We start from the raw sequence: 56,528 nt of genomic DNA on the forward strand, positions 1-56,528 counted from the left end.
TCTGCAAATTTTGCTATGATTCTAAAATCACTTTTGTCTTTGGCAAAGACTGGTCTGAGGTACTCAGCCACAGCCTCTTCCTTCCTGAGGATGTTGTCTTCTTTTCTCCTTCTTTTCCCTTGCAACACTTTTCCTTTCTACATGCTGAGAGAACATTTTTGGTCGTCTTTTTTATGCTTGCTGCCAGCCTTCTCTTGCCCTTGTTACTTCCCCTTTGTCACTTCCACTCCAACCAAAAAGATCCAGAAAGAACTTGCTGAGATTGGAGGATTTGAGTTATGCCCCTGGTGCATACAGTAGAAGGCAGAGGAATGACCTTATAGAGGTTTCTAAAACATGAGGAGTATTGATAAGGTGGATGATCATGGTCTTTTTTCCCGGAATGATTAAGTCGAAAACTCAAGATTAAAGGGGAACTTTAAATTTAAACACTGAGGTTTAAGTTCATCATGCAGAGAGTGGTGGGTGTGAGGAAGTGGTAGAGGCAGGTGAAATTGCAATGTGTAATTGGACAGGTACATAGAAACATAGAAAATAGGTGCAGGAGTAGGCCATTCGGTCCTTCGAGCCTGCACCGCCATTCAGTATGATCATGGCTGATCATCCAACTCAAAACCCTGTACCTGCTTTCTCTCCATACCCCCTGATCCCTTTAGCCACAAGGGCCATATCTAACTTCCTCTTAAATATAGCCAATGAACCGGCCTCAACTGTTTCCTGTGGCAGAGAATTCCACAGATTCACCACTCTCTGTGTGAAGATGTTTTTCCTCATCTCAGTCCTAAAAGGCTTCCCCTTTATCCTTAAACTGTGACCCCTCGTTCTGGACTTGCCCAACATCGGAAACAATCTTCCTGCATCTAGCCTGTCCAATCCCTTTAGAATTTTATACGTTTCAATAAGATCCCCCCTCAATCTTCTATCTCTATCTCAATCTTCTGGGCAGGAACAGTTCAGAAGAATATCGAGCAAATGGAACAATCTCAGGCAGGTACCTTGACCAGCATGGGTAATTGAGTGATTTGGGCCTCAAAGTCTGTTTCCATGCTGTATAACTCGATGACTCTGCAATCAGTCTGGTTCTCATTTGCATCACTAATATTGTATCTGGCACTTTCTCTTTTATGCTGTTTTATATTTGTTCATCTTTTTGTTTAGCTTTGGAGCTCTGGTTTCAATTTCCCCGTCCTTCTTCCTTGTAGACTGCAACTAGATGATAGTTTAAACTTCTCCATCTTAAATCTCTCATTATTCAATTACCACTGCCAAGCTTCAATTCCAATTTATACAAGCCAGATCCGTTTTCATCCCATGTCCTTCTTCGATTGACTATTTCTTATCTTGGTATTTTTTCACAATTACTCTAAACCTTATGATATTGAGACTACTGGTTTCTACACATTCCCTCACTAGTTCTTGCTTCATTTAGTAAGTCTCACTCCTGGAATCAAGCCAAATAATGCCGCCTTCCTCATTGGGCCTGATATAGACTGATCAAGCAGCATCTATGGAAATGAATAAATGATCAAATTTCTGGGTTGAGACCCTTCATCAGGATTGGAAAGGAAGTTGGGGTGGGGGGAAGATGCCGGAATGAGAAGGTAGGGGGAAGGGAATGAGTATAAGATAGCAGGTGATAGGTGGAGTCAGGTGGATGGGAGAAGGGGGATGACTTAAGAAGCTGAGAGGTCACACACACACACACACACAAAATGCTGGAGAAACTCAGCAGGCCAGGCAGCATCTAAGGAAAAGACTGCAGACGACATTTTGGGCTAAGACTCTTCATCAGGGCTGGAGAAAAAAAGATGAGGAGTCAGAGTAAGAAGATGGGAGAGAGGAGAAGGGAACGCAAGGTGAAAAGTGAAACCAGGAGGCAGGGAGGGGGAGGTGAAGAGCTGGGAAGTTGACTAGTGAAAGAGCTAGAGGGCTCAAGAAGGGGGAATCTGATAGGAGAGGACAGAAGGCCATGGAAGAAAGAAAAGGGGGAGGAGCACCAGAGGGAGGTGATGGCAGGTAATGAGATAAGGTGAGAGAGGGGAAAATAGTAATGAGGAATGGTGAAGGGGGGGCGGGGGATAATTACCTGAAGTTTTTTTCTCCAGCCCTGATGAAGGGTCTCGGCCCAAAATGTCAACTGCAGTCTTTTCCATAGATGTTGCCTGGCCTGTTGTGTTCCTCCAGCATTTTGTGTTGTTCTTTGCATGAAGAAATTTCCTTTTGTTTCAGTTCTACTTTTATTCTTCTTATCTTAAGCTGCCTTTACTCTTCAATATTCAAGATTGTTTAACGTCATTTCCAGTATACAGGTGTAAAGGAGAACAAAATAATTACCGGTATTTTTCTGGATCCAATGTGAACAAAAAAAACCCCACTATAAGATAAAGAACAAATAATAAAAACACAATAAATATAAATACATAAGATAGCTTATGTACATAGATTGATTATATGTCTATAAAGTGACACTAGGCACAGGTGTGTCTGTACATAAAGTGACTCTGACAGGAAATGATAAAGTAGTGGTGGGAGGAGGTGTTGATCAGCTTTACTGCTTGGGGAAAGTAATTGTTTTTCAGTTTGGTGGTCCTGTCATGGATGCTACATAGCCTCCTCCCTAATGGGAGTGGGACAAACAATCCATGGTCAGGGTGTGTGGGACCCTCCATGATGTTACTGGCACTTCTCTGACACCTTTCTCTACGTATTTTCTTGATGGTGCCACTGATGTGTCGGGCAGTTTAGACTACCCGTTGTAGAGCCTTATTTTCCACGGCTGTTCAGTTTCCATACCATGCAGTGGCGCAGCATGTACTCAGAACATCTCTGTTGAAAAGGCAGAAACATTAGTGAGCCTTCCTGAGTATGTAGGATGTGTTCTGGGACAATAAGAGGTTGCATATGATGTGCACTCCCAGGAGTTTGAAATTGCTCGCAGTTTCCACTGCTGTAAAGGGAGTGTGAGTGGAGCGAGTTCTTCTGAAGTCAATAACCACCTCCTTTGTTTTGTTGACAATGAGGAGGAGGTTATTTATCTGGCATCTGGTGCTGTTCTTCCTCCTCTCGTAGGCCGTCTCAATGTTGTTGGTGACGAGCCCCACCACTGCCGTGTCATCAGTGAACTTGACAATGAGATTACTCGGGTGTTTGGCTGTGCAGCCGTGTGTGAGCAGGATGTACAGCAATAGGCTGAGCACACAGCCCCAGGGGGGCACCCGTGTTGAAGGTGATGGGGAGGGAGGAGCGGTTGTGTATCCTGACTATCTGAGGTCAGTTCATTGGGAAGAGAAACACCCAGTTGCAGAGTGGTGTATTTAGACCAGGGAGCAGGAGCTTGTTCACAAAACTCTGTGGGACAAATATTGTTGAATGCTAAACTGCAGTCCAGAAAGTGTGTCAGGATCAGGTGCCTGACATGCTATGGCATCTGTTGTAGAGCAGTTCTGTTGGTAAGCATATTGGTTTGTGTCTAGTGGTACAGGAATGGAGTTTTTGATACATGCCATTAGCAGCCATTCAAAGCACTTCATGATGATTGGCATTAATCCCACTGGGTGGTAGTTGTTTAGTTGTGAACATGTTGAGATCTTTGAATGGGATGATAGTGGCTGATTTGAAGCGTGCAGAAATAGCAGTGTGGATGAGTGAAGTGTTGGATGTGTCTGTAAGCTGGTGTGCACACTCCCTGAGCATGTAGTCTGCCCCAGCTGCCTCATGTCCTTCTTGCATCTTCTGCTGTTACTGACAGTGGCTGCTCACCTGGGAGCGGGTTGCACACCTTAAAATGTGCATGAGAGTTATTTAAAGCATCAGGGAGAGAGACATCACTGGCACAGTTGGCACTGTTTTTCCTTGTGTAGTCCAAGGTAATGACCTTAATGCCCAGCAACATACATTGGGGATAATTATCAGACAGGTGTTCCTGAATTTTCTGTGCATAGGTGGTCTCTGGCCTCTAATTTTTTTTTACAGCAGTGCGGACCAGCCCTAGCTCTGAGCAGGAATTCTTTACACGGCCTGCACGGCACTTTAATAAAACATTATATAAAATAAACTTCCAGCTGCAGGATAAGAAAGGCTATGTAATTGGGAGCATTCCAGTTACTGTGTGGCTGCGTATCCAAGCAGCTTACAGAGAACAGTGCTTTTGATGCCTAAGATAAGTTTGCTCCTGGCTGCTCTGAGAGCTGTTCTGTCTCCAGACTTGAAGGCAGGGTCCCAGGCTTTTAGTAGGGAGTGCACATCTGCATTCAGCCTGAGCTTCTGTTTGGGCTGCGTAGCAGTAATAGCCAACACACCATTTGCTGCACCTTCACGTTAGTTTTCAGTAACCTGGGCATGGGAACACGTACATCCCTCTGATCACTTGCATACGCTTACTTGTCTGCCCATGCTTGAGTGTGGTCCAGGTCTTTCAACCCTCTGACAACTTTAATATCAGAGGTGTTGCACATAAAATAATTATCAGCAAACATCTCTGTTTCCAACTTTATAACGGACTGATGGAGACCAATGCTCTGAGACTGATGTAATTAGCTTTCAACAAGCCCAGCTGCCTTACTTTGTGCAACTTACCTCTCCAGTCTGTGGAGCAGTTTTCCCTGAATATATTGGATAGGTGTATCTGCATAACATATGCTGGTAAGGATGGGGTAAAATAGGACTTTTTCTCTATGCTACAGACCCGCGCTAGAAGCTGGGTCCATCAGTTCTTAGAAAGCATTGATACCAATGATCCACTTTGCAGACATTGGCAAAGTGGGTTCCAAAACTGTTTTATTCCATAGAACAATACCATTAAGCAAGGGGGTCTTTGGACCCCAGGCTAGGAACCTCTGGGCTAGATCATACTAGTATAGTGCACTATCAGGGTGCACTGGGTTTCCACCGGATGTCAGGTGCCAAAAGTTTCTGACTTTCTGTTATGCTCCTGACTCAGTACTGAGTCTAATGGTGGGTCCTGACTTGAGCAGCTGGACATCCTTTGTATTTGACCACTTTGCTTTACATCAGACATAGCTGATGTATCTAGGGTGGCACGTTAATAGTTGGTTGACTGCTTTTAATTAATATTAATGTTTTAATTAATTTCTATATGTTTTGTATGTGTTTAGACAACTTTATTTATTTTAATTGTTTTATTTTCCATTTCTAAAACAGCTTGCATCACAGCTTTTTCAGTTCAAGTTGGCAACAACATCTCCTCCACCATTTCCATCAGCACAGCTGCACCACAAAGCTGTGTGACACAACATCACTGTCATAGGCCAAATCGGCATATCAGAGGGAGATTGAAAATCTAGCTGAGTGGTGCCACAACAGCAACCTCTTACTCAATGTCAACAAGACCAAGGAGCTGATTATGGACTTTAGGAGGAGAAAACCAGAGGTCCATGAGCCATTCCTCATTGGAGGATCAGCAACTTTAATTTCCTCGGTATTATTATTTTGGAGGACCTGCCCTGAATCCAGCTTGTACTGTAAGTGCAATTACAAAGAACGCACAGCAGCGCCTCTACTTCCTGAGAAGTTTGTGAAGATTCGGCATGACATCTACAAACTTTTATAGATTTGTGGTGAAGTGTGTATTGACTGGCTGCATCACTGCTTGATGTGGAAACACCAACGCTCTTGAATGGAAAATCCTACAACAAGAAGCGGATACCGTTATGTTTAGCAACTTCAAAACATTAAACTACTTCAAATCAAGACAAGGGGAATCCAAAATTCAGGTCTAACGTTGAATTTACTTTAAGCAAGACACATACATATCATGTGGTAGCGTGTTGACATATGCAGTTCATGTATTTATACATGTAACCCATAATGAATTACTTAAATGGACAAGAGTGCTTAATCAATGAATATATATACAATATTACTTAAATATTATTGAAGTATTAAATACACAACAGTCACGGCCCAGTCCATCACAGGTAAAGCCCTCCCCACCATTGAGCACATCTACATGAAATGTTGTCACAGGAAAACAGCATCCATCATTGGGGACCTGGGGGGACACCCAGGACATGCTCCCACCTTCTGCTACCATCAGAAAGAAAGTACATCAGGGGTTCCAATCTTTTTTATGCCATGGATCCCTACTACTAACCAAGGGGTACATCGGCCCCAGGTTGGGAACCCCTGACATACAGGAGCCTCAGGCCTCATAGCGCCAGGTTCAGGAACGGTTACTACCCCTCAAGCATCAGGCTCTTGAAACAAAGGGGGAAACTTTACTGAACTTGTCCCTCGTTGAAATGTTCCCACTGCCTATAGACTCACTTTCAAGGACTCTTCATCCCATGTTCTCGATATTTACTGCTTATTTGTATTTATTTGCACAGTTTGTTGTCTTTTGCACACTGGTTGAACACCCCAGTTGGTGATGCCTTTCATTGATTCTATTATGGTTATTTTTCTATAGTGGATTTACTGAGTATGCCTGCAAGAAAACTAATCTTGGGTCATACGTGGTGACATATATATATACTTTGATAATAAATTTACTTTGAACTTTGAACTTTAAACTTTTTCTAAATGCACCTGGGCTGTCATAGAGCCATTATGGTGATCCAATGACAGGCTTGAGGTTTGATCATTATTCTCAGACTGTTCCACTTCCTAGATTGCCCTAAGCAGTCCTAAACCTTAAGGATGTTTTGATCCACATAGGTATTAAAGGTAAGTGTATCCAGGGACATTGTAGTGAAGCTGAATGCAAGGTACAGGCCAGATTAAGCATGTTCTGGCCTCAAGTACATTTATTCCCGTTCTTGCCCACAGTATTTATCACGGAGAAGCTCAAATTCATACCAGTTCTGAGTATGTGACATGACACTTTTGAAGTACCCTTAATTCATTGCCTATTGTTCTTTCATAGGCTTTCACTCTCAAAAAGTAATTTAAAAGGTTGTTGCTGGAAAGACTAGAAAACTGTGCTAGTTTACAACAAGTAGCAGACCTTGGAATGGGCTTCAAGATCCACTACAGTAAATTTGTACATGATCTTTCAATGTATTCATTTGTTTGTTATGAGCCATGTCAAATGACATGGGTGATCATGGTCTTTCCCTGACCATGATTGTCCTTGGCAATTTTTTCTACAGGAGTGGCTTGCCATTGCCTTTTTCTGGGCAGTGTCTTTACAATACAGTGACCCCATCCATTGGCAAAACCCTACAGAGATTGTCTGCCTGATATCAATGTGCACCAGCTGCTTAAGCGACCATCTACCACCATGGCTACCAGCTACCGTGGTCTCACGTGACTCAAATCAGGGTCTCAACAGATGCTACACCTTGCCCAATGGTGACCTGCATGCAGACGCCTTACACCTCCTTCGGTAGAGACACATCTCCACCCCACCCCTCAACTTGTGCACCACCTTTCTTTGTTTGAGGGTGCTTGAGTTTGATATTGAAGAGTAATCAGGGAAGGAGAGTCAGAGGTAAGGGTTGGTGGGAAAAAGAGGTGATAAAAAGTTCTTCAGAATTTAAGAATGATGCTGCCTCAAGAAGGCAGCATGCATCTTGAAGGACTCTCCCCATCCGGAAAATGCCTTCTTCTTATTACTAACGTCAGGAAGGAAAAGAACATGAGGATGCACGCTCAGCATTTTAGTAACAGCTTCTTCCTCTCCGCCATCAGATTTCAGAATAGTCCATGAACACAATCTCACTATATTGCTTTCTTTTTCCACTATTTATTTATTTTTTTAATATGTTTTTATTGTAACTTGTAATTTTTTTATGTATTGCACTGTAACGCTGCCACAAAATAATACATTTCTTGGCATATGTCAATGATAATAAACCTGATTCTGATCATGAACATCTTTGTTCTTCGTGCAGTTTTCAGTGTTAACACAGTATTACGGCACGAAGAGAAATGAAACAAAGTGTGCTCATTCTTTAAGCTCCTCGATGTACAATTTTACAGCATAGCATTCACACTACTATAGAAATTCTATGTTGTGGCTTTAATTATTTCCAGGCTAAGTGAAACAGTATTAAATAAATAAACTTTAACCCTTTCAGTATTAAATTTACAGCTTTTAAAGTGTGCATCTGTTTTCAATCAAAGCTGTAAAAATAGCTTTCTGTGAAATTCTAGTCATCCAGAAACTTGCACATGGAGTACATTAAATTCACTCATTTATTGACTTCGTGGTGTTCAGTGATGTCGTATCCTATGAATGATCCTCCTTTAATATTTGGTATGCAGCAACACGTATATTATTATTGAAATTACACTGTTTTCATAATAGTTATCTGACAGTAAAGGAAACGTGTATAATGTTTGAGCTGATTACTTACCACTTTCAGAAATACCTCAAGCAAATGGATGAAATTACTTCACAGTTGTTTTAAAACAGCTTTTCTGTAGATGATAATGCATGGTTAAGCATTATGCACACACTCTACCTGAAAACAAATTATGAACGAAACCAAAGTCAAGGAAACATGTTAGCAGCTACCCAAATCAATCATCTCAATGCAGCCAGGATTCTGATTTGTAATAACTTTTATATATCTGGACAAGTATGACAAAGGAAGATAACCAGGGCAGCAGGGACAATTTGCGAGGAGGCAGAAACGATGAATTCTGAAACGTAGCTATCAACAGGTATAATGCACAGAAAAGATAGAAAATTGCAGATGAAATAGTTTTGCTTTGAGAATAAAACTTGAATCTTATTTTTGGATGGAATGCCAATTACTTCCTTGAGGGATGTTCAGATGAATTACAGTAACAGGCAAAAGATGAAGAGAAAAAGTACATGACATCAAATGAATGGGTTATTGGTCAATATTCCACTGAACTTACCGTGGCCTTTGGCAAACGTTGTGTATTTAATACTTCAGTAATATTTGAGTAATGTTATAAATATACAGTACTCTGCAAAAGCATATATAGCTAGAGTGCCAAAGCACAGTGCTGTATATTGGTTAAAATAGGAAGGTGGTTGAGGAACAGAGGTAAGAGTGCTTAGCTTTGTATTAGCTCAGAAATACTGAAAAACTTAACAATACAGTCCTGTGCAAAAGTCCTAGACACCCTACTATTTACTGTAGATGTGCGTAAGACCTTTGCACTACTGCATTGTTTGATTAAGCATTCTTTGTTTACATAATACATTGGGGGTTATCTATAAAAGTATGTAAAATTACATGCATCATCACACCACCATGTTATACGTGTGCCCCTCGCTTAAAATTAAAACAAAGTTAGATTCACATTCTCTGCTCTCTTGTTTTCCTTTCAATTATTTTTTCTTATACTGTATATGTTTTAGAGTTACAAAACATAACAGGGAAAACCTCCCAAAAATTGAAGAAAATATTTTTACAAATCATAATGATCCAAGTTATCCAATTTCACCTTTAATGCCTTTTCAAATCAACTATTTCCCTTTTGCCACTCTTACATCTCCGCTTTATATCCAATTTTACCACCTTTTGTACTTTGGTAAATTTTGCTTTGTAAAAATTACTATATAACAATTATACTATTATGCACATTGTATCCAGACAAACAGATTTTAATTAGTTTATTAGATTTCCATTTCATTTGTATTTATTTCTGTTTAGTTTCAGAATGGTTGGGTGTTTGCTTTCATTAACTCTTCCAGAGGAGGAAACCAGGTTAATGAGCCAAGCCTCATCAGAGGATCAGAGTTAGCAACTTTAAATTCCTTGGTGTTATTATTTCAGAGGACCTGTCCAGCGCCCAGCATGTTTGCAATGACTAAGAAAGCATGGCAGTGCCTCTACTTGCTCTGTGGAGATTTGGCATGATATCTAAAACTTTGACAAACTTCTATAGATGTGTAGTAGAGACTATATTGACTGGCTGCATCACGCCTAGAATGTTAACACCAATGCTCTTGAACAGAAAATCCTGAAAAAAAGTAGTAGCCCAGTCCATCATGGGAAAGCCTTCCAAACCATCGAGCACATCTACTCTGTTGCAGGAAAGCAACATGCATCATCCGGGATCCCATTACTTACCCAGGACATGCTCCCTTCTCATTGTTGCCATCAGGAAAGAAGTACTGGAGCCTCAGAACTCACACCATCAGGTTCAGGAACAGTTCAACCCCTCAACCATCAGGCTCTTGAACCAAAGGGGATAACTTCACTCAATTTCACTTGCCCCATTACTGAAAGGTTCCCACAACCAATGGATTCACTTTCAAGGACTCTTCAACTTATGTTCTTGATATTTATTGATTATTTCTCTATTTATTAATTTATTTATGCACGTATTTGTTTGTTCGTCTGTTTATTTATTTGTTTCTTTGTTTATTTGCACAGTTTGTTATCTTTGCACTCTGGTTGAACACCCTAGTTGGGTTGATTCTGTTATGGTTCTTATTCTATAGATTTATTGAGTATGCCCACAAGAAAATGTATGGTGACATATATATACTTTAATAACAAATTTACCTTGAACTTTGAACAATAAATGTCGATGTTGCCCGGATTGGGGAGCATGCCTTATGAGAATAGGTTGAGTGAACTCGGCCTTGTTTCCCTGGAGCGACGGAGGACAAGAGGTGACCTGACAGAGGTGTACAAGATGATTAGAGGCATTGATCGTGTGGATAGTCAGAGGCTTTTTCCCAGGGCTGAAATGGCCGCCACAAGAGGGCACAGGTTTAAGGTGCTGGGGAGTAGGTACAGAGGAGATGTCAGGGGTAAGTTTATTTACTCAGAGTGGTGAGTGTGTGGAAGGTGCTGCCAGCAACAGTGTTGGAGGCGGATATGATAGGGTCTTTTAAAAGACTTTTGGATAGGTACATGGAATATTCAATAAATTCAATAAATGAAATTAATAATGAAAAGCCATCTCTCAGAGTCACTCTCTCAATCCTGCACTGGAAAGCCTGGGTAGACGTTTGTGTTCAGCCTCCTCGAGCAGAATTTGAATATACAGCATCCTAATTCAGGGTTCGCTAAGACTCAGCTAGCATTCCATACTCTATATTTTTTAGCACTTATGAGCGAGAATCTGGCACCTTTAAAGAAATGCTCCAAGGTTAACTACAAAATCAAAATCCTGTAGATGCTGGAAATGCAGAATAAAAACCGAATGTTGGGAAAACTCATCATATTGGGTAGTGCCTGTGGACAGATAAATAGAATTAAGAGAGCAGATTGGCTTCAATCAGTATGGGAAAAATACTAATAATAATAATGAAGCTTTAGGCTGATACAGGGGAATAAATTATCTGTGATAGGGTGAAAAGCAGAAGAACTCAGATGTTATAAAAAGGGTGAGTGTGCATTTGCTGTGGAGAGGTATTGCTTGATATAAGTCTATCATTTTAATCCCTTTATTCCAAAAGGCTAAAGGAACATTCGTCAAATACTGAAATTGATTCGATTCTTCCACATCTATTGTGCTTCCTTGCATTTGGTTGGATGACATCATGTTAAGGTCACAAGAAGGGTCTTATTCTCAACTCTTACTTAAGCAGGAACTCCCTGAAAATAAACAGATAAAATATCTAAACTGTATGAAATGGAAACATAGCACGTTGTTGGCAGATATGAATCAAACACCGCAACAACCTGTTCTGTTGCCTTTTTCTTTTCTCTGCTTTGAAATGATATATGTTTCTGTACACTGTTTTACCACTGTGAAACTAAGTTATCTCAACCTTGACGTGTTATGTATGTCTATTCAGTGAAAGGTCACGTGAACCTATTAATCTAGTGAGGTGACTATAAATTTTATCTCAGGTAAAAATGTTTCAAATAGTAGAAGTGTTGATTTAATCTTTATTCTCCTATTTTCTTGTACCACAGGGTATTTCATAAGAAATGTTCTACTAGTTGAGCAACATGCCACCTTAGATTTTTAGTGTCATTTACCCTAACCCTGACCTCCAAATAATAAACAAACAAATGATCCACGGAACAGCAAGTGAGTTATGCTGACAAGTCACTTTATGAGTGGGTTTCGGACAGGATATTAAAATGATCAACTCTGCATGTTTCCCATGGCAATTCAGAAAGACTGTTTTTTCACTTCAGCAGAATCTGAAACATTCAAAATTGCTGCATTTAAATTGAAATATGCATCAAAACTTATTGTACTGTCACAATGAAGATGAAATCTTAAAGTTGATTCTTGTCTCCTTTTATAGACTTAAAAGTTACCAAATACTGTTGCTACGTGCATATTTAATGAGTTGTACGAGATTCCTCTTTCTATAATTTCAGTAAAGTGTTGGTTTAATAGCTCTGCCAAAGTGAAGAGATTTGACTTGAATACATTAAGTTTTTGTGCAGTCACATCCTCATAATGTTTCCAGATTATTGGACATATAATACTGAAAAATTGTAAAGAAAAGTTTTGCTGAACTAAGAATAATTAGATTTTTCAAGCTGATTACTGCCCAAATCTTGCTTAGGATAACATTAGGTGGTGATAAGTTTCATCTTTGTGTATAGCCAGATATTTAATTGTGAAGCTAGCATTATTTGTTCATGATTTTTAACATAATACAACTAGGTAGCCCATCCAAATCCATTAAAATTCAAAGTAAGATTTATTATCAGAGTACATACATGTCACCACATACAACCCAGAGACTCTTTTTCTGCAGGCACACTTAGCCAATCTATAGAACAGCAACTGTAAATTGTAAACATCGGGAAATGTTAACTGTGAACAAACTGTGTGAATGTAGATATAAATAAATAGCAATAAATAATGAGCATGAAATAACAATATAACAGAGTCCTTAAATGAGTGTAACTGTCCCCTTTTGTTCAAGAACCTGATGGTCGAGGGGTAGTAACTGTGGTGAGAGTCCTGACGCTCTTGTACCTTCTCCTGATGGCAGCAGTGAGAAAAGAGCATAGTCTGGGTGCTGAGGATCTTTGACGATGGATGCTGCTTTTCTTCAGCAACCTTTCATGTAGATGTGCTCAGTGGTTGGGAGTGTTTTACCCATGATGGACTGGGCCAAATCCACCACCTTTTGTAGGAGTTTCCACACAAAGGCATTGGTGTTCCCATACCAGGCCATAATGCAGCCAAACAGCACACTTTCCACCACACATCTGTAAACATTCTGTAACTGAAGCAGTAAATTAATAATTTTATTAGTCTTGGGACTTAAACCATAGATGACTACATTCACCATCAGAACCACAAGTAGGTTTTATTTCTGTATTGAGATTCAGTGCAGAGTACGTCCTACTGGACCGTTGAGCTGCACCGCCCAGTAATCCCTCAGTTTAATCTTAGCCTAATCACGGGACAATTGACTATGTCCAATTAACCTACCAACTGATATGTCTTTGGACTGTGGGAGGAAACCGGAGCACCCGGAGGAAACCCACACAGTCACGGGAAGAACATACAAACTCCTTACAGGCAGCGGCGGGTATTGAACCTGGTTCACTGGTACTGTAAAGCGTTGTGCTGTGCTAATGTGCCACCCTTTTTGTATAGGATGTTAATCAGATCTTGAAAATAATAGGTATATCCTAAGGTGGCTTTGGCCGGCTAGTGGCGTAGTGGCATCAGCGTCGGACTTCGGAGCGAAGGCTCCCGAGTTCGAATCCAGCCGGCTCCCTTGCACGCTTTCCACCCGTGCTGGGTTGAGCGTTGAGCTAGCAACTCGGCCTCATAAAAATAAGAAAGCCTACTAAAAAATGCCATCATGATGACATCCCGATGACTCCACTTGGAGTTAAGGGCTTTCTTCTTCTTCTAAGGTGGTACACATCAGAAGGTGGTTTAATTCTATTCAACTACACGCTTCACAATGGTGACCCTTAAATCCTAATACGTAATTTATAGGATTTTGAGTGAAGTCACTTCGGACACTCAGTGGCATTATGCTCTAATCACTTCAAAAATTAATTAAAACTATAAATAGAAAGTGATGTTTTAATTTGGTATAAAGTGAGCCTTTGGGAATTAATATTTAACATTATTGTTATTAACCTCCAGTCACACAGGTCATAAAATTAAATATTAGACAAATTTGTTTAAGGCAAATTATTATATTCAAGTGCACTTGCCATAATGGATAATTAGTGAAAACATTTTAAAATATAAGATAGTATCCTGCAGGAATGGTTACTTGCAATCTCATGAATTATCTGGTGGTTGTACAGCTTTGTACTTGAAGAAGTAAACATCCTGTGCTTAAAAAACCTGCGATACTGATTAATTTAACATTTATGTATGCAGTGTGCCATTCTGATTGGTCCTTTGCGAGTAAGAATGTGGAAGCTTTGGAGAGGGTGCAGAAGAGGTTCATTAGGATGCTGCTTGGATTAGAAAATATGACCTATAAAAAGAGATAAAGACCTTTAAACCATAAGATTTACAGTAGGAGCAGAATTGGGTCATTTGTCCCATTGAGTCTGCTCCATAATTCATTCATGGCCTGTTTATTTTCCCTCTCAACCATATACTCCTTCCTTCTCCCTATAACCTTCGACACCCTTACTAATTAAGAATCTATCTACCTCCGCTTTAAATATACCCAATGATTTGGTCTCCAAAGTCGTCTGTGGCAATGAACTCCACAGATTCACCAATTCCTCTTGGTCCTGGATTCTCCAACTATTGGAAACATCTTCTCCACATCTATTCTATGAAGGTGAGATCCCCTTTCCACCATTCTTCTAAACTCTTGTGAATACTGGCCCAGAGCCATCAAACGCTTCTCATACATTAAACCTTTTCATTCCCAGGATCATTCTTACAAACCTCCTGTAGAACTTCTCCCATGCCATCACACCCTTTCTTCGATACGTGGCACAAAACTCTTATAATACTCCAAATGTGGTTTGACAAATACCTTAGCTTTTATATTCTAGTCCTCTTGAAATGAATGACCATACACTTTCCTACACTGTATGATCTTGCACTTCTTTGCCCATTCTCCTACTCTGCCCAAATCCTACTGTAGACACCCTGCTTCCTCAACACTACCTGCTCCTCCACCTACTTTTGTATCATCTGCAAACCTGGCCACAAAGCCACATTATTAACATATAAATAATGTAAAAGTAGTGGACCCAACAGAATAGGCTCCTTCTCTGCTTTTTTTGCCAGTCAGCCAATCTTCTATCAATGCTAATATCTTTCCTGTAATACTATGGGCTTTAATCTTTAACAGCCTCAAGTGCAGCACCTTGTCAAAAACCTTCTGAAAATCCATCTAAGCAATATCTACCAAATCTTCTGCCTGTTGTTTCCTCAAAGAATTCCAACAGATTTGTCGGCAAGGTTTCCCCTTAAGAAAACCATGCTGACCTGGTCAATTTTATTGGGTTCCTCCAAGTGCCCCAAAAGCTCATCCTTAATAAAGGACTCCAGCATCTTTCCAACCACTGACATCAGACTAACTGGCCTATAATTCCTGACTTTTGCCTCCCCCCGCCCCATTAAAGAGTGGAGTGACATTTGCGATGTTCCAGTCCTCCGGAACCATTCTAGATCTAGTGATTTTTGAAAGATTATTACTAATGCCTCCACAAACTCTTCAGTTCCCTCTTTCAGAACCCTGGGGTGTAGTCCATCTGGTCCAGGTGACTTATCTACCATTCAGACTTTTCAGCTTCCCAAGCACCTTTCCTTAGTAATAGCGATTACACTCACTTCTATTCCCTGTCACTCTTGAATTTCTGACATGCTGCTTCCGCAGTGAAGAGTGACATAAAATACTTAATTCCATTTGTCCGCCATTGTTGTTTTCCCCATTATTACCTCTCCAGTGTTATTTTCCAGCAGTCTGGTGTAAACTTTTGCCTCTCTTTATTCTTTACATATCTGAAAAAAATTGGTACCCTCTTTTATATTATTGGCTCTAGAAGCTGCCAGAGGTTGGTACTATTGTGCGAGGCATAGAAAGCATAAGACCATAGATCATAAGACATAGGAGTAGAAGTAGGCCATTCGGCCCATCGAGTCTGCTCTGCCATTCAACCATGGGCTGATCCAATTCTTCCAGTCAGTTAGAGTCTTTCTCCTTGGAGAGAAAGATCGAATACTGGAGGCCATAACTTTAAGGTGAGAGAGGGAAAGTTCAAGGAGAATTGTGGGGTAAGTTTTTTTTTACACACGGTGGTAAATGGTGTGGCATGCTCTCCCAGGAGTGGTAAACACAAAGTACACTGCAGATGCTGTGGTCAAATCAACACATACAAACAAGCTGGATGAACTCAGCAGGTCAGGCAGCATCCGTTGAAATGAGCAGATAACGTTTCGGACCAAGACCCTTCGTCAGGACTGAAGAAGGAGGGAGCAGGGGCCCCATGAAGAAGGTGTGCGTGTGTGACGGAAGGTGATGATGGAAGCCGACATGAAAGTGACAAACGCACGCAAAACGCTGGAGGAGTTTATCAGGCCAGGCAGAATCTATGGGAAAGAGTAATCAGTCAACGTTTCGGGCCGAGACCCACGGGTCATGAGTCGTGGTGAATGGTCTCGGCCCGAAACATCGGCTGTTTACTCCTTTCCTTAGATGTTGCCAAGCCTGCTGAGTTCCTCCAGCGTTTTGTGTGTGTTGCTTGGATTGCCAGCATCTGCAGATTTTCTCTTGGTAATTAAGAGCCTACTGGCCAGACACATGAAGATGCGGCGAACGGAGGCTAAGAGTCGTGTGGCACAAATAGGTTTACTTTGATGTAGCTGGTTAGCACTCGCATTATAACTGAAAGGGCTTGTCCCGTATAGCATTGTTCCATGTTCTAAAGGTCAACCAGTGCCGCAAGTCTCTGGCCAGATACTAGTTTTTTAAATTTTTTTAAACAAAATATACTTTATTCAAAAATAAAATTATATACAATAACCATTCAAAGACTTTCAATTCTTTACAGTTGGTACCATTACTGTCTTTACATTTTCAAAATTCAAAAGTTTTCCCACCCACGTGACACTTTGTTCTTTCACATTTCCATCCGGGGGTATACCCCAACCCCGCTACCCCTCAACTCCCACGAGAGAAGAACCCTATACTGTGGTCCTTCCCCACTGGACCCTTGCGGTGGCTGCACCGAGTCTGAGTGCGTCCCTCAGCACGTACTCCTGCAGCTGAGAATGTGCCAGTCGGCAGCACTCCCCCACGGACATCTCCGTGTGCTGGTAGACCATCAGGTTTCGGGCCGACCAAAGAGCGTCTTTCACCGAGTTGATGATCTGCCAGCAGCACCGGACGTTGGTCTCGGTGTGCGTCCCCGGGAACAGCCTGTAGATCAGAGAGTCCTCTGTTACGCAGCTGCTGGGGATGAACCTCGACACTGTCCCTTCCATCCTCCTCCACACCTTCTCCGTGAACCCACAGTGAGCAAAGAGGTGGGTCACCGACTCCTCCTCACTGCAGTCCTCCCGTGGGCAGAGGGGTGTGGAGACGACGTTCCGGGCGTACAGGAGGGATCGGTCTGGGAGGGCCCCTCTCACCGCCAGCCAGGCGAGGTCTTGGTGCCTGTTGGTGAGGTCTGGCGATGAGGCATTTTGCCAGATGAACTGGACAGTCTGCTCAGTGAACCACTCCACTGTGTCCATCACGTCCTTCTCCTGCAGTGCCTGCAGGACCTTACGTGCTGACCACTGCCTGATGGCCTGAAAGAACTTCTCTACTAAGGACAGGTATGGCGGCAACGACCAGCTGACAGGGGTGTTGCGCGGGAAAGGGGCCAGACCCATCCTTCGTAGCCAGGGCGACAGGTAGAACCTGGGCACGTAGTGGTACTTGGTGCCCACGTACCTGGGATCCACGCACAGCCTGATACAGCCACACACTAGTTATCTCAGTTGCTCCTGCCTGAGTCTGCAGCCTAACAAGAACAAGAAGACGAGGTCGGGGCTAGTAATATAACAAGCAACCCACATTTGCCATATGGCAAGCTGGTCAGCAAAATACAGGACCATCTCACATCTGCTCCCTGTAACTGCCACTAACACACGATTCGCCGATGCACGAAGCAGAATACCATTGTAATAAAGCTGGCAACTGTTTATGACGCTCTAATACGGGCAATTTACTGAGATATTTTCATTGAAAAGCTACAATGTGCGAGACTTATTGAATACAAGATTGGGTTATATGACTGTCAAAGTTACGAGGTTCTATTTAACAAAAGAATAAAGTCGCTGGGAGATGCGTTTTTAAAAAAATGATAAACCGAAGCACAGTTGAAAGTAACAGCACCGCAGTAATGTTTCCGTATTTCGCAACAGAAATATAGAGGAAAGTTTCCAAAATGTTTGTTAATGTTGCGGCAAGGTTCACATTTACTAGTTTAATTTTGCGGGCAACTTCTGCCTCAAAAACGTCTAGGATTGTTAATGTTGGTGTTTCTATTTCTGCTTGCAGTTGGGAGTTTCTATACAGTCATTATAAATGATTCCGGCAACAAAATTAATGCAAGATTAGTAAAATTATTGAGATGTTCTTAAATACAAACCGCAACTATGTGTTTTAAGGGGAGGGAAAGTACCCCAATCTGGATTAACGTTGAGCCAAAATTTTAATGTCATTCAGTAATTTAGAGGAAAATCCGTCAGTGGAGAGTTGGGCCTTATTTAATTGAAATAACCATGTTTAAGCTACAAATTGTGGACACTAATGGAACAGTTCATTAACCGACACAAGTAGTTTTCTTTCATGTGAGTAGACTTGAATAATATGCAGGTTACAAAGTATTATTGGTTTCAAAATGTTGCTATGAGCATTTTCACAACAGTTCTGTCTAAAACAGGAAACGCTGTTGGAGTCAGATGAAAATAGCGGAAGATCGCGGATCTCATCTGTAACTGACATTTGGAGCAGGCTTGTTTCCTCGTATTCCTGTTACTGCTGCGTTTCCCTCAAGGCTGCAGAGACTTGCTGTGCCGAATTACTGGGGGCGCTGAGCGAGTTCGCGACATGAAGCACGTGGACAAATCTGCCCAGCAACCTGCTGCGCGTCGTTCGGGGGAGCAACTCTGACGCGCAAGTGAACTGAGGGGCAGGTGGCAAAGTACACGATCCAAGTATTCCAGATCTGAAATTGTTAACCGCTTGTCTCCACCGGCACGCCCCAACCATCGTGTTCTGTTTTTGTGCCTTAGTTCTCATCGCTTCGAATTTAATTTGCACCATGTTTTGATTATTTGTGATAAAGTAAAAGTTTGAATCAAAAACGTTGGAAATACTAAGCAAATCAGGTAGAACTTGTGGACGCAGAAACGAAATTAACGTTTCTCGTCACCAGAACAAAAACACAATTGAAAACAGATACAGCAATTGAAACGGCAAAGACACAAAACAGGTTGCGGCGATGTTCCGAGTTCGTATACACTTAACGTTTAAATTGTGTATTCTTTGTACTTCTGTGATTACATCGTGTTTTGTAATCATATTAACTGTTCACCTCATTTGAACCCGTCAACTTAAAAGGAGCGAAAGGCGATTTAAATCTGCACATGCTACCGACGCTGTAGAGAAAAAAATCCAACAAGCATTGGCAGGCATATGGTATGTTAAATTCTCTGGATATAACCGGGCAGGTGATGTGTTTATTCGTCTCTCTGCGTGCACAGAACAAATCCTTGAACGGTGATTAAAAGATTTTAGCAAATCGCCAGGAGTTTGGAGCTGGGTTCCAAAGGCGTTTGTCTTTTGGCCACCGTAGATGAGATTTATTTCCTAGAAAGATTCTGGCACGCCATCGACAGCAGAGGAGCGGTTGGCAGTGTTTTGCAAGCCAGTATTTTTATATAGAGCAATTCGGGGATGTATGTCCATCAAACAGGAGGAGTTGGCGAAATCATGCGTTAACTGCGGGGAACCTGTCAATCACAGGATAAGGAAGGGGGGGGTCATCAACTCTGCAACATCGCGCTTTGATTCGATGTTCCTAGTGACGCATTCAAAACGTGTCCTAAATCGGCCGAGGGCGGAGCTGTCTCTAGCGGGCATCACGGCAGACTGTGACCCGGAACAGAGCAGTTGCAGTGATCTGCGCTCGCTGATCACTTGTCGGGACTGGGCTATCACTTTGTAGTCAGCTTCTATCACGTGCTGGGGAATAGTTGTGACTGTCAGTGTATTCTTGCTAACTTCCGCCTCAACATGTACTCCCACTTCGTGTTGGAAAGCTGAGGGAACGTTTGCTCACCAGCAGCCCTTACCCGCCTTTTACCGATGCCCAGATCTCAATACAGTCTTAATCAGGACGTGGAAAAGTAAGACCAATCACAGAAGTGGGGGGGTAGAGAGAGGAAATGACCTTGGAATCAAGGCAAGGTTTGATTGAATGTAACATCAAGGAGCCTGAATAAAACTCTCTGCTTAGTCTGCATTTTCTTTTTCGGCGATGTGTGCACATCCAAATTTTCGTAAACATCATCAGTTCTCAAAATTTCACATTTTAAAAACGCCCTTTTTTGTCAAAAACGGATTTCTGCATTTTTCTTTCACTTGGCACATCCTTGTCTGTCTACATCCCTGGAAGCCCCACTGCATGTTCCTCACAGACCACAATATCATGTAGCCTCTTTATCCTCAGCATATCTGGTGATAGGTGGAACTAGATAAGGGAGGCTGATGGCCAGATGGAACCAGGTGGAAAGGGACTGGGAAAGGAAAGGTGAAGAAACCCCAGTAGACAGGAATGTGGGTGGAGGGGCAGATTTAAGCAGGTGGGAGAAAAACATTAAATAGGTATGTGGGTGCTGGTCAGATGTAACCAGGTGTAAGAAGTTAATGTGTCTTTGTAATGAGGGGAGGGATAGAAAGGTGAATAAAGGAAGATAGAACTCAGGTTGGTGGGTGGAAGTGGGAAAGGATTACAGTGAGGATATAAAAAAAATAGAAAAATCTAAGTTTATATCATTGGGTTTTAAGTCCTGGTGAAGGAAGGGTCTTGGCACAAAACGTCAACTCTTTATTTCTTCCCATAGATGCTGCCTGACCTTCTGAGGTGTGTGTGTGTGTGTGTGCGTGCGTGCGTGCGTGCGTGCGTGTGTGATCTCTAGATTTCCAGGATCTGTAGGACCTCCTGTGTTTACGGAATATACAGACCCAGAGCCATCAAACACTCTTCATATGACAAGCCATTCAATCCTAGTATAATTTTCATGAACCTCCTTTGAACCCTCTCCAGTTTCAGCATATTCTTTCTCAGATAAGGGGTCACTTCCTGACACTAGAATAAGGAATACAGTACCAGGAAATGCATGGTCATACACTTTGGTAAGAGAAATGAAAGGCTTGACAATTTTCTAAAACAAGAGAAAATACAAAGAACTGAGGTGCAAAGGGTCTTGGAAGTCCTTGTGCAGGATTCCCTAGGGGTTAAATTGCAGGTTGAGTCTGTGGTGAGGAAGGCAATTGCAATGTTAGCATTTCAAGAGGACTAGAATACAAAAACGAGGATTGTTGGATTGTATAGCATTGAGACTTTAGAAAGCACTGGCGCGGCCTCATTTGGAGTGTTGTGAGCAATTTAGGGCCCCTAATCTGAGAAAGAATATGCTGAAACTGGAGAGGGTTCAAAAGAGGTTCATGAAAAGTCCAGGATTGAATGGCCTGTCATATGAAGAGCATTTTCACATAGGAGCCTAATTATGCTCGTATATCTTATGGTCTTATGGAATTGATCTTCAAGTTTGTGTTTGACTTCATAATGGTAGTGGGAAAGGCTAAGGACAAACAAGTCAGTGTAGGGATGGGAAGAGGATTTAAAATAACATGCAGCCAGATAACCATTTCAGAGAGAGTGAAAGAACTCTGCAAAACTGATGCCTAGTCTCACTAAAGTTGTGGAGGCCTATCAAGAGCACTAAAAGCAATAGACTGGACTGGAATCGCAGCCTCACTTAGAGGGTGATTTCTGCCCATGGGAAACGGTTTAGGGACATGTGCTGCACCTCCCATGGTTGCAAGGGAAAGTGCTAGGCCATAGGGGGAGAAGTGGAAAGAGATGAACAAACTAGTGAGCCAAGGAGAAAGTGGTTCCTGCAGAAAGCAGATATCAGTGATTAGGTTGTTTCCTGAGGTGGAGACAAAGGTCTCAGGAAAGGAAGACAAGTGTCAGATAGTTCACGTGAATTTGAGGACAGAGTGGAAGTACGTGACAAAGTTGATTAAGTTCATAAGAAATAGGAACAGGAGTAGGCCATCTGGCCCGTTGATCCTGCTCCACCATTCAACAAGATCATGGCTGATCTGGCCATGGACTCATCTCCACCTACCTGCTTTTCCCCATAACCCTTAATTCCTATGCAAAAATCTATCCAACCTTGTCTTAAATATATTTACTTAAGTAGCCTCCACTGCTTCATTGGGCAAAGAATTCCACAGATTCACCACTATCTGGGAAAAGCAGTTCCCCCTCATCTCTATTCTAACTCTACTCCCCCAAATCTTGAGGTTATGTCCCCTAGTTCTAGTCTCATCCACCAGTGGAAACAACTTTCCTGCCCCTATCTTATCTATCTCTTTCATAATTTTATGCGTGCATGTTTCTATAAGATCTTCTCTCATTCTTCTGAATTCCAGCGAGTTCAGTCCCAGGGGATTCAATCTCTCCTCATAGCCTAACTCCCTCATCTCTGGAATCTACCTGGTGAACCTCCTCCAAAGCCAGTATATCCTTCAAGTAAGGAGACCAGAACTGCACGCAGTACTGCAGCTGCAGCCTCACCAGTACCCGGTACAGTTGCAGCATAACCTCTCTGCTCTTAAATTCAATCCCTCTAGTAATGATGGACAATATACCATTTGCCTTCTTGATGGCCTGCTGCACCCGCAAACCAAACTTTTGCGATTCATGCACAAGCACTCCCACAAGTCCCTCTGCACAGCAGCAGGCCGCATTTTTTTACTATTTAAGTAATAACCTGATCTTCCATTTTTCCTTCCAAAGTGGATGGCCTCGCATTTACCAACATTGTACTCCATCTGCCAGACCCTTGCCCACTCACTTAATATATCTATATCTCTCTGCAGACTCTCCGCATCTTCTGCACAATTAGCTTTTCCACTCAGTTTAGTGTCATCAGCAAACTTCGATACACTACACTTGGTGTAGTGACTTCCAGATCGTTTCCCATGTCCCGTCCCCTAATACTGCCAGTCACAGAGCGGGACGCGGAACCGCTGGTGTGGACGGGCTCTGCCAATCAGTGTGAGGCGTAGTTCCTCCGGCCTGTCAATCATTGACAAAGGGGCGGAGTGATGTGGAGCCCGCCGAAGCGCAAATAGGAGGGAGGCGGACTCGGGTTCGATCTCAGTTAAACCCGCAGTTTTCAGACCCAGCCTCAGCCTGACCGGTCCTGCCCTTGGGTCGGCTGCGGACCGCTTCGCTCGCCTCCCACTCCCCAGCTATGAGAGGCACTGGGGCCGCGGTTCCGGCCTGCCGAGGAGTTGGAGGCCTGTAAGCGAGCGGTCCCGATGTGTGTGCGCGCCCTCCCCCGCCGCCGGCCTCCCCGCTTCCCCCTGCCAGCTTTTTGATGTTGTGTGCGTTTGCCCGGCTGCTTCGACATAAGGAAGGGGCTGCCCGCTCCCTGCGTCAGCCTGTCCTGCGCCGCCCGACTTCAGAGCAAAAGTTTGAGCCAGGGTGGGCCAATAGCCTGTCACCCTTGCCTCCCCTCCGCTCCTTTGCTGGCCATGGAGCTGCTGTGTTGCGAGGTGGATTCGGTGAGGAGGGCGCTGCCCGACTCCAACCTGCTGAATGACGAGCGGGTGCTGCACAATCTGCTGGTGCTGGAAGAGCGGTACCAGCCGGCCGGTTCGTACTTCAAGTGCGTCCAGCAGGACATCAAGCCCTTCATGCGAAGGATGGTGGCCACCTGGATGCTGGAGGTAGGTCGCTGTTGACAACCCGAACCCCCTCTCTCTGTCAGCTCGTCCCGAGCTCGGGGTCCCCACGTCGCGATTCCATTCCCAAACATTCCCTGCGCTTCCCATCTTAGCCCGATCTAGGTACCTCCTCCCTTGGGTCCCAGGGTCTCTGATCGTTTTCCATTCCCCACCCCTCACTACCCCTATAACTCTTCCACAGGCCGGGGCGCAAAAGGGGTTTTCCATGTAGTTCCCGCTGATGCATACGGGCCTAAAGATCCTGGGGTGGGGGTAGTCGTACAAAAAAGTGTGACCTCTTTCCCGTTTGCCCGGTCAGGGGAGCCACTTGCTTCTGGGTGCCACTTTGCGCGGACTTTTCCACTCAGTTGTGCTGGCAACCGGGAGGGGAAAAAAAGGTCTGGCTCCGGTCTGACCAGAAAGTGAGGGGGCGAGGCACATTCTTGTATGTGGAGGGGCACTCGAAAGTGTCAGATCGGTGGTGTGGGCGCCAGTGAGGTATTGCATCAGGTGGGGACAGATTTAGTGTGTTTATGTGCTGATTTTAAATGGGGGATAAGAGAGAGTGGGCAGAGGCTGGAGGGTGAGCATGAGTAGGTGAGGAAGTTTATCAGATGAGAAACAGAGTGACTGAGGCAGGGGCCTCAGCCAGATAGCCTGACTAACTACTGCAGCTGGTTGTGAGAGTTGGTGGTCCATGGCCTTTCAAGGTTAAGTTTCTCTGAAGTTTTGGTTGACTGCAGTGCTTCCAGAGGTGAATATAAACCTTTATTTCAATTAATTTTCAGAAATTAACCAAATGCTTCCGGTAATCTCTAAACATGTTGGTGTGTGATTGTGACTTTGAATCATTTCTTGCTGAGTAAACGTGAGGAATGTGTCAGGTTAGGGCCGGTACCAGGGCCTTGCTCACCACTTCTGGTACTTTTTATGACCTTGTTATCCCTAATTTTTAAGCCCATTTTTTCCCTTAGGTCTGCGAGGAACAGAAGTGTGAGGAGGAAGTTTTTCCTTTGGCGATGAATTACCTGGACAGATTCTTATCAATTGTGCAGACCACCAAATGCCATCTGCAGCTGCTTGGAGCTGTCTGTATGTTCCTTGCATCCAAGTTCAAAGAGACTATTCCTCTAACAGCAGAAAAACTTTGCATTTACACTGAAAACTCCATCACACCGTGCGAGCTTCTGGTAATTCCTCATTCTGTTGCTGTCTAAACAAGACATTATTGTAAAACCTTTCCCTGAGTCTTAATTGTACTTGCTTTTCAATAGATCTACATAGCTGTTTCATATTTGCATTTTGTAGGAAATCATGAAGGTGTTCAGCTGCAAAAACTCTTTTGGAATCTTAAACTGTACTCAAATTTACAATGATTCAATTGTTTTTCAGAATGCAATTGAACATTTTGAAGTTGACATTTTAAAAAGCTTGTTTTCCTCAGATATGTAGTTGGGTAAACATCGCGCTTTAGGAACTACCACAGAACAGTGGAACAAACAAAAGCTGGAGGTCATGTGGCCTTTGAGAGCCACAAGAAGTCTGGTCTGCAAGTTAAAAATGTTATGGCTGAACTTGTTTTGGCCCAGTCTACTTTCCTGCTGATTCATATACTCTTCATTTTTCTTAATTTGTTAAACTCAGTGTATGTAATAAAACTGGGCATCTGTACCCCTCTAGTAGAAAATACCAAAGATTAGAAATCCTTTACTTAAAAAATATTTTGCCTCATTGTAGTACAAAATGATCAGATATTCATATTAAGACCCTGCACCCTGGCTCTGGTCCACAGCAAAGGAAATAACTACAAGAGATTAAAATTAAAGTGAGTTATGAGTACTGTATACACTATTGTAAGTTGGATTTATTCTGCAACAATGTAATTTAAGTGGCGGCTTTTTATCATTGTTTGCTGAATAAAGTAAAAATGTTTAGTCTAAATTTGAAATGTTGAATGCAGGGGTAGAAAATCTGCCCCCCTTTTAACAATGAAACCAATGGTCCAAATTAACTGTAGCTCCCCCTGGAGGGAGATATCCAAAACTTTACCAAAACCTGGTCTGAAAATGAGCCAGTGTCATATCTTTCACAAGTTGAATAGGGAGTTAACATTGGCATGTGGCAAAGGTAATGTCGCAGTAGTTATGGGGGATTTCAACATGCAGGTGAACTGGGAGAATCAGGTTGGTGCTGGACCACAGGATAGGGAGTTTGTAGAGTGCCTACGGGATGCATTCTTGGAACAGCTTGTACGAGAGCCGACCAGGGACAAAACTATTCTGGATTTAGTGTTATGTAATGAACAGGATTTGATAAGTGATCTCACAGTAAAGGAGCCATTAGGAGGTAGTGATCACAATATGATAAGCTTTTATCTGCAATTTGAGAAGGATAAGGGCAACTCGGAGGTGTCAGTGTTGCAGACGAACAGGGGAAACTATGGAGCCATGAGGGAGGAGCTGGCCAAAGTTGACTGGACGGATAGCCTAGCAGAAAAGACAGTGGAACATCAATGGCAGGTATTCTTGGGAATAATGCACAAGGTGCAAAATCAGTTCATCCCCCAGAGAAGGAAGGATTCAAAGGGGGGAATTTAGGACAGAGTTAAGGAAAAACTTCTTCTCCCAGAGAGTTATGGGGGTCTGGAATGCGCTGCCTCGGAAGGTAGTGGAGGCCAATTCTCTGGATGCTTTCAAGAAGGAGCTAGATAGGTAACTTATGGATAGGGGAATCAAGGGATATGGGGACAAGGCAGGAACCGGGTATTGACAGTAATTGATCAGCCATGATCTCAAAATGGCGGTGCAGGCTCGAAGGGCTGAATGGTCTACTTCTGCACCTATTGTCTATTGTCTGTTTTTTGTTTAGAATCTGTTCCCTTTTGAGACTTGCGGGTATTTATTTTGTTCTTAAATGTTGTCTTCCAATGCAACATTTTGATTAATAAGCCATTATATATCTTTCGTTTGTCAGGAATGGGAGTTGGTAGTTTTGGGGAAGTTGAAGTGGAACCTTGCAGCAGTGACCCCACATGACTTTATTGAATACATTCTACACAAGCTTACCCTGCCTAAAGACAAGCTGCCATTGATCAAAAAGGACGCACACACCTTCATTGCCCTTTGTGCCACAGGTATGAGCAAGATATTGTTTATAGATGAAAGACCTTGGTATGGGAAGTTGCAGTTATTTATTGATTGAGATACAGCATGGCATGGAGTGGGCCTTTCGAGCCATGCCGCTATCCCCCAATTTGATCCTATCAAGTTACAATTTACAATGACCTACCAAGCGGCATGGGCCGTGGGAGGAAACTGGAGCTCCCTGAGGAAATCCACACGATCATGGGGAGAATAAACTCCTTGCAGGTGGCAGGGTTACCTGCGCTGTAAAGCATGCTAACCACTCAGCTACCGTGCCACTTATGTTTGAGTTGCAGACTAGATGAAAGGTATGGAGAAAATTTCAAAAATAGGTAATAAAATGACAATCCTTCTGATGGTGTAAAATTGTTTTCATTGGAAGAGATTGGGACTTTATGTATACGGCCCCCTGCATCACATCCAGTTTTTCTTCTAGAACTTTTTCAATGGACGTTGGAGCTTTTATTTAATGATGCATTGTTTAATAATGTGAGCCATTTATGAGTATTTATTCGTGTATCATGTATGGAAAACTATTGTTGTGCACTTCTAGTAAACTTATAATGGAAATATTTTATAAATTTGCCACTGCAATAATAGCATTCTGTTAGCGAGGAGTTATAATGCCCCCTTCAGTGGAAGGGTATGACTACAACACAGCATATTTTTTTTAATGGGGAATTTTAATTAGCCTTACTGATTTGAAGTTCATATATGAAATGTACAAATGAGAACGATGTTAAGAGTCAGAAGTTGGTCCTATTCTGTCTGTCATCCTTCTAATGGACTTAAATTGAAAAATATGCTTGATTTTTGACTGGTAATAGAAAATTGATGTACTACTATTTATTTTAAAATGTATTAATGGATAGGTCAATTCTCGTGCATTTTCTTTTGTGTTGTTCTTTTGTGTGCTGTATATTTAAGAAACTGTAACAATATGCCTAGGAACTGTTTTTCACAAAATGATCTTTCCCATGTTTTTATCTTAAATGACAGACATTATTAAGTTCCAACTTAGAGTCCTTAAGAGTATTTTCACTTTCAAAATAGCACTTTGATAAAACGATTGTTCCAAAGCAGGCTGAGAACACTGACGACAGCAATACCATATCTTTTGTTCATACAATGCAATAAAGTTCAAAGACCACTGCAGTAACTACTAACAATAGGGGACGTGTAGAGTAACCTGGGTTACAGAAGGTGGGTCCCTGTTCAGGGAATTAACATATTCATAATTCATACTTTTAAAGCCACCTGTCAGTCATTGTATGAAAGTTATTGAGAAACTTGATCTTTTCAAAAAAAATTGTGTAGCCCCACACAAAGGTATGTGTAGACAAGGAAGGATATTAAGGTTGTACATAGAGCTCACATGTCTAAAGATAAACTTGCTCGATTTTATTCTTATGTTAATTCAACCTGTGACAGATGTCATTCTGATGTTGCTTCATTGACTCATATGTTTTGGTCTTGTCCTTGTTTACAAAATTATTGGAAAGATATTTTTAATATTATTTCAAGAGTTTTAAATATCAATCTCCAACCGCATCCTTTTACTGCAATTTTTGGTTTACCAATGATAGATAATAATCGTCTATCCGCTTCATCTCAACGAATGATTGCATTTGTTACATTAATGGCTAGAAGATCTATTTTACTGAATTGGAAAGAAATTAACCCTCCAACTGTATTTCAGTGGTTTTCTCAAACTATTTCTTGTCTGAGTTTAGAAAAAATTAGAAGTGTGGTTTTTGATTCTTCAGTTAAATTTGAGGAAACTTGGAGACCATTTATTCAACATTTTCATATGAGTTAAATGGTCTGATCCTAAACCTTACTGTTATTATCCTTAATTATTTGGATCGAGGTTCGGAGTTATCGGCACTACTGTATGTATTTAACATTATGCAATTGCCCGTGTTGGTTAGGTTTTTTTAAAGTTTTCTTTTAGTTATTGTTGGGGTTTTTTTTTCTCTTTTTCGATTCTTTTACATTAATACTATGAGTTTGGGAGGTCTTATATATTGATTATTACGTATCTGATTGTTTCTTTAAACTATTATGTACTCTCAAATGTTTTGTATTCATATTTCACTAATGCTTTTCTTAAAATTAATAAAAAGATTTAAAAAGAAAAGAAAGGAAGGAAGGATATTTGGACCATCTGGTTTGAGCTTACGTAGAAAATTAAGCACGCTTCCATATACCAAGTAGCTGCCCACTAGTATGAAATAGTAGAGTTCATGGATTGCAGAATATCTGCTTTGCAAAAACAGTTTATCTTTGACATAATATTGTCACACTGCAATTGCAGTCACCAGAGCATTTTTTTTGCTTATATTTTCGTCAAGACTTAAACTTTAATATTTTTCACTTTAGCTGTAGCACTTAGAATAATGTTTTGAATATGTATACTTGAGTGAAATATTCAAGAACAGCATTTCAGTCTGATTCCTGTCAATGTAAACTCAAGCTCTGTTTCAGCTATTTGTGCTCAAAATTGTGGTGAATTAAGTTAAAGTCAATACTACTCTCTCAAATCTGTATAGAATAGTTCAATAGAATAATAATGTACTAGCCAACTTTGTACACATTCTATTAGTTATGGTTATAAGAGTTGTTTCCAGGAAAGATGTTATGTTAGTACAGACAAGGTTGTCCAGGACAAAGGTATCCCATATTTCCTGACATAAATTTTATGCTGTGAACTAAAGTAGATCTTAGATATTAACCTCGTATTAATCCCTGGTGAAGAAACTGACCACATTGGTTACTACTAGTTCTTATTGTACAAGTTTTGTGAGCCAAACTAGTAGTGCTGTAAATGATCCTTTGTTTGATGATTATTGACTTCCATGTTGATTTACCAGATCACAATTGGGGCAAATCATGAAGTTCATCATAATTTATCTATCCAGAGGCTTACACTCTATTGCCAGTATTGCGATGTCCAATTGTTCATTGAATGTTTCCTGGGATTTTTGTGGACTGTTTCAAGAAATTGTTCATTGTTCCATGCAGTGAACTTTGCTGCTTTACCAGTTTTAACTTGCACCTAGTTGTCATGTTTATAATATTTAAAGCCTCCATTTTATGAAACTAGAGATCATTTTTTGATTGTGCTCTGCAAAGCATTTAGTAATTCATCATAACTAGATTAATAATGCATCTATTTGGAACACAGTACCGGTAGTTTATGCTTTCTGTCATATGGTCCACAAGTTAAGCCATAATCTATGGTTTTAACTCGTGGACCTCAGTGTTTAGTATGCCACTTTAGCATTGGTTGACCATATTTTCTTCAGCGTCTACGAATTTCAAAGTAAGTTTATTTTCAAAGTACATACACGTCACCATATACAACCTGCGATTCATTTTCTTGTGGGCATATTCAGTAAAACCAATTACCATGATAAAATCAGTGAAAGACGGCACCCAATAGGGTGGACAACCAGTGTACAAGAGAACAAACTGCAAATGCAAAATAAAAAATCAAGAAATTAATAAATATTGAGAACATGAGATAGTCCTTGAAAGTGGGCCCAGGGTTGTGGGAACAGTTCAGTGGTGGGACAAATGAAGTTATCCACTCTGGTTCAAGAGCCTGATGGTTCAGGGGTAATAGCTGCTCCTGAACCTGGTGGTGTGAGTACTGAGGCTCCTGTACCACCTTTCCGATAGCAGCAGTGAGAAGGGAGTATGATCTGGGTGGTGGGGGTCCCCGATGATGGATGCTGCTTTCCTGCGACAATGATCAATGTAAATGTGCTCAGTGGAGGGGAGGGCTTTGCCCATGATGGACTGGACTGTATCCGCTACTTTTTATAGGATTTTCCATTCAAGGCCGTTGATGTTCCATTCAGGCTGTGATGCAGCCACTCAGTATGCTTTCCACCACACACCTATAGAAGTTTGTCAGAGTTTTAGACGTCATGAAAATCTTGCGGAGCAGTGGAGGCTTCCTCTGTAAGTATATTGAGGAAAAGGTTGGATAGATTTTTGCATAGTAGGGGAATTAAAGGTTATGGGGAAAAGGCAGGTAGGTGGAGATGAGTCCATGGCCAGATCAGCCATGATCTTATTGAATGGCGGAGCATACTTGACAGGCCGGATGGCCGACTCCTGCTCTTTTTTTAAATGTTCTTGTGTTCGCAAATTTCTAAGGAAGTCGAGATGCTGCCAGGCTTTTTTTGTTGTTTTGTTTCTGTGTTTCTTTAAGTTTCATCTCCAATGGTGATGGTTCTTGTGTGGAAGGGCGTAATTAGGATTGAGGGTCAGAGTATTTAATTTCATTTTTAATACTTTTTTTGCATCTTCAGAAGGAATTATCAGCCCAATAAATGTATGCTAGCTCCCAAACAAACCTCATTTATTGATTTGTATGTAACATTCTGTCAACATAACCATCAGCTTAACTCTGGTTCTTCAGTCATCCCAATATAATTTGCAGTGACCAATTAACCTAGCAACCTACAATCATTTGGGGGGAGGAAACCAGGAAACTTGGCAAGTAGCCATGCAGTCAGATCACTGGAAGGACGTTCAAACTCCACACAGACGGTACCTGAGGTTGGTATCAAACCGAGGTTCTTTAGAACTTTCTTTGAAGCAGCATTTCTAGTTTCTGTGCAAAGGTGCTGCACTTTTTTAAAAAGTATTTTCTTGCTGTTTTCACTGCATATAGAATTCAAAATGTGTTCCATTCAAACATTTTTTTCTGTAGTAGGTAAAAGTGGCAGTGAAAAGAAAGTTCCAATTTAATTAACTAAGCTATAAAACTGAGTGGTAAAGAATTTGAGAAGTGTCTTTTTTAATATCCATTTTTTTTAAAAGAGTTTAGTTTTTCTAGTAAGAAGCAAGACAGCACCGTATATTTGAATTGTAATGACTAAAATAAGTTGTGACCATTGGGTTTTTGTGCATATCAAATCCTTCGTTTTTCTTTCATTGATCCTGTTTTAAAGCATGAAGCAGACAAGTGTATGTTACTTGAAATTTGATAAGCACAGATGTGCAATTAAAAATGCTGCCTTTATCTGGTACACATATTGGCAAATAATTGAATTATAACTTCTAGATTGTTGATGAAGATTTTGGAGCAGTGAGGAGATTTTATTCATTGGGACTTTTTAAAAAAAAAATATTGCAGATTGCTAATTTTTTTTGCTAAATTATCCCCATCTTAGTGACTTACAGTGTTGCAATTCATAATAAAATCCTCCCCTTCTAGCTTGGTCGGGTGAGCTGGCAACCCTTGTGTGTGTGAAATGAGTGCCCTGCTCTCAGACCTTTTGTGAGCTTGTCAGTTTGAATTCATATCAGCTGGAAGGTCATTTCCATGATTTTCAATAGGAAAAGATGAGGAGGTGACTCCACACAATGGTGCCACACTCTCCTGTTGGAGACACTTGCCTCACCAGTTGCAGTAGTTAATTAATATGCTAAAAATAGAAACCGTTGATACAAATCACTCTGTTTTACACAACAAAGAAAGGACATGTGGAGCTTTGATAGCCAAGGTTATGATGTTTGCTATGGAGGAAAGGAAGAGTGGAGGTAGAGACTATGTGAGGCTTTGGAAGCAAGACATTAGTCACACTGGGCCTCTAGCCATTTGCTAACTGTCTCATTTGTATTGTGAGTGATGTTTAAAGGAGCCTACGAGGTTACACGGTTTTGAAATTGTGTTCATGTGACCACATGTAGAAACAGACCTACAGCAGAGTTGGTTGGCAGGAGCACTGTGGTTCTTTATTCAGATTTTCATGATCGGTTTGCTACTGGGATGCCCTTTTACTGAAAAGGGTGCCATATGTTTTGACGACTTAAAATATGTTGTAACTAATCTGAGTTTTATTTGGATCCGTCTGCTCAGTTATTAATTTATGTGCAAAATGTGTGTTCAACATGGAGACATGATTTTATAAATTTCATTTAAAAATATATATAACTCATGTGCATTTGGAGCATGAGTACTTGATTCAAGATTTTAAGTTTTTCTTGCTTTTACCCCTGCAGATTTCAAATTTGCCATGTACCCACCATCAATGATTGCTACCGGAAGTGTGGGGGCAGCAATATGTGGACTTCAGCTTCATATTGGCTACTGTTCACTTTTCAACGACAACCTGACAAAACTCCTGGCCAAAATCACCCACACAGATGTGGTGAGTACACTATTTAAAGGCTCTGGCGAATGTTTGACAGCCAATGTCCATGGATATTGTCAGTTTTGGATCTCAGATTCACTTTCAATTAAACTTCTTGAATATTAACACTTAAAGCTACTTGCAGATTGAAATTCTGAAGTAGAAGTGAAAATTAATCAATTGAGAAGATGAAGTTTAATCTTATGGAGTTCTGAAATCTGGATCAATCAGTAACACTGATGGAATTTTTGGGGGTTAAATGCAAATGTGCATGTTCAGAGATAGAGGTACTTGTACTTATTAACCATTTAGTATTGTGTTTCTCATAGCTTTGTCTTCCGTCAGTAATTTACCAGATTAGTGGAGTGGGAATAGAAATATGGAATGCTGTAGTCATTGCATTTATACAAATCTTGAATGCTTAAAACTTGTATGAAAATTCATCTTGTAGAATTGCTCATGCTGCAATTGACCTGTTTTGCATTGCATCCATTTCGAAAAAATCTTTTGGAAATTAAGTATGATATTGTTTAATTTGTTCAATTTACTTTGTACTGATTTTTCATGTGGATAGTTCAAGTAGACTAACTAGACGATAGTGTTGTTGTTGGTGGGGGAAATGATAATGCACAGAGGATGGCTTAGAATCAACTTATTACATCAGTGGAAAAGTCCATTGAGAAAGAAGAGTAATAAAATTCAGCTGTTTATATTCAGGTTTTAACATTCAGCTGTTATATTCAAGGTTTTCAGTCTTTCCAACATCGATCCACTTCCAACCTTAAGTTTGCTTTTATTAATCAAGTCATTTGAACATTACATTGCTATGTGATCATTAAACATCATTTCTCTGTAGTTTGGCATTAAAATAGATTGCCCTGAATGCTGCTGTGAACTTGGGCAAGTCTTATCAGAGCCTTAGCATGATACTCACTTTGCTTGGTATGCTACATACATTATACTCCTGTTGCAAAGGAACAGGTATTGACCAAGTGCAAGACCAAACTTATAGCTACGAGAGAAAAAAGTTGACTTGATTATGCATCACATCTGTTTTTTTAATATTATGTTGTACATAAAGACATTTGGAAGTTCTTTTGGAACTGAAGATGTACACTCAGTGTCTACTTTATTAGGTACCTTCTGTACCTAATAAAATGACCACTGTATTTTCATGGTCTTCTGTTGCTTTAGCCCATCCACTTCAAGGTTTGACATGTGTGTTCGGAGATGTTTTTCTTCATACCACTGTTGTAATGCATGGTTATTTGAGTTACTACTACTTCCTGCCAACTTGAACCAGTCTGGCTATTTCCTCTGACCTCTCATTAACAAGGTATTTTTGCTCACAGAACTAGATGTTTTTTGTTTCTTGCACCATTTTCTGTACACTCTGGAGACAACTGTGTGTGGAAAAACCCAGGAAATCAGCAGTTCCTGAGAAACTTAAAACGCTGCACCTGGCACCAACAATCCTTCCATGGTCAAAGTCATTTATATCACATTTCTTCCCCAGTCTGATCTCTGGTTTGAACAACAACTGAACCTCTCGACCATGTCTGTATGCTTTAATGCATTAAGTTGCTGCCACTTGATTGGCTGATTAGATATTTGCTTTAATGAGCAGGCGTACAGTTATAGCTAATACAATAAATGACCACTGAGTGTATTTTCTCAATTTGCTAAACTTGGTGGGGGGTGGGGGGTGAAGGTAAGCTTCTGGCATTTGTTTTTCAATGCTTGGAATTGGGTTTCATAAACAAAGACCCAGTCTAAGAACATGCTGTTTTGGACAACATCATCTTGTTTCTATCAGTTGATTTTTTGCCTGACTGCAATAATGATTCCTTTACTTACCTCTTGCTAATAACAAAAAAATCTGTGTAATGTCCAAGAATTGAGAGGGGAAATTTTTATCATGAGGACTTTACAGATATTGGTATCTATTAGATCATCACATTTGTTGACGGGAGAAACTGATCAAAAAGGCTGCTTTTCCAGATCAAGGTTAGCCCATTCCATTTTGAAGGTGCTAACACCTGTGGTCCCTAAATACAGAATTCTGGACTGAAAAAATTGTGACAGTGAGATAAGAGTTTTGGTGCAGAAGTGGCAGTAGTTGGTAAAGTATATATTCAAATGTGTTTAGGATCAACAAGTAGAGTACTGTATGTGAAACTCCCAAAACTAGGTTCTGATAGTCAATTTGAAGGAAGCTGCTTAACGTGAGAACACACATAAAATACTGCAGATTCATGCAACCTCAAATAAAAATAAAACACTGGAAATATACTATAGGCCAGACAGCAGTTATGGTCAGTGAAGCAGAATTAACAACCAAAAAACATATTAGCTTCATTTTTCTCTCTCCTCTGCTGTCTGGCATGCCACATTCCAGTCTTTTCTGTTTCTTTTAAGAATTGAAAGATATTAATAAATATTGTAAATTAAAAGTGCACTAAAACAATTAAGCACATTGAATGCTGATGCTGGATGTTAAATGTGTATTGAAAGAAAGTTTGTGGATATTAGTGAAAATGCCCCGAGTAAGATATAAGATGTAGCAAGCTGTGAAAATGACTTTGTTCTATGATGGAAAAGGGAAGTATTGCTGGAAGGAGCTACCTTATGTTAAATCATTGTCTAAATCACTATTGCTTTTATTTTTAAAGACAAAACTGGCCCATTATACGGCAGGTTTCATAAACAAAGACAAACTCAACTCCTCATGTAAGGAAGCGTTTCTGATTTATTTGTGAGTTGGTAGCTAGAAAAGATTGGAGGCGGGAACCTTGAACTACTGGTATGTAGCATGTTTATTGATTATGAAGGTGTTCATTAGCAATGATAAAGAACATGTAAATTATATGCAATGAAATTCAAGTAGGTAAGTGTGCCTATGCTGCTAAAGAACCACCTAATCTTTTGCAGATAATCCAGTGATCAATCAAGCGCAACCAAAGAGTAATGGGTTACCTGTGCACCAGCCATCACTCCCACTTGAAGCAAGCATCAGTGCAGATACACCATATTGGGAGAAGTTTATCGTGATGTTGAGCAGGAAGTACAAGGGAAGGTACTGAGCGCTGAATAGAGTGACATTGGAGGGGGTCAGCTGGGACAGAGTAGAGGCTCAGCATGTTTTGAGTGCCCTTTCCTGCTTTTTAAGGCAATAAAGACTTCAGTGAACCTGCCTTCCAGTGGAAGCAGTTGAACATGATACAGAATGAGGTTTATGTTGAAGTACTTGCCCTTTGAACTGAGAGATTTGTGGTGGTTAATTTAAAAGACTGCTCCTCAGTCTGATATTGAGCACACAGTAACACTGTGGCAGTTGAAACAGAGATTATAGCTGTAGTCTTATTTCATGAAAGCTCCTGCTTCTAAACACCATGCTTTGGAATCGAAATTCTAAGATGAAACTAACTGGTGGTCATCTTTCAAAGAAAATGATTGGAGGGAAGCATTTTCAAACCAGGTCGTGTACCTAGAAAGGTATGTCTGTTCTCGGGAAGTACATATCAGAGTATCTTGTGAAGAATGACATTAGACAGTCAAGTGTATTGCATCACATTGCACATAATTGGGAAAACTCCACTTTGAAAATGTGAGTTCACAAAGGTTGAAGCAACTGTAAATGACCATGCTATATCAGTGCTATCCAGGTGTCACAAGTATCTGTAGTGATAATTTATTCCAATCAATTCTCTGGTAGATTCAAAGTACATCTATTATCAAAGAATGTATAAATTATACAACTTTGAGAATTTTCTGCTTATGGATGTATAATTTGTATATTCTTTAATAATTAATGTACTTTGAATTATAGTCATCCAGAAAATATTTGTTCATTGAGATCAATTATAATAACACAAATAATTTGCCCTGCATTTAAATATTCTCATAGCTTAAAACATCAGGGACACTGTCCTAAGTTCTTAATGTATATTTTCTCTTGAAATATGCAAAGGACATCAAATTTGGTGGGTGTGGGACAAAGCTGTACCAACTTAATGATCTCTTTCAGGAGTCTTATTTACATGCTGCCCATTATGCCTGCTGGTGTTTAAGCAACAGTGAAGGTCCTCCATTGCTGTCTGTACTAGTCCATTCATTTCAGAAACTAACTTTGGTCTTGGTCTTGACAGTGTTCAAAGTTTCCTTTATTGTGCCAATAGCTTCCTCTTGGTTTTCACTACTGCCAGCCATGCAAGTCCCAGCTAGAGACTCAGGAATACTGTCGCACACAGGTGTAGAAAGATTCTTCATTGCTGTTTCTGTAACAGTTTTGTTTGGCCAGCTGGGTTTATTAGCCCTGTGCTGAACTCGTGACCCTGGAGGTCTGGTGGACTATTCTTAGTTTGGTCTCTACCCTTTGACCTGTTTGGCATGGCTGAACCTACCAAGAGCTAAAGCATAAAACCCTGGCTCCAGCAAGCATAGCTGTCCAGGTCATTGAGGCATGCAAACCTGGAAACCACAAGTTTGTGGTCCTCTTGGAGGTTTCAGGAGTCTAGACTGCATCAATTTAAGACTTGCCAGTCTTGTTAGATATATTATTGGGGACTATCTTGTGGTTTCAGGTTCCACCTGTCCTACCTGGTCAACTAGTGCATTTTCCCATCTTCAATACTTAAATCACTATAAACAAGTGTTCAAAGAAATTTAAAAAATAAGCATTTTCTGAGTTCCTCTTATGATTTTTCTCTGTGGTGTGTGCAGTAGTGTCATTAATCTTTTTAAGCTGAGTACAGGGCGGTCTTGTCTCTGTTTATTTCCCTTTTTCAATCTTGGGTTATTACCAAGTAAAATTGCATATGCCTAATGCATATGGTGAGGGCCAGCTTTGTGCATTAGTGGGCCAAACAAGATGCATATTGCCAGACTGAAAATTGTGCACACATTGTTGCTAAGGAAGATTATTAAATCTACCAGGACATGAATATGTTTGGTCCTAGCATCCTTCTTGCTATCTGCCCATACTATGCTAAGCAATTGACATTGACCTCTGAGGATAGCTCGCGTATGATTGCATACTGTGTTATCTCCCTCCAGGTAGAATTAATTTTAGGATGGGGTCATGTAATACTTCTTTGGGGGAACTAAGTGTTTATCCACTCTTTGTGCTGCTTAATGCTTGTGGTTTGGAAGCATATGACAAACCCGCTCCCTCGTCCTGCTTTGTTTGTTTGCAGACTGTACTTAGTATGCAAGAAAACAGCAGCTAGGATTGACTGAAATGAATGGAAGAATGAGATCGTTTCCTACTTGTATCTGCCTGAGTTGGCAGCTCATAGCATTCATTCAGTTTCCCAATTTGAGTGTTTTGCATGTGGAGTAACAGTAGGGTGATGCAGCTACAGAATAGAATAATTGTTAGTTATTATTCCATCAGACCTCGGATCCTATTCACAGTGAAAAGCACGGTGTGGCAGGTTACCCTGTGCCAGTGAGCTTAAAGATCAAAGGGAAATGAGTTTTAGAGAATTTCTAAGGGTGACTATAAGCAATCCTTAACCCTTTGTGTGCTGGTTTGTTTTGGAAGCTTATTGTAGACTCTGCCATTAATGCATTTGAGGGTTTGGGTTAGCTTTTAAAATATTCTTTTGCAGCTTTGGTGGCAGTCTTTGCACAGTTTTGTATAATTTAAATAACATTTTATACATGTAATGAAATGTGGCGTTTGAATAAATGAAAATAAACAGGATTGCATTTTAGCCTGGACATAAATTGATTTAGTGCATATTTCTGAAGATTTCATCTTGAAAGACACAAAGGTAAATTGAGCCTTATAAATACTTGTGACTTGAAACTAAAGTTCAGTGTGATTCTCTGCCAGCACATACTTTGTCAAAGTAATCTTCCTGCTCAAATTGATCTGCCTTGCAGCTCACCCTTGTGCAAGAATCTTTAAGCACCCTTCCCCCATTCATTTACATAAAATCTTCAGTAACCAACCCCTCCTCCATTACCCTGTCCTCTTATAGAAACCAGCAGTTGTCTTTACCCCTCGCCCCCTTGTTCATTTAGCAGAAAAATAGTAGGTTCCTATGTTTCAGTGTTGCTATGGAAGAATACCGTGTTCCACTGCCAGAGTCTAATTTCCTGTGTTCTTTTGTCCCCAGTAATTTTGAAGCAGTGGATTAGGTCACCCATGTTCCACATGCTGTTAACAACCAGTAATAATGGGTACCTTTTATAATGGATAAAAATCAATCCCAGCATTTTGTTTTTCTTTCTTGTGTTAATATGTATGTCTTCATTTCAATACACAATTTGTTCAGTTTTCTTAATTAATCAAAAATTTTGGTGATTAAGTCTGCCATCTGCATTTTACTGCTGTTGAAGGAGAAGGAAGTCTACACTCTTAACGCATTATGCAATCAACCTCGTTAGTAACTTTTGAACTAATAAAGTCATATCCACTTTCAGGTTTGTTATTCACCAATGTTGAACTAAAAATCTTTAAAATGTTACAATTGAATGTTTTTTTTCTCTTGTGCTAAAATAGCATCAGTGTTTTCAAGTGGGCTAATATTGAGGCATTGCTTGTCAGAGCAATGCAAAGGTGATGGCTTAACCCTGAATTAAAAGAAATGGACTACAAAACACAGCTCTCTATTGTACTGAATCTTGACTCTCAGAATATAATTTTAATCACATCATCCACTTTCCCCCACCATACATATTCTCAGTGTTTTATAAACACAAGACAGCTTTCTTTTTAAGAAACTGGAATTTATCAGCTGTTCTATAAAGTCTCAAATGGCAAAATTGAGAAATGTGTTGAAGATCTAAAGGTGTTCATAAACTAAACATGAATTCAGGTTTGTAACATCTACATTTAAGTTGCATTTTTTTCTTTTTTTTTCCCCTCTTTGTTGGGGGGGGTTTGAGTTTTGTCTTTTTTTTAAGCCTGCTATTGCAAGGAAGCTCTTAGTGTAATTGTTGCCCTGAAACTATGACATGCTGCACAGTGCCGAATTGAATATCCATGTTCATTTGATATGTGAAACACTTGTGTTCTCACTGTGGATAGTTGTACATGGCTAATGTGCAAAAGAAGTAATTTTCTCTGTTTGCTTGGTATCGATGGAGCTAATTTGAGGAAAGATTAAATTGCAAAGAGCTGTTTTTTTAAAAAAAAAAAATATTCTACTAACTGATTTTTATTTCCAAGCAGCATTTTAAAAGAGTGGGGTAGTTGAGCAGATTACCTTACGAATTATAAAAAATAATATCCAGACACATCATTTGCTTTAGTATTGCTTAAATGATGCAATGGAGTGTATTGCTTTCTCTCTGGTGGTTGCACAATGATCTCAAGTCCTGTTCTAAGACTTGAGCATGACTCAGTATAAAGTGAATGTGTGCTTCAATGGTACAGCTTTAATATTCCAGGGGGTGCATCTACCTTTTCAGAGAAAAATAAATATCATTATAATATTTTGGTTAAGTGCATCAGTTGTTCTGGCATCCTGACCATCACTAGTTTCTCACGCAGTACGAATGGTCAGATGTACAGGACCATCTTTAAATTTGCTGGTCTTTACTATCTTCTGCATAAGTGGCCTGGTAAATAGCAGTACATCAAGACCTTGGACAGAAGGTCCACAGGTCATTAATGATTGCAGGATGGAGGACAAATGATATTGAATGTTGAGGCACTGAATATTCAAGCCAAGATTATATAAAGGCTAGTCAGCCAGAGTTTATTTTTTTAATGTATTGAGATACAGCGTGAAATAGGTCCCTCCAGCCCTCGAGCAGCTCTGCCCAGTGATCCCCTGATTTAACTCTAACCTAATCACAGGACAATTTACAATGTCCAGTTAACTTACCAACTGGTGCATCTTTGGACTGTGGGAGAAAACCGGAACGTCCAGAGGAAATCCACGTAGTCACGGAGTACGTACAAACTACTTGCAGGCATTGTCGGGAATTGGATCGATTCTATCTACCACATTATAGGATATATTATTGCATTGGGCAGAATACAGGTAAGGTTTTCAGGGATGAAGGCAGGACAGGAGAATGTTAGTTGCAAGAAGAAACTTAATAAGCTGGGTGTATTTTCTTTTGAATTTAGAAAGTTGAAGCAAGATTTAATAATATATAAGGTTATCAGGGACTGAGGCTAGGTAAATAGGAAGGACTCCTCCCCCACCCCCCACATTTGAGGTCAATGACAGGAGAGCATAGAATTCAGATATTTGGAGCGGAATTAGTGGGAAATTGAGGAAGTTGGAGGGCGAGGCATCACATACTATTTGAAATGATAATGCAGGCAGAAGTCTAGTGCATTTTAAAAACATGCATGAGCACTTGAACTATAACTCACAGGAATGAAGATGGAACTAGGAATTGCAACTAGACTAATTTAGTGTGGTTTTTTTTTTGTCTTGACATGGGCACAATGAGCCAAAGGCTTTTTTTTCCCCCTAAAGTTTTATAAGTGTATAATGGCTCCTAAAAAATGATCTGTTGACTATTTGTAAAGCTCTGGGGCAATCATGAGCATATACAATTATGTGTCATAACAGTATGTTAGAAAGTCTGCATGAGTGGGAGAGGACGAATAATCAAAAACAGTGATAACATTGAGCTTGACAAAGACCATCAGCTTCATCATCTCCTATTCCATCTAAACTGTCCAGTAACAGGATACATAGATGTATTACCTTAAATCTACGAAGTTCAATTCATCCCCAAATAAATTTGCTACTCTGGGTTACAGCCAGTGACTTATGACTGAGATGTTGTAAGTTTACAGATGCATGTCACCAAGAAAAACGTGCTGTATATTTACTGCAATCTTGCTTTTCATAGAAGTATTAATGCAGCAGTAGTTCCACTGCTATATTGCAGTTTGAAAGCTTTCCTTGTTGAATAATGTGCAAGTGTACAATGCTTCTTTGTGTGGGGCCAGGTATGATGTGGGTCTAAGTTTATATGACAAAATGTGGCGACTTTAACTCTTGGAGGCAAGAATGATAATTGGCAGTTACAGTTTAACATGGCTAAGTGTTGTTAAGTGTTAAGTTAGATTCTCAATAGAGGTACGTGATTTTAGCTTTAGGATGAAATTGGTCAAATGTTTTGAGAAACTCATCTGCGTGGACAGAATGGATTATGTTTATTCTTCAGGTTGCATTTGTGATTTCAACCTATAGATGAAAATGAGACCTGAATTGTGATCTGCTTGCTTTGTTTACTGCAGTTAAGCTGTAAAGCATGGTAAATGCATACTTTGCCCTTCTGATTGGTATAAGGTGCCACTGGGTAGTCTTAATTTTTCTTCCTGATCTGCACCCTGTTCCTCTGGACACACACTTGCTCTTTCTAATAACTTCCACACACTCTGCACAACTTGTCAGTGTGGAGGAAGCCCTTCAGTGCCAAACAGGGTAATTCTTCTTTCATCCATTTCTGAAGGAGCAGCTGCATCAGTGAATGGAGAGGTTCTGTGTAGACGTTGCACTATTCTTCAGCAACTGCAGTGATTTCCTGACTTCTTTCTTCTTGCTGGAGAAATAAATCAGTTTGCCTTTAGTTTGCAACTGCAGCTGTGCCAGATTCTCTTTCTCCTCTTCTTTTTCCTCATTGCGCCAACCCACCCCCACCCAAACCCAGGCTAGGAGCTGGCACTGAAACTGAAAAAGGCTGACCCCAAAAGATCCGGTGGGTCAGTTGAATAACACAACCAAGGGAATGAAGTAAGACGAATTGAGGGGGATACAACACAGGAGAAATCTTTCTTGCCGATTGTTGTAAGACATGGCCAATGAGCAGTTTTTGCAGTCAATGGAGCTGAATACTCAGCCAAAGTGTAACACACGACTAATGTGATACCACCAGTTTTCTGTTCCCATGTCCAGTTCTTTTTTCAAAGCCTCATTTACCCCTTGTGAGTGGTGGAGGCGGGGAATAAATGAATGGATAGCAGCAGATTTTATAGCTGTGACTAAAGGCATTGACTTAGTATTCCCAGTATAGAGCCAGCATAGAGTTAGTGTCAGTCAGAATGTCTAGTTGCACAAAAATACTTTTGATGCGGTTGTCCTACAAGTCAAAATGGTTTTCCTACAAACTACAAGTGTTTGATGGCTCTGGGCCTGTACTCACTGGAGTTTAGAAGAATGGGGAAGGGGGATCTCATTGAAACCTATCAAAAATTGAAAGGCCTAGATAGAATGCATGTGGAGAGGATGTTTTCTATAGTAAGGGAGTCTAGGACCAGAGGGCACATTCTTAGAATAGAGAGACGTACCTTTAGAACAGAGATGAGAAATTTCATTAGTCAGAAGTGGTGAATCTGGAATTCATTGCTACACATGGCTATGGAGGCCAAGTCATTGGGTGTATTTAAAGTGGAGGTTGTTAGGTTTTTGATTAGAAGTCTGTCAAAAGTTAAGGCAAGAAGCCAGGAGAATGAGGTTGAGAAGGAGAATATATTTCCATGATGGAATAGCGGAACAGACTCAATGGGCCAAATGGCCTAATTCTATTCCTACGTCTTATGGTATTAAAGCAAAATTTATTTAAAATTATTTGTTTGCTGCTCTAAATTTGCTGCACAGAAATGGGCCATTCAGCCCACTGGCTCTGCATTGACCATCAAGTATCCTCTTGCAGTCAACCTATTTTTTTTTAATTCTCCGGATTCCCAGCAACTCCATGCAGGCTCTATGAATCACACCCAACCTGGAACAATTTGCAATATAGAGTTAAATTTATTTATTTATTGAGGTGCTGTGTGAAATAGGCCCTCCTAGTCCTTCGAACCTCGCCACCTAAAATCCCACAATTTAATTCTACCCTAATCATGGGACAATTTAAAATAACTAATTAAACTGCCATCCAGTACTTCTTTGGACTGTGGGGGGAAACTTGATCACCCGGAGGAAACCCAAGTGGTCTCGGGGAAAACGTACAAGCTCCTTACAGGCAGTGATGGGAACCTACCACCCATCGGGTTTTGGGATGTGGGAAGAAGCCAGAACACCCAGAAATAAATCAGTGCAATCATAAGGAGAAGGTGCAGTCTCCAGAAGGATTGAACTAAAGGTCAGAAACAAATACAGTTTGCTTGAGCTGTGAGGGGCATGCTGGCCACTTTTAAAACGTGTCTTAACATAGGTAAATATTGAGTATCTTTTAAGCTAAAGTGACTGCAAAAATTAATTCATAAGTGCTTGGCAAATGTTTTTGAGATTCTTGTTTTTATTTTGTCAGTATTCCTATATTATACTATTAACTTTATGGACTGGATCATTCTGGCCACCTCTGGGATCTAAACATTCTATATAGGGATGGCTGGTCAGGCTTTCCCTCCAGTATACAAGTCACTACGGGGAATGCATTGAAGCATGGTCTCAGTTGTTGGATCTTGGGTCCACCCCGAGATCTATGACTGTTCACCAAACTTAAAGATATTTGGAATTGTTCTTGAATATCATTGATAATTGTTCAGTGATCTAAATTTCAAAGCAAAATCGGGATGATTATGTAAACAAAAATTAAATAAGAATTCAGTAACAACTGGAGTAGGCTGGCTGACACCTCGTTTGCCTTTGTATCCAATTAACTGCTGAGAAGAAATTATGGCATCAACACCACTTTCCTGCTCTCTTGCCTTTCCCTATATCTTGTTCTAGTTTGGATGTTAGCAAGTAATTGAAAACATGGAAAGAAACTGCTCATCTTTTTTCTCCATAGGAGAGCAACCCCTTTTCAAATAAGTGAGGTCACACTTGTTATGCTGGCAAGTTCTGTCACGAGTGCTTCTCTCCCTCAGCACATAGGTGTCCCACTATTACGGCAAGTCTGGACGTGGTGGGGGAAGTTGTATGTGCTAGCATCTGATATCAGCTCATCTTTGTACTTGTGGTCAAATAAGGAAAAGCAAAAGGCAGACGTATCAGGGTGGTATGGGTAGAGGAAGGCAAGGGGAGTTGGACATCAGATGGCTGGTAGCGCTCCATCGAGTGAACTACAGATGAGCTTGATCCAGTCCAGTGTTTATTTAACGAACAAATTCTAACTAATGTCTGTCTACTAAACAGTTTACCTTTAATTATGATACAGAGATAAAGGAAAAACTTGTGAGACAAAACACATTGAAAATATATAATAAAAATTGGAAAGAATATTTATTACAGTACATATTGCATCTTCCTTTGCTCTGGGGGCTGAATATTTGAGTTTCACAGGTTGATATTTATTTTGAAAGGTATGGACATTCATGGTTTGGTTTACCTCTCTCCAATAGGATTGCCTGAGAGCTTGCCAGGAGCAGATTGAATCATTACTGGTGAGCAACCTGAGACAAATCCCACAGCAGAGGAACCCTTCAAAGAGGATGGTTGAACTGGACCAGGCCAGCACTCCCACAGATGTGAGAAATGTAAACCTGTAAGGCAGCTGGAGTGGAAACGACCCTGCGTGATCTTCCCTTTAGGAATAAATCTTGTTTCTTTCCATTTTACGATGCTCCTACATAGAAACTATCTGAAAGCTTTTAGAAAAAAAAACTGATATTAAAACTCTGGTGCCTAGGGTGTTCTGCAGAAGGGAATCCCACCATGTATGTTTGCATAATTGCTATTATATTATCAATGATGAACGTGCTTCAAAAGCATAAAATAGCTAGCTAAATGCAGGCCTGTGTATGTGGGATCAAATGACTAGATATTTACTGTTCAATTTTATGGTGCATGCACCCTCTTCAGATTTGAGGAAATGTCTATGATTTGTGGCTCAATTCAGATGGCAAAGCTGAAGACATGGGGAGGGTTGCTGGGAAATAATATTCTCTTATGAATGAACCATCTTCAGTGTAGAAGGAATTTAACTGCTTTAAGATATTGAACCTTGTATCTTCCTGTGAAATGAGTTACTGGAGGATTGCCCTGCAGCAGATTGTACACTGGGTATATATTTTGCCTTGAAAGTTTGGTGATTGTCCAGAAAGTCATTTTCTTTTAAATCAACTTAATTTGTTTTTGTGTGAGCTTGTCTGTTTTATCACTCTTCTCTCAATGTCATACTTATACTTGTCTCTCATTTTTACCTACTTGTGTGTTTCTCTGTTTTTAATTTATTTGTGAGATCTGGGCATTCACAGCAAGGTTACAATTTATTTTATGCCCCTAACCATCCTTGAGAAGGTGGTGAAGAGTCATCTTGAACAGCTGCAGTCCAGATAGTCCAGATGCTCCCACAGAATTGTTACTTAGGGAGTTACTGAATTCCAGTGATAACGAAAGGAGCATTAGTGGCTCTTTCTAATCTTTTAACTTTGAAATCATGTATTTTCACTTCCCCTGTGTTGGTTTCATATTTTTCATGCCTGTGTTTGTTTCACTTTTCTCCTCTTCATTTTCTGCATCTGTTTTTGTTTGTGCCTGTTTCATTACATGTCTCTCAGATTTTGGTTTCTCTCTCAGAAATGGTTCATTCTATTCAACAGCATTGCTGGCTCCAATTTATAAGTGTTTCTCTAGCTGTGGGCCAAATTTGAGTGCATCCAGAGAACTCCCTATCCAACTACCAATCAGTTGATTACACTTGCCATTGAATCTGCTGATAGGAATTTTTTATTCCGTACTTTGATCTCCTATAGAAACCTTAAGTGTTTGACTACCTGGAATTTTGAAGAATGAAGAAACCTAATTCTATACTTGCAATTGAAATAAGGTGTAACATTTTTCAGAATTATAATTCTCAATCATTTATTATGCACAAGCATTGGCTCACAGTTACCATTATTGTAAACCATTTCATTTGAAAAGCACTTTGAATATATTTCCCAAGGAATGAATGGAATGGTTTATGAAATTGAATTGTTTCCCAGTTTCCGGTGTACAATGTAATTATGGTATTGCTGTAAAAAGAAACTACTTTGTAAGGAAGACATTCCAGTTTGGGTTGCAACATTCCACAGATGTTCAGTAACTTCATGTGTTGTCAGTGTCACAGAAGGCTCTTGTGTGCCACAGGTGTGCCAAGCTTTGGACATTTGGATGAGAATCATTGCTGGTGCAAGAAGCAGCAAATATCATGGTTCAGAACTAGTTGTTATTTGAGAATTTGTATTCAGTCTACTTGAATTCTTCTGCTCCATCGTTAGGACATAGTTGGTAAAGAGTTTGGGAGGTTTATTTGCACATGTTTGATAATGGTCTTAAATTTGAAATTAAAGCTATTGATTAAAAAGTTGGTCTAGAGATTTGTGAAAAGCTGGACTAAAGGTATTTTTGAGAAATAGGTTTTTGCTGAATTGGAGCAGCCTGACTTGGGTTGATGGAATAGAAAATGGAGTATGAATCTTTAATTGCGCTGCTATGAAAAGCTATGATTTGTTTCATTCTTATTCACATTAACAGTACTTGGCTGTATTGTTTCACTGAGTGTGCTGCTATTTTATAAACATTTTTATAATATATTATTTTACCGCTTAAGTTTCAAAATCCTGGGAAAATGAGTACATTGATTTACTGGAAGTGCCCATGTACGGTTTTTTGCAATAGCCTTTCATGATTTTCTTTTTTCTGTCACATTCTACAAAGACTATAGTTACCTCAGGTTTACTGGACAATAAAATGGCTTGCATTTACAATACCTCACACTTATACAGTTTTTGGGGAGCTTTGAAGGCATAATTGTCTTAAGGAGATAAGAGTGGCACTCTGTTGTACATTGCTGCTTCAGCTGAGAGATGCACAAGCAGATTGCACAGACTTAAAGCTCCCTATTGGGCACAGTAACTTTACCATGTACCTCATTTACTTTCAGATGCACAACTCTGTTCTTAAAACTTTTTGCTTTACTGAGTGTGATGCCATACCAATACAATGTTACTCTCTCACAATGTGCTCTTGTATTTTTTCGTGATTGTTCATATGGTTAGGGATGAGTAGACAGCATTTATAGCTTGAGTACAATGTGGAAAACTTGTGGGGCAGTTGATGGCTACAAGGCTCATTTCAAGAGAATTGTGAATAAATATTCAAGTCTTGTTGGTTCAGTATGGAAAAGGCTTTTTATTCAATATATAATGACCTTGATTGGATCATAGGTGGTTTTATGGTGTGAGGGGAAATAGGCATATGTATGGACAATAAAGTCACTTGGTCCAAAATGTACTTGTGTATGTTATCTTTTTTTCCTTGCACTTTCTCACTTGTCAAGAAAAAGAAGAAACCTTTTGTGGAATATAATTTTCATTTAATACTGCTGTATGCGGATGACTTAAAGCCATGTGAATGAAGGGGATGCAAATGGCTTCAAAAATATAGTTGAGCTGAAGGAATGGGCAATGACACGGTGGTGGAAGTGTGGAAAATTTGAAGATATCCATTTTGATAGAAGGCAAATATTGAGAGATGGGAATGTTGATGTTCAAAGGGATCTTTGTCTCTTATATACAAGTCACTGAAAGCTAACATAGCTGAGGAGTCTAGAAATAGGGATGAATATGGAGTAACTAATTGAGGTCTGAAATAAGAAATTTATTCACTCATGATGGTGAGTCTTTGGAATTCTCTACCCAATGGTGGATTAGTCATTGCTACCAAATTGAGGGCAAAATCATCTCTATATTAGAAAAATGGTGTTGAGGTAGAAGATTAGTCATGATCGTATTGACTGGCAAAGCAGGCTTGAGGGGCTTGCTAGCAAATATGTGCTCCTATTTGTGTTATAGAGCATAATTCATAAACTCTATAAGCACTTTTGTTTTTTGAAGCACTAAATGTATTTGATATTTTAATGAATAGATAGGAGTTTGAAAAGTAAATATAACCAAATTGCAAATTTCATCCCTTCATTCATTCTCTGTGTAGCTTATTTGTCAAAAAGCTGATAACTAGGCTTTATAGTCAATCAGGCATTATGAGATTGTGGTTTTAAATAAATTTCCAATATCAGATATTAAGCTAATCATTTATTTAAACAATGTGAATCATGGTCAATTTTACAGGCTTAAGCAGCTGAATCAGCCGCGGATCTAGAAATATTCAGATCGTTTCAGAAATGAATTATCAAAATTCATTTGAGTTGAGAAAATTTAGTATTATTGGCTTGCCCTCCAGAATCATTTTGCAACAAAGATATTACTTTAATGGAAGTTCATTGGGCATGTTAATAATTTTTCCATTTGCCTCCAATTAATGTGGCTTTCACTAAGATCCACATACAAGTAGCCTCTACCTTGGATACACCAGACAAGGGATAAAGAATTCCAATTGACCATTAATACCAATAATGTGAACATTTAGCTAAGCAATTCCAAACCAAGGTATCATTTCCTGTGAATGTTTCTGTTGGCTACTTCATTGAAAAAATAAATGCTCCAGTTCTTCCATACAGTAGACCTTAAGCTTAGGACTGTTTCTACAGAGTCTGAGTGCCTGAACAAAGCTCTCAGAAAGATAGTTCTGGTGGTAATATATTAATTAAACTTCACATCATATTGAGATGTGATGTGACATTCTGCTCCAGGTGGATAGGTACATAAATGATTCTATGATTAACATCGTTGCTGCATAACTATATTTTTATGGTTATAAGTAGGATTAAATGTATTTTAAAAATGAATAATTGAGTTCTTTAATAGCTTGGTGTTTTTTAAAATTGAAATTACAAATAGATGTAAAGCAGCAGTCTATAAATCTTTGTGGTTTTACTGATTTTGTTTTTATGTTTATTAATTCACAAAATGAGTGCTGCTGACATTTTATGCCCGTCTTCAATGGTCCTTTGATGTGTGGTTTGCTAGATCACATGTTTGATGCTTAAGAGTATTCCATATTGCTGAGAGTCTGGAATTGTGTACAGGCCAGACTGGGTTAAGATTTAAAAAACATCAATGAACCACTTAAAATAACAATTTTACAGTCATCCATTACTAACAGATGTGTTGAGGTTTATCTCATTAACTGAATTTAATTCCCACATGGAACCTTTGAAATTTAAACTAGTCTGGAGTGGTGATCTGGAGACATTTAGATGTCTTAAAAACTTAACCATTGTACAGTTTTATTGTTCATTCACACTGCTTTCCAGTGGAGTGTTCAAAACAATATGACTGATCCCAAATTAGATATTGATCGATAATAATATTAATAATGACTTAAGAACCATTCAGAAAATGTATATGGTTGCTTATTACAGGAGTTGGACATTTTCTTTTTACAAAATTGCATTGGAAGATGCAAGAATTCATGAACAAAGTTTTATTTCCATTTGCGAAAACATTAGACTTGGAGGAAAAGCCTTTATGTTCAATAATGATCCAAAATTATAAGTCACAACTAGCCAGCCAGTGGTGTAGTGGCATCCACACCAAACTTCGAGGTGAGTGGTCCTGGGTTCAAATCCAGCTGGTTCCGTGCATGATTTCCATCTGTGCTGGGTTGAGTGTCAAGCTAGCAACTTGGTTTTGTCAAAAAAAAACAACATGCCAAAGAAACAGCAAGGTTGCTGCCTGATGTACCACAAGGCTTGGAAAGGAACAACAGTAAGTCACAATTATTTCTAATTTAAATAATGGGGAGAATTTTACAAGTACTGTACATTAATAATCTTTTTCCTCTAAGTCAGATTGGTGGCTTTGCTCCAGAAACTAGGCTAATACCCCTTGCAGAACAATCAGAGCGGTGCACCATTTGAGCTGCTACATTTCAAATGACACAATAAACCAAGGTCTTGGCATTGATTGGATGAACACAAGGTTCACTGAATGATTGAAGAAGTGTTCAGTTATTTCTGGTGAATTGACCAATGATTGAACTTTAGTGAATAAAATAAATTTGTTATTATCACCTTGCTGTCTGTGGGAGCTCTATGTGCGCAGTCTGATCATTGTTTTTACAATACAACATTGAGTACACTTAAAAGTACATCATTAGTTGTAAAATGATGTTCTGAGATTGTACAAGATAAAACAAAAGCATGCCTGACCACTTACTTTTAACAGGCTTTTATAAAATTAGTTTAGATGCTATCATCGCAGCCATTAAAAGATATGGATCTTGAGGCAGGAAAACTCATAATTCATCACTGTTAGCAGTCTCAAACCAATATAATGAATGACAAAAGTGGAAAGACTGATACAAGTGAGATACAATTTGAAGTATGACTTTGGGAAAACACAGGGGACCTTAACTATATTTATGGTCAGGTGTTTACCAAGTGAACATTTACCATCCAACATTATCTCCATCTTGAAGTGAGGAGTTAGAAAATCTTTTACTTAGTTGGTGGGCTGGGGTTACTGAACAAAATGAACTTTATATTTTACTGTGGAAAATATGATTAGTATTGCGTGGTTTCCAATTAAAGTTGAGCTTCTGGTACTTTACAAATAATACTATGTCATAAAACAGCAGTGTAAGATGTAAGCGTAGATTTTCTGAAAATGTGCTCTTTGTCTCTCTTGGAGGCATTCGGCCTCACTTACATGCTTTTCAAAACATATAAACAAACAACTGTCAGATCAGTGAGTTAAGGAGTTGGAAAAGATGGAGGGTATTGAATAAGTTTCTCACTTTCTGGCACATATTCTACCCTGCACAAGCCCTAATTAGATTTGATGCACTTATTCTGGCTGAATACTGCCCATTATGTTTCTGCTTAGTGTATAACTTTCTCAATTAAAACCTGATTTTTAGCATTTATATTAAACCTTATCCTCTATAGAACCTTCAGTTAGAGAAACCATTTCTTATTGAAGTCTTGAATGTGTGTTTTTCAGAGGAACATGGGCAGTGTGGACTGCAGACTTGAAAAACCACGTTTGAAATTCTGGAAATTCCCATATAATAAAAATGGAATTTGACTTATTTGATCAACACAAGTTCATGAATCAATGACCTTTTGATCAATTCTACTTCAATTTGTGACCTATGTGTTCTCTATCTGTGCATTATACATTTTAAAATCTTTTAGAAAATTGTTTCTTTCAGTGTCACAGTCTGTTAACAGTAGCAGTTTAACTCCTGCCTCAATCACTTTTGTCTTGGTTTGAACCACATCTCCAACCTATTTCTTACTACATGTTGTCTGGAATGCACAGATATTGCAAAGCTTTTTTTAAATAATAAAAAACAAGCTTAAGCAGTTTTAAAATTCAAAAATACAGAGTCGTTTCACTGCTGCTACGTTCCAAGTGCAATATAAACCAATTTGCATTGGAATTGACTACCCAATAAACAAACATTTTAATAGCTTGAATCACTGCTTGTGTTTGCATTCTTTTGGTAAAAATATTAGAATTTTGAAGATTTATTTTACTTAGTTTCAAACTGTGAAATTAAGGGTAAATAGGTGTTGAAAATAACCCATTGAATCTGTTATTTACTATTCTGGCTGAATTAGTGGCTCACTTTGGTTACTGAAATTGTCAGTGAAGACCTGTCTTAAGAGTGAGCTATATTAGATTTTCATTTTAATGCTACTATTTCACTGATTTGTAATTACAATTCATTTTGTTTTTGGTTGACTGTTGCTAGTCATGTGGATTCAATTTGATTTCATCAATTTCAACCCAATAAATTAAGCCTTTTTAAAAAAAACTAAGCAAAAATTAACTAATGCTGCATTTGCCAAAGTAAAGATGTAAAGTAACTCAAGAACCATAATGTAATTTACATTTGATAAAATGAATTAATACATTTAGCTATATTGCCTGCATTTTATATTGAGCCTGAAAACATTAGTCAACAGCACAACAGAAAAGTATGAGCGGCATGGATACGGCAGATGGTCAGAATGATTTTTCCCATGAGAGGGACATCAAAACTAAGAGGGTATAGGTTAAAGGGGAAATTTATACCCAGAGTTTTTGATATCTGGAACATGCTGTTGGAAGATATGGAATTGGATACAATCATTACCTTTAAGAGGCATTTAGATTGGTACTTGAAAGGCAAATCAGAGAACAATATGGCCCAGTTTGGGCAAATGTAAACAGTGGATATGGGCAAAAGGTTGACAAGGATGTGGTAGGCTGGAAAAAATGGAGGTAGATAATAATATGGTCAATGAGTACAATTGGAGAAAAAAGTGAATGTTAATTTTGACAGGAAGAAGCACATTATCTAAACAATGGATCTAAGAGATCTCCATGTCCTAGTGCATGACTGAAGCTGTTAGTGTGCAGGCACAGGCAATATAAAAGCTAATATTGTTATTGCTTGTGAAGCTGGAAACAAATGTAGGGAGGTTATACTTCAATTAGAATGGGTGCTGGTGAAACTATTTCTAGAATACTATGTACAATACTGGTCCCTTTAATTAAGGAAAGATGTAAATCCTTAGTTAAAAATGTTTCAGAGAAATTTTACTTTTTAATACTAAAAATGGGCTGATAAACAATGAGGACAGGTTAGACAAGCAGGGCATCTATCCACTGAATGGCACTAGGTCAGTAGCAAAATAATGTATTGTACTATATTTCTGCTGCAGCAAAAAAAGACATTTTAGAGTGATGATAAATCTATTTATGATATGAGTCTCTATTGTGAACTGAGAGTGCAAAGGGGACAGGAAAGGAGAATCATGGTTGGGAAAAGGTGAAGGGAGCAGGGAAGGAGGGGAAAGCACCACAGAGACATTCTGTAATAATCAGTAAAGCAATTGTTTCATAAATACACCAAATTTGGCCTATCAAGTCTGCTTTGGCATTTCATCTTGCCTGATCCATTTTCCCACTCAACCCCATTCTCCTTTCTCCCCATAACCTTTCATAGCCTGAATAATCAAGAACCGATCAACCTCCTCCTCAATACACCCAATGCCCTGGCCCCCAGCGATGTCTGTAGCAACAAATTCCAGAGATTCACCACCCTCTAACTAAAAAAAATTCCTCCTTGCCTCTATATTAAATGGACGTCTCTATTCTGAGGCTGTACCCTCTGGTCTTAAACTCCCCAACTACAGAAAACATCCTCACTGCATCCACTCTACTTTGGACAGGGGTTTCCAACCTAGGGTCCAGGATTTCCTTGTTTAGTTGTATTAGCTCATGACATAAAAAGTGTTTGGAATCCCTGATCTAGGCCTTTCAATATTCTATAGGTTTTAATGAGATCCCCTCTGAATTCCAGTGAGTACAGGCACAGAGCCATCAAATGCTCCTCATATGATAACCCATTCATTGCATTCAATGAAGCATTATGAATACAAGTGGCCGTGACTAATGTAGTGGTTAGCACAACGTACCATTTACAGTAGTTAACTGGGGTTCAATTCCCGACGCTGCCTGTAAGGAGTTTGTACGTTCTCCCCATGACTGCATAGGTTTCCTCCAAGTGCTCCGGCTTCCCCCCACATTGCAAAGATCTACCGATTGGTAGGTTAATTGATCATCATAACTTGCCCTGTTGGGCATTGCAGCTCAAAGGGCCTATTCCTCACTGTGCTATAATACATTTTTTAAAAATTCAAGTGGAAGGATCCAAAGGGCTGAATGACCACCTCCTCTGTTGTGGGGAAGTATGGAAATTGACCTATTATTTATTTCTGTTTGAAGACCTCCAAAGTTTTACTGTTGCCTTAAGTGTTTCCTGACTGAACTCTGGAAAGAGCACAGCTCTAGTTTTCATCAGATGCAGCAAGATCTGAAAGCTAGCCATATCTTCCCATCCCCATCCATTTCCAGCGTTTCTTCTCTCATTACCATCCCATGGATCCTTTCAGGTGAGGCAAAGATTTCTTTGTACAATTTCATCTATTCCCACTGCTGCCTGGAAGGAGTTTGTATGTTCTTGCCATGGCCTTCACTGTTCCCTCCTGGTGCTCTGGTTTCCTCCCACAGTTCAAAGATGTTGGTAAGGTTAATTGGTCATTATAAATTGTCCTGTGATCAGGCTAAGATTAAATGGGGGATTGCTGGGTAACATGGCTCAAAGGGGTGGAAGAACCATGTTATATCTCAACAAATATTGCATTCAGTGTTTCTGATGTACCTTCTCTTTCGTGAGACCAAACACACCAGGTGACCAATTTGCAAAGTAACCACACTTTGTCCTCAATTGGTATTCCAAGCTGGTTACATATTAGTTCAGCTCCCCTTCCCAATCCCACCTCCCTGGTCTTTCTTCACTACCAAAATTAGGCCCAATTCAAACTTGAAGAGCAACACCTTCTATTCTGCCTGGGTAGTCTAAAATCCAACCATATGAACATTGAGCAACATACAGAGTGCTCAAGGCACTCAGCAGGTCAGGCAGCACCTATGGAGAGGAATAAACAGTTGACATTAAGGGCTGAGACCTTTCAAGTTCATCATCTTTCAATGATTGAATCTTTCAAGTTCAGTATGTATACTGAATTTTCCAATTTCAGGTAACACTCACCCCCTCCCTTTCCTTCCAATCTACCTCCAGTCCTCCCATTTTTGTTCCCTTCATAAAACTGTTGTTAAAAAAAACCTACTTATAACGATTAGTGAGACACAGAGAGATCTACAAGTAAACTTGTACTTACTGACAAGTAGTTTTATTGTTTAAACTAAGAAGGATGTGAATTCATACACTAAATACCTTGTGTGCACACTCGCTAGGTATCCCTGACTCTCCTGAATAGTCAAAGAATAGCAAAGGTATTACCCGGGCAAAGGAGTTTACGCTGGCCAGGCATTCCTCGTTTCAATTCACTCGCCATGTGTTTCACATAGGGTTGCTTACACTTGTATCTGTGATGGTTATTCTTCGAAGTCACCGCTACCAGCACACATGAAGCATCCACTTTTATATCCATTCCTTATCAATTCAAATATTGCATTCCAGTGTCATTGGCCACAGGTCATACGTCTGTCCTTTAACACCTTGTTATTGGCTCTGCTCCAAGCCAGCATCAGTTTATTGCCCTCTTCCCATTAAGTGACAGTCAGAAATTTATGGCTCATTGTTCTCAATCAGCAATTAACTCTAATCAATTCAGGCAGACATCAACCCCAACATTCACAAACCTGCATGTTATAGCCAACCAAAAAACATCTCACAAGTAACTTCTTATTTGGAAATGATCTCGTCCAGCAAATTACCTGAAGAATCATTGTGTCTTTAAACCATTGATCAACCCCAGCATATCAAGCTCACAAAATGGAGAATAGTGTGTCTTTGCAAAATGGCAGCCTCCATCCCCAAGCATGCAGCAAGAACAAAGACTGTTTCCACTGTCCTTGATTCATTTGAATTCACTGACTTGCAGATTGACATTCTTTCTGGCCAGTGAAACATAGCAGGATTAAGCCATTCTGCTCATCAAGACTGATTTATTATTCCTCGCAAACCTGTTCTTTTGCTTCTCCCTGTAATCTTTGATGCCCTTACTAATCAAGAACCTGTCAATCTCTGCCATCTGTGGCAGTGAATTCCACAAATTCGCCAGCCTCTGACT

The 56,528-nt window shown here is 39.9% G+C and overlaps 1 protein-coding gene across 2 annotated transcripts; it reads left to right on the plus strand.

The window, feature by feature from the left end:
* Positions 1–23,182: 23,182 nt before the first annotated feature.
* Positions 23,183–48,713, plus strand: ccnd2a (cyclin D2, a). 2 transcript variants are annotated; one of them, XR_012101420.1, is made up of 6 exons: positions 23,183–23,830; positions 24,802–25,017; positions 26,801–26,960; positions 32,992–33,140; positions 36,054–36,198; positions 45,394–45,526. XR_012101420.1 is itself a non-coding variant. In XM_073066334.1 (5 exons), exons 1-5 carry the CDS (start codon positions 23,636–23,638, stop codon positions 45,538–45,540), a joined length of 867 nt encoding a protein of 288 aa, XP_072922435.1. In that variant the 5' UTR covers positions 23,183–23,635; the 3' UTR covers positions 45,541–48,713. The 2 variants fall into 2 exon arrangements, 1 of the variants encoding a protein (XP_072922435.1); XM_073066334.1 differs by lacking the exon at positions 36,054–36,198 and having other exon boundaries at positions 45,394–48,713.
* Positions 48,714–56,528: the final 7,815 nt, after the last annotated feature.

The sequence above is a fragment of the Hemitrygon akajei genome, chromosome 14 (assembly GCF_048418815.1).
Source record: "Hemitrygon akajei chromosome 14, sHemAka1.3, whole genome shotgun sequence".
Lineage (NCBI taxonomy): Eukaryota > Metazoa > Chordata > Chondrichthyes > Myliobatiformes > Dasyatidae > Hemitrygon > Hemitrygon akajei.

Excerpts from the sequence above, each read along its gene's own strand:
- ccnd2a (XM_073066334.1), top strand. The coding sequence starts at position 23,636 with ATGGAGCTGCTGTGTTGCGAGGTGGATTCGGTGAGGAGGGCGCTGCCC. Across the intron at positions 23,831-24,801 it reads TGGCCACCTGGATGCTGGAG|GTCTGCGAGGAACAGAAGTG; the intron begins GTAGGTCGCTGT and ends TTTTTCCCTTAG. Across the intron at positions 25,018-26,800 it reads TCACACCGTGCGAGCTTCTG|GAATGGGAGTTGGTAGTTTT; the intron begins GTAATTCCTCAT and ends TTCGTTTGTCAG.